We start from the raw sequence: 72,089 nt of genomic DNA on the forward strand, positions 1-72,089 counted from the left end.
AACAGAGTACAGGATTGGCTGGTGGGAAAAATACTTTGCCAGGGCCTATTCATTACTTTACTATCCAGGCCCTGTGGAACTGCACAACCCTTGTTTGCCTGATGTACCATCCCCTCAGTCTGCCCATTCCCTGGCTTTCACAAGTCCTTCTTGTTTACAAACTGAACATATCATATGGTGACTGCCCAATTAAGCCACCATCTCCATAGATGAAACATCACAAAGATGGGCCTTGATTGGCTACTGGATTTTGTGATTTAAAAGGGAATCTGACATTAGAAAATAACCTATTGTATAGAGCTTTTTTCCCTAAACATACTTTAAGAATTTGTTATTTCCTTTTTTTTCTTAAAATATTCAATGTCAAGATTTATATTCAAAAAGAGAATACTGAAATCCAGCAGTTTTCACACTGGCCACCAAGTCTCATGATAGTCTGACACTTCCTGCTCTGTAGAGAAAACGTTTCAGCAGTTATCTCATTATCATCACATGCAGGATTACACTGAAAGGTAAAGGCCCGTTTACACGCAACGATTATTGCTCAAAATTTGTTTAAATGAGCGAAAGTGAGCGATAGTCATTACGTGTAAACATGCTGTGGCCGTGCACTTTTCGTTCAGTTGTTGCTTAACGCTGAGTTTTAGTCGGCATAAAAATAGTCATTCGGTAGTTCAATATTCGTTCCATTTGAATGGCATTTGCTTGAAAGACTTGAGGGGAGATTGTTTACCTTGCCACACACAATGTGTAACGGTTTTGAGCCAGAGGCTGGAGCTTCAGGTGTAATGGCCACAGGTCCGAAACGTAGTCAAGGGTTAGCCAGAAGTCAGCAACAGGAGGTCTCTGTTTGCAGCACAAAACGATAAGGCGGGTAGCGTAGTCAGAGAGTAAGCCAGAAGTCAGTATCAGGAGATCTTGCAGGAATAGCGAAGGAGCAGGCAATGTGGAGCTTAGCCATACAGTGCTGTAAAGCAGATAAATTATGCGCTGGTGCAGTGGCAGGGTCAAGCTTTTATAATGAGCCTAATCAGGAACAGAGGCAAGAACTAACTAACCAGGATCATGGAACAAGGCTGATAGTAATGCAAGGGTACTGTCCACAGACTGGATATCTCAGTAGTGAGAGCCACCAGATGGAGAGCAGAGGTCCCCGTTTTGATTCCTGACACAATGAGTACTTGTTTTCACACTAATTTCACACCAATTAAAAACCTGCTGGCCAGAAATTATACACACACGCCCACCCGAGCAAACAACGTATACTAAGTTTATAGAGAGGATTTTAGATGATCATGTGTACATTTAAATGCTCAGCATTTCTTTGCAAAAAAGCCATTAATTCGTTCAGTCGTTCGCCCGTCGAAGCAATAGTCGTTGCGTGTAAAAGGGCCTTAACGCCTACTTATAAATAACACAGGTTCCATCATTCGCAATAGGTGATGGTCAGTGATCAAATCCTTCTCCTCCCCCCTACACAATGACCTCTAAACAGGTCACAGAGCATGCCTAGAAGTCAATAGGTCAGGTCCTATAGAAGTCAATGGGTCAGCTCCTGTCCACTGTTTGAATGGCCCTATTGTTTGTTTATAACAGACAACAGAAACCACTAGCCGAATGGATCAATCTTATGATGGAACTGAACGGACTCTACTGACTACAATGGGGTCCGTTCGGCTATCCAGCATTTTACAGAAAAAATAGTGCTGCATGAAGCATTATTTCATCCGGTATTTTCACAGAAATCAGCGATAGACGCTCTGAATGTAACCTCCAATAGTCATGTGAACAAACACAGAAGGGTTGTTCTTAAATTTATTTTTGTCAGAACTAACAGAAATATTGCATTTAATTGTGGGACAAACCACATAAACCAAGTGATAGAATATTCCACTTCCCAGAATGCAAGTAGCGGAGCAAAGAATGTCCGCAGATTTTAGCTCTGCGGCCTATAGAATTGTGAATGCAGCTCTGCAGCATAATATAGCCTGTAACTCAGGATCAGTATAAAATTAGTTATGTAATGCATTTACGAAGTTGCTCCATTTTTTTCTAATAATGATCAATTTTAAGTGTAACCTGTAAAATGGTGTTTAAAGTCGATAGCCTAAAAAAAAACAAAAAAAAACTGTGCCTGGTTTTGCTCTGAAGAACTTGCAATCACTGCTATAAACATCTAGAATCAAAGATAAGTGAATCAGATAAATGTTTATAATTCAATATCTGAGAGATCCATCCTGACTGATGCGCCTTTTTAAAGCCCGACAGTCACAGAAATCTTGAATACATACCCATGTCCACACAAATATATAGATATGCTTCTCATGTAAAGGTGGAGGAATACATTTCAACACAAATACAACAGTATATACGGACATCTAAAAAGTCCCCCTAAAAAAGTAAATGGGAACATATAAAAAAGACGATTAACCAGAAGCAATCCAGAAAAAAATAAAAAAAAATTTAAAAAATCTTCCTGTGCTTTATACTTTACGTAAAAAGGATTTTCCAGATTCGGGGTTGATTTTGAAAAAACCATGACTGTACAGAACTTCATAATGTTTATTTTTAAATATACTTAAAGGGGAGATAAAACTGTAAAATAGAGAAAAAAGCTGTACCTACCTTTCCATTAGTCCCTCTAGTCCGATGTGATCGCCCCCGGTCTGATCCCAGAAGTGACGGCAGCGGTTATAGGCCGTTCATCATTCATGTGACCGCTCACCAATCACTGGCTTCTGTAGGCATCTGGGCATGAACAGTATGTAACCGCTGAGGGGTGAACAGTCACATGTGATGAGCGGCATATAACCACTGCAATCACTTCTGTCATCGGTCCAGCAGAGACTGGAGAGGCCAATGGAGAGTACGGCTTATTTACTTTACATCTTAATCTGTTTAATCTTGGTTTTGAGTAAGGCCGTTTCCAGCACCATTGCCCGCTGCTTCCTCCAGCAGTCCTCTTGGCAGCGACATCACATCCATTGAGATATAATGTCCCATGACTATGGCAGTCAATGGTGGCATGCCCTTCGGATGCAGCATCTTAGGCCTGTGATGTGACGTCACTACCTAGATGTCCATTAATGAGCAGAATACGTTTCAGATAGGCAGCAGCAGGAAAACCTGCGGGCCATTTTCATAGTAAACCAATTACCCTAAGGCCAGTCTCACACGGCTGAGATTCTTGCTCGAAATTTGGGCGCTGTGAGACACACAAATCTTGCATGAATATGGACCCCATTCTTTTGAATAGGATCATACACATGAGCTAATTTGTTCCCGTATTGCACCGATGCGGAAAAAAACGTGGCATGTCCTACCTTTGGCTGTCCCACGCATTTCCTATTGTTTTCAATGAGGCTGGCGGAGCATTGCACCACATGTTAGGTGCACACGGTGCAATGCGAGGTTTCCCCTATTAAAAACAATGGGAGACCTCTCAGCAACCCTCCGCTGTTAAAGCGCAGCGTTGAAGACACTGCGTTTTCAGACTTGTGTGAACAGCGTCATTGAAATGAATGGGAGCGTTGTACAGCATTTAGTGCAGGCTGAAAACACAGAACTAAACGCTGTACAAAAACGCCTGTGTGAGGGAGGCCTAAGGGAGTACCGCTACGTCCAGAATCCTTCTAGGCAAAGGGAGAAACGTTGGCACGTACTGGTCCTATGGACATCCAATAGTGGAGAGCATCAATGGGGACCCAAGCGTATATGTAATTATAGCCGGAAGCAAAAAATACAAGTTGTAAGATAGAGGTCACCAAACCAAAAAAACCTCAGCGCTCCAGATGGTGCACAATAGTGGAAGTAAATAAACAGACTTCACAGGGGTGCCTCGGTGGAGTGCACCCCTAATCCAGAAAAGCAGTAGATCTCTCAACTGGGGGATTTATCAATGGACCAATGATGGCAGTAGTACTTCTCGTTTGGAGACATTTTTTAATCCAAATTCACAATGCAACACGTTGAGCCTTTCTCAAGCATATAAACAATCTATAAAATACACACATATATATATACACATACTAAACACAAAGTACTCACCCGCCCATCTGTTCGGTCCGTACTGGCGATGCAGTATCGTTGGCACGGACCGAACAGAGGGGCAGGTGAGGTACTTTGTGCTTCAACTAAAGGGGTGAAATCCATTGCGGATCCGTGTCAAACTCCACAACTAATTGGTGCGCATCCACCCCAAGACCTGTAGCACAAAATCAGCTACAGCTTTTGGTGCAGATGTGCATCAAGCTATGCCACATGCAAACACACCCTAAGCCTATGTTCACATGGCCGAATCCGTTGCAGAATTTTCTGCACACTTGTAAAATCAAAGCAGAGATCCACGGCTATAGTCTGTCGTGTATCCGCATGTGAAATAGCCCTGTCAATCCACGTGCAGAATGCTGATCACATTAAGAAATCACACAGGATTCTGCATGCTGCTTTTGCCCATTGACATGGCTAAGTCTGTGTGCAGATCCACGGCACAATAGCTGTGTAAACACAAGCTAGGCACTCATTTAGCCAGGACTCTGTGCCCCTTCTTCTCAGCACCAATTTCTCATTGAGATGAAGGAATACGTCATTTAGAATAAAATCGTTACTCCGACTATTTAAGGCAACCTTGTATAAGGTAATTTTCCACCCTTGAACACAATTTTTTAGAATTTAACTAGGTCCTAGATTTGGAACGTGGAGGCAGAATAATGAGACAAATGGCGCTTTGACTGCTATGAATAAATGCTATGAAATTAATTGATGCAGCATTGGACCTAAAAACAACATTGTGTTAAAAGGTGGGCATTCACTTTATTTAGCCATTGTTCTGATAGCAGAGGATAAAAATCACCCTCTGGAAACAACAAAGCCTTGCCATTTCCCCCATTCATTCTGTGAGGTACAGGTTTTCTGAAAAATAAAATTTAGGTGTACAACTGCTTTACAGGGAACACGATCAGTAGTTTGCATTGAAAGCATGGAGGAGGTAGGTATAATGACTTAAAGGCTATAGACACTTTTGCATTGATTTGCTATTAATTTTTTCTTGAATGCAAAATTAGGCAACTTTCTACATTTAGCTGCTGTAGAGTCTATACAACCCTTGTACATAGCTGGCTGTCCTGCTGCTTGACAGCATACTGGTCCCACTGCAGTCTGCTTTCAGTGTTAAGGCCCCTTTTCACAGTACCATTCTTGGGCACCTAAGTAATAATTGTTCAGTGTATGCAGGTGGAGAAGGCTGAAGATGGTTCATAGTTGTACAATTATCCATTCACTCAGGCCGATCATTATTTGATTTTTAGGTCTGCGTAACATGAATGACAAACCATAATTGACTGAATTATTGTTCATCATTCATTTGCTGGCAGCGTTTACACTCAGCCATTATCGTTCAGTTTTGCTTGATCAGCGATAAGCTTAATGCTAATTATTCTATGTAAAAGGGCCCTTAAGGCCCATTTACATTGGACGAGTGTCGGGCAAATGATGCCCGACACTCATCCCTGTATCCCCACGCTCCCTTGGAGCTACGCTGGCTCGCACACGGAGCAGCCAGCAGGGGGGCAGGGCAGTGCAGGAGATTTCTCTCCTCTCGCTCCCCCGTCCCTCTCCATTCACATGACACAAGCGCCGTTCACTATGAAACAACAGCTGTTTAAACTGCACTATGAGCGATGATCGTCATCACTCATCTTTCAGCAGCCCAAAAGATGAGCAATTCCTTTTATTCTCGCAACAGAAGCCAAACGAAAAGTCAAAATAGGAGCAACTTGCAAACTACACTTCAGGGAATCAGAAAATGAATAAAGATACAGAAATTGCAGCTTGTAACTTAGTGCAACTTTTTTAGAAACAGAAAATTGACAGCAGAAAACACTCCCTGATTCATCTAGTCTGCCTTTACATTATTTTCTTTTTATTTATCTCTTATTATAGATCTATGCTCATCTCACGCAGCTTGAATTCATTTATTGTTGATTTTCCAACAATGTCTGGTGGAAGTTTGTTACAAGGACTTTCTGCTCTTCAGTAATCTAATATTTCCTGACATTGTTTTTGATTGTTTTCCCACTGAATCTCAGATTGTGCCTCCTTGTTCTGGTGTTTGGTCTCCTAAGAAAACACATTCTTCCTTAACCTTATTTATACTGTAATATATATTTCCATCATGTCCCTCCTCTCCCTTCTCTCCTCCTGTAACATATATAAAGGTTCCCATCATGTCTTTCCTCTCCTCCTGTAACATATAGAATGGTTTTTCATCATGTCCTCCTCTCCCTTCTCTCTTCCTGTAACATATATAAAGGTTTCCATCATGTCTCCCTCTCCCTTCTCTCCTCCTGTAACATATATAAAGGTTCCCATCATGTCCCTCCTCTCCTCCTGTAACGCATATAAAGGTTTTCATCATGTCCCCTCTCCCATCTCCTGTAACATATATAAAGGTTTCCATCATGTCCCCCTCTCACTTCTCCCCTCCTGTAACATATATAAAGGTTTATATCATGTCCTCCTCTCCCTTCTCTCCTCCTGAAACACATATAAAGGTTTCTATCATGTACCTCCTCTCCCTTCTCTCCTCCTGTAACATATACAAAGGTTTCCATCATGTCCACAATCTCCCTTCTTTCCTCCTGTAACATATAAAGGTCTCTATCATGTCCTTATCTCTTTCTATAACATATATAAAAGGTTTCCATCATATTCCCCCTCTCCCTTCTTTCCTTCTGTAACATATATAAGGATTTCCATCATGTCCAACCTCTGCTTTCTTACCTCCAGGCTATACAAAGAAATATCTTTATGCGTTTCCTGAACATGTTTTGTTCATGAGACCTTCCACCATTTTTGTGACCTGCCTATGGATTCTATTTTATCAATGTCTTTCTATAGGTGACATCTCCAGAACTGAATACAGTATTCCAGATGTGGTCTCACCAGACCTCTATACAGCGGGATCACAATCTCCCTCTTTCTACTGGTTATACCTCTAACTATACAGCAGAGTATCCTACTTGCTTTCTCTGCAGACAAATTTTGAATCCGTCTGAAATGAGAAGCTCTAAATTGTTTTGACAATTTATCCAGTAAGGCTAAATCGTTCTCCATATTCAAGACACCACCAGGAGTATCAACCTTATTGCACACATTTGTGTCATCAGCAAAGAGACAAACCTTACCTACGAAACCTTCTTCTGTGTCACTTACCAACATATTAAAAAGAGTAAGACCCAGGGCACACCCTTGTGGTCACCGCTTGTAACTCGTCCTTGTTCAGAATATAGCAGCACTCTGATATCTATTTTTTAACCAACTGCAAATCCACCAAACTATCAAAGGATTAAGTACAAGTTTCCATAACTTATCTATGAGCTCTTTATATGGAACTGTATCAAAGGCTGAAATCCAGATTGGCAATCTACGGCACAGCCTTCATCCACTAGTTTTGTGATATACTGAAATCAGTGAGATAAGTTTGACATGATCTTCCCTCAGTAAAGCTCTGCTATTTAGGGTCTAACAGATTTTTAGAGTTTTTAAGTAGTCAAATATCCTTCATTTCAGGAAAGTTTCCACTAGTTCTACTACTGATGTCAAACTAACTTGTATGTAGTTCCCGGCTTCTCTTCTACTACACTACTTATGGATGGATATGACATTGGCCATTCTCCAGTCATCATGAACATCACCTGTTAGAAAAGACTGGCTAAACAAATCAATTAGAGGTGCAGCAATCACAGACTGGAGTACTTTAAGACCTCAGGGGTGGATGCCATCGGAGCCAATCGTCTTATTTAACTTTAAAAGTTGTAGTTCACCTACATCACTAGCCTCCAAAAAACACTGGATCAGAGTCCTTACTTCTCCATTACCACTAGAAGTAATACCAGACCCAATCATCTTATTCTGAAAATCAGCTTCTAAAAACAAAAGTATCTATTCAAATGGTCAGTGCTGACCTTATCTTCATTAATACAGTTATTATTCTCATCTTTTTATGTTTGTAATTCCAGTTTTACCTTCTATCACTTAGGCCTCATGCCCACAGCAGAGAAGGACTCCACCAGTGGAATATCGCAGCGGAGTTCGCCACGGTTGCCCCCACAACACCCATACTTAGCACTCCGGATCAGCCGTACGCGTCCCCCACGGAGGGCCGGCGCGCATGCGCAGTACAACGCATGACGTGGCCAGCGATGGCAAGTATTCACGCGATACTTCCGCTGTGCTACAGCGGAAGTATAGCGCGACGGCCGGCTTCCATTTAGAACATGCCGCGGTTTATTTCACGCTGCGGAATTCCGCAGCATGAACATTGAGCTATTAGGTTTAATAGAACCTAATAGCTGTGGGATAACGCCGCAGATTTCTGCCGCGTTTTACGCGGCAGAAACCCGATTGTGGGCATTAGCCCTTATATACCTGAAAATGTCTTATTCCCCTCCGTAATTGATTTGATCATTTCTTCCTCCTGTTATGCTTTAGCAACAATAATAAGTTTTGCCTCCTCTCTAACTTTATACAACTCTGTCAGCCACACTTCCTGTTTCTTTAAACCTCTTACAGGCGGACTTCTTTTCAATTACTTTGTTGGGCATATCCTTGAATTTAGTCTAAAATTAGTTTTTTTTTTTACAATAAATGACTCCTCAAAGCCTGTAAGCTAAGGGTAACCATTAACCTATATAAAAGTCATTTCTTTAATGTCAAAAGGTGTCCATAGCCTTTAAGAAATCAGTAGCTGTTCCAACATATCTTCTTCACAGTACATAAAAAGACAAAATAAATATCCCGGAGATTACTTCAGTAAATACCCCAAAAATATATATATATTTATAAAATATATGTCTCTTATAGAATGAATGTGGACCTAGGCATAGATTTCTATACCCAGTATTGATTGATTTTAAGTGTCGGATTAGTCTTTCGACAATGCTCTACCATTTCAGGATCCACATGTAGCCAAGAGTTCTGTTGAGTATTGACTCCCAAGGAGGGAGTGGAGTTTGTATGTAAGTGGTCTTGTCTTGATGGCAGTAACGGGCTTACGGAACAATAGTCATTAGATTTTTGCAGAGGGGTTACTGTCACAGTTGGCACCGTGACACTTCGCTCTGCATATGGGGAGAGTCCCTGGGGCACCATGCTGTAGGAATGACTTCTAATATGTGGTGGAGCCTTTTTTGCCTTCCTTTTTCTAAGAAGGAACAAGACAAAAAAGATGATAGCTAGCAGAAGGATGGCAAGAACTAGCAGAGGAATAATAATAGAAAAAGGAGTAGCCTGGGTAAATTCAGACTTTGGGGTAATTGCTGATAGTTTAATGGTAGTGTCTCTAGTGGAAAAGATGGTAGGTGCTACATCTACAGATGGGACGGGTTCTTCAAATTTTTGGCTTCCCCAGCGATTGCGGTTACCAAATTTCTTTATAGGACCTTCTGTAAGGTTTTCATCCAGCCAATAGTCCGTGGTCCTTCTTTCGTAATCCAGAGTGGCATACAAGGGACCATGTGAAATTATTGAAGGAGCTCCTGAAGAGGTGGTAGATTCTATGATAAATGATTCGTAAGGGACAACAGAATATGTGAAATATCCCAATGCAGATGGCACCCTATGTGCTCCGAGTATAAAAACAAAGGAATCATTTAACATTTCCTGGTCGGTGATGTTGACGTCAACATACATAGATATACGTCCTTCATCAATATCACTTTGTTTGAACATCTCAATATCTACATATGAATTTTTTTTTAGTACTTTTCTCTGTATCCTTCCATACTTTGGTGGATTAACTATCTGGTATTCTGGATCACTATTGGTCAGATTTCTCAGTTGAGTAGCATCCAAATCCATGGTCTTTAAAGTGTACACCAGGCCAGTAGGGATTTTCAAATCAAGTCTAATATTTACTAGTGGCTCCACTGTGATGTTTACCGTCTGTCCGGTGAGGTTGGTTTCTGAAGTGAAGATTACCATCTCAAAGCTATCTTCAGATACAGTGAAGTTTTCCATATGGTATGTTACTTTCCCCATGTCTATGTCTGCCTGGTCAAACTTTGTCACAGGTCTACCGTCAAGCATGAAGATACCAAATCTAGGAGGCTGTGATATCTGATAACTGATGACCGTACTCTTTCCATCTGTTGTTGCTGCTAGATTACTATTCGAGAGAGTCAAAAAGGTTTGTCCTTGGAAGAGTATCAGATTGGTTTTGTTAGCCAGAGTAATGGAAACAGGTATGACATCCAGGTTAAAGAGCTTATACAGTGGTTTATGTTCACCATCGGACACGCTGAAATAAAATACCCCAGAACTGGAACTTCCATCTTGTACAAACCACAAGTCACCGTTATTTATATCTGCCTGCGTAAAAGCCTGGACAGAAGTATTGAGATTGACAGATTTTGTTAAGTAACCATTATTTGGCAAGCTAATAACAGTGTATTTTATATCTTCAGGAGGATTGTCTAGATCTTCAACATTTAGGTTTTCTGGACCCAAGGCGATCATTCCTCCTTGCAAGACTGTCAAACTGGGCCGCTTTGTCTTAAGCTCAGGCACTTGGTCGTTATCTGGAAGGACACGAATACTGAAGCTCTCTTCTATCACATCAATTTCTGGCTTCACTGCTGATTTGCTTTTTAAATTTAACCACGCAGCAAAAGTGAAGTTATCTGTGGGCGACTCTGCTCCATCATGCACATATGCAATTCCAAATTTACTGATAATGTACTGGGAGAAGTTTGGCTTTTCTTTTGTAATGTTTCTGTCCCCTACTACAATCACACCGTGTTTTGGCAGAGAGGTCACCTGGAACCAGACTTCGTAGAAGGAACGTTGGGATTCTGGCAGTCTGGCTAGAAGATTTGACCCGTCTAACTTTGACTTGTCTATCTGTACCTTTCCTCCTTCCATGACAGATGCACCTGGTAGTAAAGGTAAGAAAAACAAACAGATAGGTAGCATGCAAATTGTGCAAGTGCAAACGCGCAAGGCATTGTTTTTGAGTCAAGTCTACCTGTATTGGCAATTAGACGGGTTTGTCTGCTGGGATCAATGATGTCATATGATATTGTGATAAGGAAAACTTGCATTTCCATAACAGCTGGAGGAGAGGAAACTGTGAAGGTGAAGGAATCCTGCATACTCCACACCAAGTCTTCTGTATCTGTATGTTCATATAGGATTTTTCCATCATCGATCTGCAAAAGACAAAACCACAGACCTAAGTAGACAAAATATCAGCAAGGTATATACCAAATGGCCACTTTATTAGAGCCTCCCATCTAATAAGAGTGCCAGACCTTCTTTGGCATTCAGAACCACACCAATTCATTGTGGCGTCTGTCCACAGGTATTAGAGAGCCCAGAGTTTGCTGAGGAAACATTCCCCACAACATTACTCCACCTCCACCAGCCAGGTACTATAGAAATGTTGGTATACTAATAGATCATAGACTGAACATGAGTCAACAATGTGATGCAGAAGCCAAAAAGGCAAACACAATTCTGGTGTATATTAAGAGAAGCATAGAGTCTAGATCACGTGAGGTAATTATCCCCCTCTACTCTTCCATCGTTAGACCTCATCTGGAATACTGAGTCCAGTTCTGGGCACCACACTATAAAAAAGACAGACAAACTGGAGCAAGTTCAGAGAAGAGTTACTATGATGGTGAGCGGTCTGCTAATCATATCCCATGAGGAACGGTTAAAGGACCTGGGAGTGTTTAGCTTGCAAAAAAAGAAAGCTTACAGGAGACTTAATAGCTGTCTACAAATATCTGAAGGGCTGTCACAGTGCAGAGGGATCAGCCCTATTCTCATTTGTACAAGGAAAGACTAGAAGCAATGGGATGAAACTGAAAGGGAGGAGACACAGATCAGAATTTAGAAAAAAAATTCTGACAGTGAGGGTGATCTATGAGTGGAACAGGTTACCACGGGAGGGAGGGAGTTCTTCTTCAATGGAAGTGTTCAAACAAAGGCTGGACAAATATCTATCTGGGATGACTTAGTGAATCCTGCACTGAGCAGGGGGTTGGACCTGATGATCCTGGAGGTCCCTTCCAACTCTACCATTCTAGGATTATATGAAATCTAGATTCATCTTACCAGGCAATATTTTTCCACTGCTCAGCTATTCAATTTTTGCGCTCTTGCCCACTAGAGTCTCACATTTCTGCTTCTCTTAGAAAGCAAATGGCACTCAAATTGGTTGTGTGCTCTTAAAGCTCATCTGTGTTAAGGAACGAAGAGTTGTGTCTTCGGACACATTAGTTGGGGCACTAGCATTGTATGCATCTGCCTTTTTATTTGACGGTGCACAGATCGCTGGATCTTCCTATTCTAATGTGGATTCACATTGAAACTGATCCACGCAAAAAACTTGTCACTTGATTTTATGTCGTTCTGAGATCAAGGATCTAATTTCCATACAGGAATGCTCCAAGCGTGAAACAGCTAATGTCTGTGTATAAAGTGGCTATTAAAGCATAGATGCTACAGTTTCTTTGACCTATTTTTTCATTAGTCTGCGGGAAACAAGTTATAAAACACCAAGTTATCACCAACATTTTAGAGATTATTTTCTCATTCCCATTTTATGGGAAAGTGCAAATGACCAGGAGTCCAGCATTTCCCTCAACGGGTCTCGCACAGACAAGAGCATAGCACCATTCTCCAGCGACGCTGGTTACGTTTCCTAGTGCGTCCATCAGTTCGTACTGCCGATTTCATCTACAGACGCAAATTGATGGTTTGGAGAAAGATCTGATATCAGACTGAAATGAATTTAATATTGATGGACTGTCAATATGATAAAAAGCCGTCAAAAAGCTTTCATTTATTTGAGCATCATTTTTTGAGGTCTGGGCATACAGGAAGCCGAAACTACATCATGTTGAGAAAAAAGGTAGAGATGTACATTTCCAGTGGCACACCTAGGTGAATTGTAGTTTTTGATGTTTCACCCGCTGATCACTTATAATAAGTAATGTTCTAATAAATAAACTTCTCACCATCTGCTGTGTAAAGCTGGAGGCCGCCAGAGTCACATTTTCTTGAAGAGACTTTAAGATCTTCCCGTGTTTAGGAGAAGTGGTGATGTCAAACGTTATAGACCGATTATTGGAATTGTTCTCATCATTGGTTACAGCTTTTAATACATCTGAAGAAATTGTTTTTCTCATTCCTGGAAAGGAATAAATAACAGATGTATTACACTGGTATTAGCAATATGTGTGATATTGGCACCTAGAGAAGATATACATAGAGGAAATTTCATTGTTACAGCAGTCATTCTAATAGATGTGAGACTATAATTTGGTTACAGAGTCACTCAACCTTCCTATGAATGAATGCCTTTTTCTGTGCCTCTTAGGCCTTAGTCAGACGGGCGTTTTTAGCCGCGATTTGCGCATGCGTCCGGCGATTTTATAAAACCATTGCTTTGCAATGGTATCGGACACATGAGCGCTTTTTATGCGCTCGTCCGATAAATTATAGAACAGAAATCGCAGATCGCACCTATCTGCGATTCCTGTTCTCTTCTCTATATGCGCTCAATGGGGCCGGCGGCAGCAGCGCCGACCCCATTGAGAACATATAGAAGACAAATCCTTCTTCTCTGCCACAGCTGTAACAGCTGTGGCAGAGAAGAACGATGTTTGCCCATTGAATTCAATGGAGCCGGCAATACAGCCGCTCCATTGAAAGCAATGGGCTGCCGGCGTGAATTGTCGGGAAGGGCTTAAATATATAAGCCCTTCCCTGCAATTCATCCTAAAATGTGTTAAAATAAAAAAAAATTGTATACTCACCTTTCCGCTGCAGCCGGAGTCCAGCCGCGGCCGCTGTCAGTTCTCCTGAACTGCTTCTCGGCACTATTTAGCCGGCGGGGCTTTAAAATCCCCGCCTGCTGAATGATCTGCCTCTGATTGGTCACAGCCCTGACCAATCAGAGGCAGGTTTCACTAACACACCCATTCATGAATTCATGAATGGGTGAGTGACTGCTGCCTCTCAGCGCTGAGCCAATCAGGGGCAGGTCTGACTCACATCCATTCATGAATTCATGAATGGGTGTGAGTGAGACATGCCTCTGATTGGCTCAGCGCTGAGCCAATCAGGGGGCAGGTCTGACTCACACCCCCTTCACACCCACTGCAGGACGGCCGCGTGGAGCTCCGGCTGTCGGAAGAAGGTGAGTATATATATACACTTTTTATTTTTACACATTTTAGGATGAATTGCAGGGAAGGGCTTATATATTTAAGCCCTTCCCGATAATTCATCCCGGGCTCGCCCGCAGCGCATTGCTTTAAATGGAGCCGGCTCTATTGCCGTCTCCATTGAATGCAATGCGCTGGACAGCTCCGGCCCGTTTCTAATGAAATTAGATTTTCGGGCGATTTGCGGCCGACTTGCGCGCACCGGTCACGCGATTTGCGGATGCGCATCCGTCATGCGATCCGCAAATCGCATGAAAAAAAAAACGCCCGTGTGACTAAGGCCTTAGTGGGTTTTATGCAAAATTACGTCAGTACCTGATCCAAGACATTCTGGAAGTGAAAAGTTAAACCAGTAATTTCCAGACAGGGGCATTTGCTAAATACATTTAAAGGAGTTGCACCAGAACTTCAGGTTATCTCCTATACATAGGATAGGGAATAGCTTACTGATAAGAGTGTTTGGGTTAGCGGTTGGGAAGGGGGGTCTCATCCCTGTCTATCACAAGGATGTTTCCCCCCCTGCAGTGATGTTACTCTGAATGGAGGGCTGACCGCACATGTGCGATCAGCATTCTATTCATTTCAATGGGGCAAAGGAAAATATCCGAGTGGGTGCCACTTGGCTATCTCGGTAATCCCATTGAAAGTGAATGGAGCGTGCTCTATTCAAGCTCTTTCTCAATGCGAAGGGTGCAGTAACCCAGAAGTGAGGAGGATGGGGGATAAGGAACCCCTGTTCTTAAGATCGGACAGGGTCTAAGCAATGAGATCCTCACTGATCAGCAAGTTATCCCCTATACTATGGATAGAGGATAACTTGAAATTCTGGTGCAACCCCTTTAATATTAGTGCAGAATTGCTTTAATGAACGAAGCAACAACTACCTGGAAAAACACCCAATCCTTTATTCATTTCCACGTTGATGACGAGCATCCTTGCTGTAATACTGAAAATTTGCCTTGGTGCAAAGTTCAGGCCATCTGTAACCTGGAAATTGAAACCTCCAGACATAGCGCCTAAAAAAAAAAAAAAGAAATTAAATGCATTGTTAAAGGGGTTGTCCCTGGAAAAATATTGTTTATAGTTATAGAGGGTATCCAGACTTTAAAAATTGATGACCTATCTGACCAGTGAGGTCTGCCCCTTGGGATCACCACGATCAACTGATTGGAGTGTTTATATCTGATCATCAATGTGTTTGTACTCAGAACATCATACTATTACACCATTATATAATAGTAAGTAAGAACGGGTGTTATCAACAATACGGCATTCTGAGTACGAACACAATCATTCTCAGATGTAAACATTGAAGAAGTTGTGATGCTTGCAGGAGTGCCGCAGCCCCTTCAATCAGTTGATAGGTGGGGATATCAAGAGGTGGACCCCCATCAACTAGATATTGATGGCCTATCCCAAGTATGGACCTTCAGTATTTTAAGACTGGGAAACCCCTTTAAATCCAGCTAATTATAAATCCCCTAATTCTAAACTCTTTTTGTATGTTTAACTCTTATTAAAAAAAGTGTTCTATTCCCAGATATTCCAGGACTAATGTTGGAATTGCGCCACCTGCTGTCTCTATTCTGCATCCAGCTGAGTAATTGCTCCACCTGCTGCTCAGTCTTGTTTATCTCTCTGCTCCACTGTATGGATGCAAGACTGAGTTAGGCCTCCTTCCCACGAACGGATTTCCGCCGCGTAATTCGCGGCGAAAATCCGCTGCGTTGCACGCAGCTATTAGGTTCTATTGAACCTAATAGCTCCATGCTCACGATGCGTAATTCCACCGCGGAATTACGCACCGCGATTTCTCCCGTCCTCACCCGCAGCATGCTCTATTTTCTGCGGGTGAGGACGGGCTGTACGCACTGACGGCTTCCATTGCAGTCAATGGAAGCCGTCCGTTCACGCTATCTCCCGCTGTAACCAGCGGGAGATAGCGTGAAAAAACGCTTTCCCGCCCACCGCCGAGCGTCATATGACGCCAAATGACGCGGTCCGGCCGCGTCACGTGACACGGCTGGTGACGCGAGAGCGGTGGGCGGTGACGAGCGGTGACGAGCGGTGACGCGGCGGTGGTGGGCGGGGAAGCGATTTCACGCTATCTCCCGCAGGTAAGTATAGGGGCTCTGGGGGGCGCCGCGACGGGCTTCACAGCGGAATATTACGCTGCGGAGCCCGTCACGCTCGTGGGAAGGAGGCCTAAGTGTTTCCACCTTGGAACATTTACTAAGGTGGACTGGGCACAAAAATGCTGGTCAATGGAAACAGTAGGTGGCGCTATTCTAGCATTAGTCTGGGAATATCTGGATATAGAATTTTTCTAAGTGCAAATATAAAAAAATATTTCAAATTATGGTCTGGATATAACTTTAGACAATATTTTTTGTGTGACAACCCCTTTAATGTGTCAATTAGTAACACACAGTAAGGGTGCTGTCTAAGGGAAATTTTGTTCAGTTTTTGATGCAATCTTTGAAGCCAAAACCAGGCGAAGACCATGAAAAGGTGAGAAAGTATTTTTAAAAAAAACTCCTTTTTTTTTTTTTTAATCCACTCCTGGTGTTGGCTTCGAAAACAATCAAGAAACCTGAGCAAAACCTGAATGTGGGACAGCACTCTAAGGCCCCGTCACAGGGTAAATTTCTCTGTGGATTTTGTATCCAAATTTATACAAAATCCACATTATTTTCGCATTCCGATGAATGCTATGTAGATTTCTGCCATGGTTCATATGGCATGAATTTTTCCAAACATGGATTTTGAAATCCATATTGTGAGAAAAAAACAAACAACTAATGTGTTGATTTTTGATGTGGAAACCACAGCGGGTGGCAGCACGTTGATTTGTCCCACTGACTGGGGCTGTATGAAAATCTGTGGCTAAACTCTGAGGCACAATGACGGCCCCACTGACTATCCCCCTTTTCTTTTATTTCATACTCGCCTCCCTTTAACCAGACAGGATCTTCATAGGTACAGCTCCTAGTGCTCTCAATGTGTCGAGTGGGTGGTTCACATCTCTCGAAGGTCAGTGGGTGACGGACCGTCAATCAAGTCTGACATCACCCATTGACAGCGTGAGTTGGGGACTGACTAATTGACACATTGACAGTGCTGAGAGTCAGCCCAAAGAGAAGCCTATCGGGGGTTTAGAGAGGAAAGTATGAGAAAAAATAATGGTGACAGTCAGCAGGGCCGTCTGTGGCTACAGAGCTAGGCAGACTGCCCCGCTGACTTTATCCCATGTCAGGTCCTCTTTAAATGGGAACACCTGTTCACTTGACTTAATAGAACAGATGGAAAGGGGTAGTTGTGGACAATCCTTTAAGGCTACGACTACATGGTGATTTTGGCCACCAAAGATGACAGTGTCATCCTGCCTGTGCCACATGTAATGTAATTGAATGTGGATGTCTTGCGATTCACAACGTGCTGTGGCAATTGCAAGAAATTAAGGATTTTGAAAACACTGCCACACTAATCAGAAAAACCCCAAAAATATACTAAGCAATATGGTCATCTAAACCTCATCATAGCTTACCACTGTGTACAAACACCAAGTGTCCATCATTTATGTGTTTCTGGGTAAAATTCAGAATGCTTTTATCTGGATGGGATTTGAGGGCTAGATGGCCATTACTTGGTGGTGTAATGGAGAACACAAGCTCCTCAGGGGAGGAGTCCTTATCTTCAGCATATAGATCACTGGTGGTCACTTCTGTCACAGAGCCAACCCACACCTAGATGACAGGAAAAGCAGATCAGAACAACTCCTCAAACAGAGCCTTAAAGATATATACACATCTATTCGAAAGAAAAAAAAGGAAGGGGGTGGAATTTGATTTGTTTTTACTATAATTCTTTGTCCTCTGGTATCATCCATGTCAGACAAAGGAAAGGTGGAATGTAATTTTCTTGATACAGACTGCAAATTGGGAAACATCCCTGTCCCAAGATTACCAATTTTTTGTAATGAATCTCCAATCCTGGTTACTTGCATGAAGTATGTAGAAGTTTCTGGAAGTGATATTACTAACTCATCCCATAATAAGGCAATTATAGAAGCCTTCTGCTTGAGACTTAGTAGCCCTGACGTTGTAAACCATTTAGAATCAAAAGGATTGTTTCAGTACAGACATTGGTGAAATATAGCTAGGAGATATCCAAGGTGTGTACTCATGGGTAGTGTACTGTGACCTCCACCAATCGCTACAACTACCCTTCAGCTGTGCTAGGAAAAGTGCCATACAACTTTATTTTGTATTGTTGTTTCTTGCCTTTTGCTACAGGCCACATGGTCAACCATTGATTACGACAGGCAGGATATGTGGATTTTGGAAGACCATCTAGAAGACAAAGTGGACCACCACAATGACATGTTCTACCAATATGCCGTCATTGTCTGTACTAAGACACCGTCTTTAATTTACTAGGGCAGATTATGGCCATAGTGGCCAGAGAACTGGTAATACATTAAAGCGGTGAAATGACTTATATGTGCAATTTTGTTTTTATTACTCCTCTACCCTCAGAGGTGTTTGATTATGCTGACAAAAAGCCCTCCCAAAATGCAAAAAGACTTGACAATTCAAAAAATCCTTACCCGGAAAATCCTATTAACAGATATAACTGGGAATTCATCATTCACAGGAGTAATGGTGACAAATATCGGCCGCGGAAGGCCTTGCTTGGAAAGTTCTGCATTGCTCACAATGACGGTAAAGTTGTCCTGTGAGGTTTCGCTGTCATCGTGGACATAATAAATCAGTTCTTGTTCCACCTGTTTCTTGGTAAACCTTGAGAGTTTTATCCCAGGGAACCTTGTGTTTTCCACATAACCATTTTTGGGTTCATCCAGAAGAGCAAACTCAAAATTGAGATCTTGATAGTGTTTGTTGAGAATACGTAGATGATCGTGCGTCAAGGCCTTGGATGCTCCTTCCCTCACAGTAATGTTCTGGATCTCCAGTGGAATAAGGACTGGAATTATATCGACAGACACCGTAATTCCCCTCATCTCTCGTACGCCATTTGTGACGTCCAGCGTAAAGTTGTCCTGTACCTGACCCGCTGTGGTCTGCACATACTGAAGGTTTCCTCGGTTGACATCCTGCTGCGTAAATGTTCTAATGGACTTTGGCTCATCGGGAAAAAGGCCTTCATTGGACTCAAATCTACGGATGTATCCATATGAAGGACTTGTCACTACTGTGAACACAATCTCGCCGGGTGTGTTATCTTCATGGACAACCTGAAATAAGAGTCATGTAAAATCTGAGTAAACAAACCCAGATAAGCACATACTTTGTGGAAATCGACACATGGCAAAAAACTCACACGCAAAAAAAGAAAAAGTAAAATAAATGAACAGAAAAATATTGATTGGCAAGATCCAATATGGCTGTATTTACACCTACAAGAGTTTTTCTGGGGAGTTACTGTTTCTCGTGCATCACTTGAAAGGGATTGCTGTTATGTCAACTATGTTCCACCAGGTGGAGCACAGAGTGCATTATGTTTCTCAGTCAATGCCCTTTTCATACAGCTTTCTAAATATAATACATACAAAAAATAAAAAAATAAAAAAAATAAAAGTCCGCACATCCAATAAATAAATTAAGTGTGAAGGGGCACGATGAACTATGGCTGCAACGAATACAGTAACAAACACATGCTTCAGCACTCATACACAATTAATAACTGCAAAAAATGCAGATCTAATATTTATACTAAACGCATAATAATGCAAGGTTCTTAGCGCACAATTGGATCAAATTTGTGTGAGCCCATCCGCTACGCCAAGGCGAACCTTCAAGGATGAGTACACAGCTTTACAGCTCTTTTTGGGGTAAAAAGCCACCACATGAATGGGGAAGCTTGGTACCTAGCTATATACTATCACTGAACCACCTGGGAGAGACTGGATAGCCTAAAGACAGGTGTTTGTAGAGCTAGGGACTAAGGATGAGCGAGTATACTCGCTAAAGCACTACTCGTCCGAGTAATGTGCTTTAGACGAGTATCTCTCTGCTCGTCCATAAAGATTCGGGGACCGCTGCGGCTGACAGGTGAGTCGCGGCGGGGAGCAGGGGAGAGCGGGCGGGAGAGAGGGACAGAGAGATCTCCCCTCCGTTCCTCCCCGCTCTCCCCCGCAGCTCCCCGAATCTTTAAGGACGAGCAGAGAGATACTCGTCTAAAGCACATTACTCGGACGAGTAGTGCTTTAGCGAGTATACTCGCTCATCCTTACTAGGGACCAATCTATTAAAGTCCGCCTTGGCGTGGTGGATGAGCTCACACGGATTTGATCAAATGGTACGCTAAAAACCTTGCACTTTTATGCGGTTAGTATAAATAAGTTCTGCATTTTCTTGCAGTTATTACATGTGTACGAGTGTTGAAGCATGTGTTTGTTACTGAAGAGGTTTTTAAATAATATATTTCTAAACTCAACAATTCATATACACTTAAAGGGGAGTTACATGTTAAAGGGAACCTGTCAGGACCTCTCAACGGGTTAAAGCACAGAGCAGCAGAACAATTCAGTAAAGATCTTTACAAATCATATTTTGTAATGTTGCTTGCAGCCGGCATACCTGGAAAAACATACTATTAAAACTTAAAGGGGTTGTCCCGCGCCGAAATGGGTTTTTTTTTTTTTTCAACCCCACCCCCGTTCGGCACGAGACAACCCCGATGCAGGGGTTAAAAAAGAACACCGGACAGCGCTTACCTGAATCCCCGCGCTCCGGTGACTTCTTATTTACCCGGTGAAGATGGCCGCCGGCATCTTCTCCCTCGGTGGACCGCAGGGCTTCTGTGCGGTCCATTGCCGATTCCAGCCTCCTGATTGGCTGGAATCGGCACGTGACGGGGCGGAGCTACACGGAGCCCCATTGAGAAAGCAGAAGACCCGGACTGCGCAAGCGCGTCTAATTTGGCCATTAGACGGCGAAAATTAGACGGCAACCATGGAGACGAGGACGCCAGCAACGGAGCAGGTAAGTGAAAAACTTTTGATAACTTCTGTATGGCTCATAATTAATGCACAATGTACATTACAAAGTGCATTATTATGGCCATACAGAAGTGTATAGACCCACTTGCTGCCGCGGGACAACCCCTTTAATGTGCTGTATGTAAATCGGGTCGGAGCAGTCTGGTCGCTGGGCCTGGATGTCTCCGTTTCCAACACTTCAATGAGTCATCCGGACCCTTCCTGTCTGAGCAACATTTGAAGATCTGATTTGTAAAGATCTCTACTTTTATTGGTCTATAACTTTGGGTGGTTTAACCTGTTTACAATAACTGACAGGTTCCCTTTAATTTAAAATTGAACCTCATTAGTATTACTGCCTTTGGGGGACTATTTTGTTAAATACTGTCTCCTGATCTGCCTTCCTGGACCAAATAATTGTCCTTGTGGTCGGTAATAGAGTTGAGTGAACATACTCTGCTGAGCTAGATGCTCGTTCGAGTATTAGCGTACTCGATGGTGCTCGTTACTCGAACTAGCATCAAGCCCTGTTCGACCCCGTCCCAATTTTTTGCTCCTCCCCGCTGTGACGCAGCGCACGTCAATGGCAAATTTTTTGTCTGGCGGGGGGGGGGGGGGGGGGGGGGGGAGAGAGCGAAAGAGAGGAAAAATTTAAAAGAAGCTCAGCACCCGGCGTCCCACATACAAAAATGCTCGAGTCTCCCATTGTAGTCAATGGGGTTCGTTACTCGAGTAGAGCTCTCGAATTTTACGAAAAGCTCGACTCGAATAACGCGGACTCGAGCATTTGGGTGCTCGCTCATCTCTAATCGGTAAGGATGAAAACGGAGTTGCAGAAGACCAGTCTGGAAGCCCATTTCCAGAAAACGCTCTTCTATGTGGAGAATGCTTTTTGGAAAACTGCTCCAATATTTTGGAAGTTCTTTAACCAAGGCAATTTTGGACATAAAGTCTGACATCCTACGATACAAAAACAGTAACTTAAGAAGAGTACTCACTTGCAGCTTGTCTTTGCCTATTTTAACTGGCTTTCCTTCTTCAACTGCAAGGCTTTCAAGATTCTGCACCGTTGGAAGTTTTTGATGACTTTCCAAATAGATACGAATGTTAATATCAACGTCCAGAGTGATTGCGTTGATTTTTACTGTAATGTTGACTTTGTCTACAAGATGATTGCCGTCATTATGCTTGTAAACCACATGGCCATTCTTGAGATCTTGGAGGGTAAAGGATTCCTTTATCAAGTTCTGTATGTAAATCTTTCCATGTTTTGGTGGAGATGAAATGTAATAGAGAACATCGCTGTCACTTTCAACATACATATTGGTAGCAATGCTAAAGTTGGTGGTTGTCAATGTGTTTCCTTTGCCTTTTTGCACCAACAATCCCGTGTTGTTAATTATTTTTATGTATGGCTCGGAGGCGCTCACTTCTAGAAGTGAAGATGTGTAATGTTTTCCATCTGTTACAAACAAAACAAAGCGACCATAGTCTGCTCCATGATGTACATAGAGCACGCGGTTATTTTTCAAATCCTGCTGAGAAAACTGGTAGAGCTTCTTTGAAGTATCATCAGATGCTACAAGATCTCCATTGGGAATACCTCTCCTGGTGTAGAGTAATTGCCCGTCATCGAAATCCATGTCAGGGTCATGGTAACACAAGTCATCCAAAGTTAACAACTTCTTACCATTCCGTACCACATGAAATAACTTGTCAACTACACGGACAGGCTTCTCATCGTTCTTCAGTTCTATGGATATACTAAAAGTAAATTCTGCCTCCAGGGGTGTTGTATCCAAATCAACGATGTCCGGCTCCACAGGTAGAGAAGATGCAAGAACGACAAAGGCATCAGACACAGTTTCGGAGTTATCGTGAACATACATAAGACGTTCACTCAAAATATCTTGGCTAGAAAAAGTGGTTATGTTATCATAGTTTACAAGAGAATCTGAAAAATGTATTAGCTTTAGCTTTCCATGGAGAGGACTTTTCAAAACCTTGAAGAAAAAAGTTCTATTACTTAAGGTTTGGACAAAGAGATCGTTTTTCGTGATAAGCCTTGTTTCACCCTCAGCTAATGACATACCTTTGTTAGTCATAATGATGCTGTTCAAGTCTGCTTTAATGTTAATGTTGAAAGTAAACGGACCGGATTGTGCATACTTTGTGAAGAGTGTAAACTCGAAGGAATCTTGGGAATCTTCCCGTGGTGGTTTGCTTAATACATACTCAAGATTTCCTTCCATTATATCCATTTGGCTGAACATGTCGTCTTTGCCTAAAATGTTATTTCTGTTCATAATCGATCCTTTGCTGGGCAATGACTGTATCTTGTAATAGATTAATAGGTCATCCATGTTGAGTCCCTCCACTGCAGCTTGTAGGTGATCATAACCAACTGTAGCCTTTTTGGCATTCTCAATGTTCAAAGGAAGATTTTTAATCAATACATATGTAAGCCATTGGACTTTAATTGGGAAGAGAAATTCTGCACTGGAATGGTTTGCTATGTTGACTTTAAATTTGAAGCTGTCCATTACATTGGTTTCTTGAATTCCCTTAAAGCTATTAAGGTATCGGATCCGGTCTCGTTCAAGAGATCGTTGGGTAAATGATGCCACCGATTTCCATTCATTTGTAGAACTTTTTCTCTGGATATGACCATACTTTGGCAGCTCCGTAATATCATACCTTATTTCCACGTCCTGATTCACTGCATTTGTTTCAACTGTTAAGTTCCTGGTGTTAAGGAAAGCACTAGAGCCTTGTATTACTTCAATGCCTGTGTTGTTTGCAATTTTATATTCAACAGGAACAGCCAAAATTCTCAACACAACAGTGTTGCTCACTTTATCACCATCAGTAACCCTCAGTACAAGTCTTGTGTTCTTCACACCACCGTGAACATAAAAAATATTCCCTTCGAGTAATTCCGAATAAGGAAAGGTAGCAAGAGCTTTATCTGGATCTTTCACATTTTCTACATATCCAGCATCTACATTAAGGTTGCCAAGTATTACCAGATGTAGATTTTGTGGTTCTGTGTCTACATCTGAAATTTTTATCAGATTTCCAGTTAACCGTTTCTTGGAGTTTTCAAGTAATATGAATAAATTTCCTTCTGGTAGAGACAGTTCTGGCGCATCGTTAGATGGTGTCACAGTGATATTCAATATATGAAGTTCTTCTCCCTTCAGATACGAGGGCAACTCATTCTTGCTAGTTGCAGTAACTGAAAAGCTAAAGTAATCACTTGTTCCCTCTGAGCCATCATGAACGTAACTAATTCGACCATGCCACAGATCGAGCATAGTAAATATTCCCTTGTCTGGTTGTGAAGAAACATCTATTTTCAGTTGTCCATGTGAAGGATACTTGACTACCTTAAATAAAACTTGCGAATGCCGAATACTCATTCTTCTATAATCCAAATTCAATTTGATATGTTTTGACTCTAAGACGGCTTTGCTTCCTTCTGCTACCAACAAATTGTTAAGAACAAGGAAGCTATCTTTTTGATTAGTGCTGGGCACCATAGTAGTAATCACTGAAGCTTTAGGTGCCACAGAGATTACTTGTGAGGTTCTGGGTTGTAATGTTGGAAGAGTGCTCAAAGCAACCTCGGATTTACAACCAGGGGATACATCTTTGGTAGCTAAGGCATTCTTCAATCCAAACTTAACAGAGTTAACCTTTATGTTTTTAATACACCCTTTAAATGATCCTCCTTGGATATGCTTCCCAGAAAGGGATGGTAAGCCTAATCTCCTGACATGGTCTCGCGAAGCATCAGCAATGCCACCTACATACAAATGATTGTGCGTTTTAATATGGAAGTTGAGTAAAGCCATCTCCGTTTTTTCATTTAAAGTCAGGTGAAGGTGCCTTGTGCTTATTGAAAGTTTAATGTAATGCCATTTATTTTCACTAAGAGCACTTGAAGAATCCAAAACTACTACATTTTCACCTTTTCTGATGCTGGCTCTCAAAATCCAGTCTAATATTTCCAGCGAGATGAAATCATCGCCGTTTCCTGAGTGATAGAGCAGCAAGCCTCTTGGAACTGATGCTTGTATTATACATTCCCAGACCGCATCTTCTGTAATGCTCCATTGGGGAAAAGCCAAGAAGGACTTAGAACTGAACAAACTGATGGGGTCATCTTCACTTAAGAAGAACTCATCACTGCATCCAAGGGAAACCTCATGAACACTTTTCTGACCAGGGTTTGGTCTAAGGGAAGAAAGTAATTCATACTCATTGAACACAACATCTTCCAGACAACCTCTGAAATAGTCATGTATTTCTTTTATATATGAAGCTTTCAGGTTTCCAGGTCCCCCCACGTAGAGGCCATGTTCGACATGAAGTTTATTTGCCCCACCAGGATTTATAACACTAGATTTAACACTTGTATCAACCATGAGAATCACTGCTGTGTTTTGATGGTCTAATCTAACCAAGTGCCATTCCATGTCATCTAAGCGAGGTCCTTGTTCGAAGTTAAGTACTTGTTCATCTACTCCAAGTCTCAATTTTGCCTACAAGTAAAAAGCAAAATACAATTAATATAATAATTATACTAAAGATAAGACAGAAATATGCTAACTGATGTAAGAGACTAGGTGCGACCAGGAGGCCTTAGAGGATGAAACCCACTTCCTGCTGTGATGCCCCAGATACTCAGCAATGAGAGACCGTCACTTCAGAAAACTCTCTAACCTTCACCCAGACTTTTCCTCCAGCAGGGAGTGGAGTTTCTCTTCCTCCTCCATGAAGCTAGAACAAGACACAGCAGCCATAGCAGCACAATATGTGAAGGTCTACCATAAACAGAGGCGCGTAATATGCCATGGACTCCAATACCCCCTACATGATACACCATGGACCTCTATACCCCAACCCCAGATATGCCCTTACCCCAAAATCCCCAGCACTGATCTGCCACTCCTACTTTCCTATTCCTATTTTCTAATCGCTTTTGCAGTACTGAGGTCTTTTTACTCCTACCAATAGAGTTTCTATGAATCTTGAAACTTGACTATGTTTGCTCTTGGGAGACTAAAGGCCCATTAACACGCAAAGATGATCACTCAAAATTCCTTCAAAAGATAGGGAGAATGACAGTTTGAGCAATCATTTTGCATTAGCACTTTGCACTAATGCTTATTAGCAGCTTATGACCTTCATTTGCATGTAAATGAGCCTCTGGAGTTGTATGCGGAGAACAGGTGGTCTGTTCTCTGCATACAGTTCCTTTGTTCGGCCATGGGGGCTGCCTGCTGAATACAATGTAATCAGCGCTCCCTGTGGAGAACACAACATGCGATCCCTGCTATCAACTCTCCGGCTGAAAGATGGATTTTACACTCAATGAATATCACTCAAATGATGGCTTTTGAGCGATAATCGTTGCGTGTAATTGGGGCTTAATACATAGAATAGAGATTATTTAGAGGTAATTAAGTTTATTTAGGTAGAGTCATAACTCAAACTCACAGTCATTTAGATATAATTGTGCTTACAAGAGACTGCCCTACCTCCTAAATGTAAGCACGTCAAAAACACTTGCCTACGTATGACATTTTTCACACAATGATACTATTCATATTTCAGTTGATACTTTAAAAAGAGACAAGATGTAAGAGAGGATAACTGAGCTCAGTTTTGGTATTAACTGGTTAGAAGGGGCAAAGAGAACCACTCTCAGCCTGAGCAGAGTACCTCCCAGGCCTTTTTCCCCAAAATCTATATTTCTTATTCTCTAGTCCAGGGCTTCTCAGTCTTTTTCTACTGAGGTCTCAACAGTAAGAACATGGTGATGCATGGACATTACCATAGTTTAACAACAACTGGGCGGGTGGTGCCCAACCTAGCTGTTTGACAAGCAAAATTTAGCCTAAGGGGCTGAAAAGGGGAAGATAAGATGTATTGCTCAAGGAAAACACACCGTATTTCTTATTTATTTTTAACATTTGCATTAAAATTGACCACAGAAGACTACCAAGAAATCACAATAAGAGTGGCTGGGGTGTCTCATTTTTTTTCAATGGTTCCTTTTTTCAGCCATGAAAATTGTTGATGTTTTTAGATACAGGAAATTTAACAAAACGCCTTTCCCTCCCCCCCTATTTGTATTAGGTTATCCATTGTCCTGGAGCAGTTTATTAATTGTAATCACCTGTTTCTAGAATAAACACAAACGTGTCCAAGAAAAGAGCTGTAATAGATCACCTCCTTATTGTTCTATCCCTGGTCAGTGGCAATGAAGCATATCCAAGCAATCTATCCAACCTGCCCACATATTTTCAATTTAGTGAGAGTCCCTCGTTTCAACTGTATCCCTTTTGCAAATATAACAAGACAATTACTTTTATTAATGAATTCATGTAGAGAGGTGGTTGTTCAACCAGCCAGTATTGTGCAATGAGCCTATGTGCTATATACCACATACGTGGTCACAGCTAATTTAAGGCCTCATGTCCACGGGGAAAATCAGGCCCGCCACGGATTCTTCATGGAGAATCCTTAGCGGGTCCCTCCTGCCCCGCGGACATGAGGCCTAAAAAGAAGAATAAACTCACCTGCTCCGGACAATGCGGTTCTTCCCTTCTTCGCGGCCGGATCTTCTTTCTTCGGCCTGGCGGATGTGCTTGGCACGTCGGCAGCGTGCCGCGCGCATGCTCCGGGCCGAAGAAAGAAGATCCGGCCGCGAAGAAGGGAAGAACCGCATCGTCCGGAGCAGGTGAGTTTTAATTCTGGTACGGGTCTCCTGCGGATCCGGACGGCTTCCATAGGCTTCAATAGAAACCTGCGAGAGCCATCCCTGCAGGAGACCCGCACTAAAATGGAGAATGTCCGGATTTTTTCCCGCACCCGGATTTGCGCCTGACGGGAAAAATGACATCCGCAGGTATTTAACTACCTGCGGGTATCCAATGCATCCCTATGGGGCGCGGATCCGCGTGCAGGAAAAACACTGCGGATTTTAACCCCGTGGACATGAGGCTATATAGTTCCCATCGTTAATTTCTTTAATGTAAATCTGTTGACCTAAAAATCCTGTTGAAACGGCAGATATCATACTTTAGAGCAGGAGAAGCTGAGCGGATTGATGTACAGTCAAACCTCTAGTTTCGTAGGTAATCCGTCCAAAGGCAATCGGCCAAACTTGAAACCAATGAAACTCGAGGCAATTATTTCCATAGGAATCAATGTAAATCCAATTAATTCATTCTAGACGTTCCAAAAACACACCAAACCCCACTTAATAGAGAATAAATATGGTTTTAATACTAAAAACAATAATAAATGAATCTAAAAGACTACTGTAAAGGATAAATGAACATTCAACATGTTATCAAACATGTAAGGCCGCCTGCAGACGGGTGGAAATCCCGCAGCGGGATTTCCCGCGGGATTTCAGCTGCTCAAAGCCTGCATAGGATTGCGTTAACATGCTCTTTCATGTGCCGGCAGCCGGCACATGAAAGAGCCGGGGCCGCCAGGCACGGGTGAGTACGCGCTCATCCCTGCAGGCGCTCGGGTCGGGTCCCGCGGCGAGAATTCTCGCCGCCGGATCCGACCCGCTCGTCTGCAGGCGGCCTTACTGTGTGTTATCTGTGCTCTTATATGGGACTGCAGGTCACATCTACTACATCATCTGTCCTCAGCGTTATCACTGTGTTATCTGTGGTGTTACATAGGACTGCAGGTGACATCATTATCTGTCCTCAGCGGTATCACTGTGTGTTATCTGTGGTGTTACATAGGACTGCAGGTGACATCATTATCTGTCCTCAGTGTTATCACTGTGTGTTATCTGTGTTGTTACATAGGACTGCAGGTGACATTATCTGTCCTCAGCGTTATCACTGCGTGTTATCTGTGGTGTTACATAGAACTGGAGGTGACATTATTATCTGTCCTCAGAGGTATCACTGTGTGTTATCTGTGGTGTTACATAGGACTGCTGGTGACATCCCTGTGTTATCTTTCCTAAGTTATCACTGTGTTACCTGGGTAAACATGGCCACTTACAATATATTACAGTACTATTTTACTAGCACCCCCAGCGATGCTGGAGAAGGGTGGGGAGCGTTTCAGGATCAGGTGGAGGAGACGCTGATCAGGAGATCACGTGGGCTAGCAGCGAAACCAGAAGCTGCCAGCAAAACTAAAGGCGAAATTCTGGCTTGAAAAATCTGCAAAACTGGAAACTGGCGAAACTAGAAGACAACGAAACTAGAGGTTTGACTATCTGATTTTATGGGGAAAGATTCAGTAGAACTCCTGCTCTATAACATGATGCCAGCAGTTTGGACAGCATTTTTGAGCTGACATTCCCTTTAAAGGAGGGACTTTTTGTTACAAATATTGTCAGAACCTATAGACAGAGACTGATGTTTTATTGTATTCCACACGGGTGCTGGATTATCAATGGTAACCAACAGGTGGTCATTACAGAATTTACACTATCATGAATGCTCAACTCAAATTTTGAATATGGACCCTTAAACAGGTTTGTCCAGTTATAAACTATCAATGGCGTATTCTTGGGATAAGTGATCAATACTAGATACTGTAGGTAGAGATCCGTCACTAGAGACTCCTGATGATCAGCTGTTCTCTAGGCTGGCTGGTGTGCTAGTGCACTGAGCTGATTTCTGCAGGTAGCAGACAGCTCCATTCTCACTGTAGTGACCCAACTTGGTATTGCAGGCCATGGTCCCATTGAAATGAATGGCATCTTCGGAACGAAAGTGCAGTTGGAACCTGACCTGTCTGCTTCCTGCAGAAATCAGCTCAGTGCAAGAGCGCAGCCAGCGTTGTGAACAAGCTAATTGTCGAGAGTGCTGGAGGACAGACCCCTACAGATCTATTATTGATTACCTATCCTGAGGATAGACCAGCAACAACTGGACAACCCCTTTAGTAATTTAGATGAGACCCATAGTGACTACGCTGCTTATCAAAGGATATTTAGAAGAACTAGGAGATGGCATCACTAATCTGCTGTACATATCACCTGTACATGTCCGGACCGCAACTCCACCAAGCAATAATCATGTTTCCCAGCAGCCAGAAAGAGTAATCCATTTGATTTACTGGTTCGGAAACGTAACTGAAGTGATGACTTGGAGAACGATTCCCCTTTCTTCAGTTCCACGTAACTTTCACCAAAGAAAGAAGCTGCAAAAAGAGGAAAATTCAGTAAAATTAAGAAAGTTTAGAAATAAATAAAATTTGGAATAGCATATTATAGCGATTTAAAGAGGAATCGTTACAGTGAGCGTCCGACAACTATTTTGTTTGGTCCAACAGTCTGTTCTGATTAGTTTCTTACTATGTCCTTTTAGTGGTCGGAGTTCTGGGTTTCCGACACAGAGCTTCAAATCTCCCATACACAAGCAGACTCAGCTGATCGGTGGGGATTCAGCGGGGTGGACTGACTTACCACCTATTCATAGGATAGGTAATACAAGTCTGATCGGTGGGGATCTCTCTATTTATCTTCGATGGGACTTCCGGAGATAACCCACGATTTGTATGGTATTTCAGGACCTGCAGGGGTCTCAACGGTGAGACACCCCACTGATAAACCTTTTATCACCTATCTGTAGTACCTTCTGTGACACAATGATCTCATGGGTTTTCTTTGCTATGAAGATTTTAAAATTATGCAAAAAAAAAAATCCCAAAAAAACCCTTTCAATTGGCTTTAAATACAAAAAAAGTAATATACTTGCTTTTTACATTCCGTCAGGGAGATATTTCTTACACAGACAAATGGGAAAGTTGTGAAGGGTATATCACCGTGGACGTTGTGTTGCCATGGAGCTCTACCTTCACAAAAACGTCTTTTTGCAATAGTTGCTCCTCTGCAATGGAAAATCAACAGCGGCAAAAAAAAACAAAAAAAAACTCACAGCAAATGATGCAGTTTTTGATGTGGATTTCATTATGGAAATCCTGCGGTCTTGCATAGCAAAGGGCGAAACCTACAGTAAAAATCCACAAGTCAACTCTGTAGACGTTTCCTGCACCGCGTGATGAGATTTGATAGAGTATCATCTACATGACTTCTACTGTGGATGTGGAAGCTCCACACGGGAAATCCTCAGAATTTACATAGCCTTATTCCCTCCCCCTAGTGTGGAGCTTCACAGACACTTCTAAAGAAGAAGAAGCCGTATGAAGCTCTACGTAGCATGTCATCATCCAGTATCGGGGGCATACGGAGGAGGAATATGGGGCCTTGCACACCTCCATGGCAGTCCTATTACAGCGCCATACAGAACTGTAATCTGGCCACGGGGCCGTATACACTTCTATCAGAGGAGACTGACACTGCTGCATGGTCTGGCACCGAACGGGTTACAGATCCCCGGGGCGGGTGGAAGACTACAGACGGTTCTCCTGTGTATTTTCGGAGGGTGAAGCAATCTCAGCTGTTGGTCTTTAAAGTGGCCCATGACATCTGCTTCCTAATCCCCGTCACTCCCCACAGATTACAAGCCAGAGAAATGTAGATGACAGAGGAGACACAATCGCTGCAGGGCGACAGTCAACGCACAGACTCTACGGAGGCATTACACGGGAATTATTACACAGGCGTATATACAACATGCAGGGCAACACAGGGGTGGAATCATATATATTTGTATATATATAATATATATCCTAGGCCTCTCTCACACTGATGTAATGAGCTCACACATGAGCAAGTACTCAATGACGTGTACTTGCTGCATGCGGACAATCTCCATACACTATCTTGGCATGTATGTGCGTGTAATATGCGCCAAGATAGTCTATGCATTATAGTGCTTTTTTTTGCAAGCGCAGTTCTCGCTCTATTTGAGAGGCGCTGTAAAAATGTATCCGACATTTAGGCCTCATGTCCACGGGCAAATTAGGATTTTAAATCCGCAGCGGATCACCCGCATGCGGATCCGCATCCCATAGGGATGCATTGACCACCCGCGGGTAGATAAATACCCGCGGACGGTCAATAAAAGTGAATCTAAAAAAAATGGAGCATGAAAAAAACGTGACATGCTCCATTTTCGTGCGGGTCTCCCGCAGGCTTCTATTGAAGCCTATGGAAGCCGTCCGGATCCGCGGGAGACCTAAAATAAGAATAAACTTACCCGCAGCGGACCGGGCATGTCTTCTCTTCTTCACGACTGGATCTTCTTGCATCGGCCCGGCGGATGTGCCCGGCACACGCGCGCAGAAAGCTGCCGGCGTGCCGAGTACATCTGCCGGCTGAAGAAAGAAGATCCGGCCGTGAAGAAGAGAAGACATGCCCGGTCCGCTGCGGGTAAGTTTATTCTTATTTTCAGCGCTCATGTCCGCGGGGCAGGAGGGACCCGCTACGGATTCTCCATGGAGAATCCGTAGCGGGCCTGATTTTCCCCGTGGACATGAGGCCTTATGTTGCGTATTACACATGCAAAAACTGCGCGCGTAACAGGCAGTGACCATATAATCGTGTGTGTGTGAGGCCCTAGCCTGATGTGGTGCGGTTAGTTATCAAAACTACTCGGCCCTTTTTAACATTTTGACATGGCAGTCAATCTGAAACGTATGGCTGTATGTTACCACATGCTTAATGTATACGTTTTATCAGGAGGAAAAAAAAAGTGTTGAACTACAAAACTTTATTAGAAAAAAGTTTACAGTAAAAAACTGTCCGCAGCGAGGCCGCACGGAAATTTCATGAGATTTCCACAACAGAAAGACCGCTTCAAAACCTGCACCCCTTCACGCGGGTTTGAAGCTGGCTCTTCCGCTGCGGAAATATCTCCCCATAGAGAGAAGAGAGTTCACAGCGGAAATGGCGAAACAATTCACATGTCGCGGATCCTAATTCCGTGCCGCATGTCTGTTCCTGCACGGCTTGTCTGCAGCATGTGAGATTTTTGCAAGTCCTGTCCACTTTGCTGCTCAGTCTCAGGTTTAAAAATGCAGGCGGAATTTCGGTGTGCACTTTCCGCGGCAGTTCCGCCCTGTGTGAACGCAGCCTAAGGCTTCTCTCACGCAAGTGCCTTTTTACAGCATTTAGCGTGCGCTTATAACACATCATTTCAATGGGTCTAATCAATGGGGGTTATCGCAGAAAGATAGGGCATGCTGCGATTTTTTTTTCATGCAGCATCGCAGGAGTGAAAACATCGCAAATGAGAAAGAAACCATTAAATTCATTGGTTACGTAATCATGCAGCGTTAAAAAAAAACAAATACGTCAGATTTCCTCCCCAGTTGAAGGCGCCCTCACACAAGCGTGATATGGGCGCATTATTTGTGCCTGTATTTTATGGACGACTGTTGCTACTGACCGGACCGCATCGCACCGCAGGGGTCTAGAACAACAGCGACCTTATTTTCAGGATTTGCCATGATTGCATGTGATCTAAACAATCCTCCCCGAGTTAAACTGTTGGACCGTAATATCACACGGCGTTCTACGGCCTCCCCCACGCAGACGTTTTTGTACTGCGTTCAGCGCTGCGCTAAACGATGCACAATGCTTCCGTTCATTTCAATGGGGCCGTTCACACAAGTGTCAAAACATAATGTCTCCAACGCTGCGCTTTGACAGCGATGTGTTCTATCTTTGGCCGCTTTCAGCCCTGCGTCGCCCATTGAAATAAATGCCTGTGATTGGTGCATCCAATTGCGGTCTGTCACGCTAATGCCTTGTTGACATCTGCCATACATGTAAGGCGTGTATGACCAGGGGTAGCGTGTAAACACTGCGTGTAGGTACGTGCGAGAAAAAGATCGCAGCATGCTCTATTTCACCGTGTATCACACAGCGAGAGCCCTATTCTTTTGTATGGTCAGCGTATGCAACAGTTTCCATACACAATACATTGAATATGGGTGATAGTACATATGTCATGTGACAGAGCAAGGAATAAAAAAAAAAAAAAAAGAGAGAGAAAAGTCACACTTTGCATGACCGTATGAGAAACGCTGTCATGTGCGGCGCACTCGCTGCCATACATGGCGATAGCCGACTCTCCGCCGGCTCACACAATCTGGTAAGACTTTCTGTAACAGCATTTTACACATACGGTCGTGTGAATGAGCCCTTGAGCTATACCTGTGGGGGAACTTAAAATAATTCCTGCAGAAATACAATAAACTGCAATACTGAAGTATTACAGTATAATGTATAAGTGATCAAACAATTATAAGTTCAAGTCCCCTATGAGGACGTATAAAAAAGTAAAGAGTGAAAAAAAGTTATTATGAAAAATAAGAAACATTAAATAATTTGAACCCCCTTTTCCCATTTTTAAAACAAAACAAAACAAAAAAATCTAAACAAAAACATAAATTGGTATGACCACATCCATAAAACTCTGATCTATTAAAATAATGCACTATGTATCCGACACGGTGAACACCATCAGAAAAAAAAACAGATCCCCAGAATTGTGCTTTTTTTCGGCCCCCTATCTAACAAGATGCAATTTTATAAAAACAATCAAAAAGTCACGAGTACCCCAAAACGCTACCACGAGGAACCACAAAAAAGAATTGAAGGGAAATTAAAAAAAAAAAGTTATGGTGTCAGAAGATGGAGAGAGTATTGTTTTTGTAATAAAAGATTTCCTAAAAAGTAGTACAAAAAAAATAATAAAATGTATATAAATTGGGCCTGGCAGTGATCGCACTCAGGGTTGTCAGCGGTCTAGAAATTCCTGGATGGTCTGTCAAAAAACCCAGATGTGTCCGTGATTTTTTTGAGGCGGCTGGCACTTGAGCAGGTTATTATGTCTAATTATCACCATTTTCCCGCTCGCAGTAAATGCTGGTAATCGTATCCGTATCTGACCTACAGACACGTATCATGGTTGTCCGTGTCCGGAAAAAAAATGCGCGCTGTCCATGATTTTTGCGTAAGTTGTTCAAAAAAAAATAAATAAATAGAACAATTCCCACTGGACTCCCTGATGGCGCCGCCTCACATTATAACACGTGACATTCCCCCGCACCGTCTGCGCCATAAAAACAAGACCCTTCAAAACGGACTAAATTGTTGTTTTTTTCCCCATTTCACCCCACTTAGAAATGTTTTAATGTTTTTCAGTACATTACATGGCGCTAGTGAAAAGTACAACTTGTGCTGCAAAGAAACAAACAACACAAATTCCCGAGACAACTTCTGGGAAGGAGAAACAAAAAAGTTGTGATTTTTTTTTAAAGTGTGGAGAAGAAAACAAAAGTTAAAAAAAAAAAAAAAAAACGACAAAAGAAAATTTACCTGCCCTCAAGGGGTTAAGCAGTAATCCCATACAATGACCGCTGGCAGTCAGTCTGTGACAGCAAGCAGAGATCTAGGAGGTGGAGCAGAAGTAGCAGAACTTCTCCCCGTGGAATCATTAACCCTTACAAACCGGAAATCCCTGCAGCGCTCAGAAAGTCCTGTTAACCCCTGCGGGCCCCGCCGCCTCTTACCTGGCGCGCTACGGGCCCAGGAGGTGCAGCACAGCACGGCGCCGAGGAGCAGCACTGCCCGCCTGACCCCCATCCTGCCTACGGGAGCTCATGGAGTCGGTGGCCGGACCCTCGGAGTGAGCACGCAGGCGGCGGCGGGCTGACGTCAGGAGGGGCTGAGCTGTGTGAGGAGGGGGCACGGGCCGGTAGGGGGCGCAGCTCAGGTGCCCGCAATCCGCAGAGCCCGGAGGTGCCGGCAGGTTCCTGCACAGTTCTGCGTGCAAAGTTCTATTTTTCTGCATACTTCTACTCCAAAGTTCCCCATAGACATCAGCAGGGGGCGCGCAAATACAGGTGCAAAGTGTAGGGAGGTGCGAGGTGCGCTGCGGACGGCGCAGGAAAAAGGACGCACCTGGGACTCATTCGATCAGTGCGTCTTTGTTCGTGCGCGCAAATGAACGTGCTCTGCAGGCGGAAAAAGTACCGTAAATTACACCGAAGCGTGCACAAAAAAGCATTGTCCGTTCCACAAAGAAACCCTACGGTGCTCGGTTTACACTTCCGCCCGTGTGAAGCCGGCCTTGAGGCCCTTTTAGTCTGGCCTATTTTATCGTTTGAGCGAGTGAATGACGTCCTCGCCCGCTCCGCACGTGCGTCATTGGCTCTTCCGGACTAGAAACCATTTAGTCTTTCACATTCGCTGTGTTAGGCGATTCACATCCGCGCTGTATGCGGCATTTTTTTCTTCCGGCTAAATGCTGGGCAGCCGAGCAGAAAGCGAACACCATTATAATCAATGGGGTCAGTTTGGCGCTGTTTGATTCCATCCTACGAGGAAGCTGTCCGGCCGCGGGGATTCCCTTTTCCTGCTGCCTGAAGAGAGCAGAAAAGCGGAACTCCCAACACAGGTGAGAAACCACCCTAAAGTCCCATTTACACGGAACTAATGTACGGCAAACGATGCCCGACACTCGTCCCCGCACATACTCGCTCCTGTGCTGCTGAATGGGAGCTAGTATCGCTGGCTCACAGCGGGGCGGCTGCAAGAGATTTCTCTCCTTGCTCCCCCACCCCTCTCCATTGACTTACCAACATAGCGGCTGATCAGTACTGAACGGCTGCTATTTACACTGAACGATGATCATTAAAGGGGTTGTCTCGCTGCAGCAAGTGGGGTTATACACTTCTGTATGGCCATATTAATGCACTTTGTAATATACATCGTGCATTAATTATGAGCCATACAGAAGTTATTCACTTACCTGCTCCGTTGCTAGCGTCCTCGTCTCCATGGTTCCGTCTAAATTCGCTGGCAGCTTGCTTTTTTAGACGCGCTTGCGCAGTCCGGTCTTCTCCTTTCAGCACGAGCCGCTTCAGTGTGCTCGCCGCTACAGCTCTTCTGCGCATGCGCAGACGAGCTGTCACTGCTCGGGAGAGTGCTGGAGCGGCCATTCTGTACCATCCTCTGTTAGAGGAAGGTGCAGAGCCGCCCAGCCCAGCAGAGAAGCCGCCCAGCCGTCCAGGTAAGTGATGGGCCGGGGGAACTGTCGCTGGGCCGGGGGAACTGTCGCTGGGCCGGGGGAACTGTCGCTGGGCCGGGGGAACTGTCGCTGGGCCGGGGGGAGGGGGGCTGTTGCTGGGCCGGGGCTGTCGCTAGGCCGGGGGGGGGAGCTGTCGCTGGGCCGGGGGGGCTGCGCCGGTTACCTGCTGCCTGGCGGTGGGTGACTGTGTGCCGTGGTCGGCCGTGTTGAATCCAGGTTGTCCGGTCGGCGGCTGCGGGGCGTCTGGTTGTCAGGGAGACACAGCTGGTAGCGTCTCGGGAGCGCGCACGTCGGGCTACAGCAAGCGAAGGGAAAAGAGCTGGCGGCCATCTTGGGAAAATTTTTATAAGTTGCTGAAACGCTGGAACTGTAAGTAGAAACCAGCTAGAAAAGTCATTTACAGGGGGGCTTAGTAATGTTTGCTTAATTAGGGGGACTGGGCAAAAAAAAAAATTCACTGCTTCCTCGAGACATCTCCTTTAAGCTTATCGTCCATCGTTTATGCTGCATACACGAAGGACGATAAGCTGATTGCTTATCATTCAATGTAAATAGCAGCCGTTCAGTACTGAACCGCCACTATGTTGTTAAGTCAATGGAGAGGAGCGAGGACAGAAATCTGCAGCCGCCCTGCTGTGAGCCAGCGATACTCGCTCCTGTGCACATAATATGCTGTACAATAGAAGGTGCTTCATTCTCCTATTACGCTCGTATTATACGCAGGTCTGAGGGGGTCAATCAAACTCAATGTACTTTTCATTGACTAAATTCACCGTGTATTAGGAGCGCGCATATTGTGCGCGTAATACGAAATGAAATTATGTTCGTATGAGCCTGCCCTTAGTGATTAAGAGGGACTGAACGAGCGCTATGTAAGCCAAGCAATAAGGGCTACTTCAGACAAGCGTATGCGCAAATGCGCACATTTCAGTGCAACGTGTTTGTGCTATGAACAAGATAGATTAGCATTCTAATGTACATTTTGTGTTATTTAGCCTAATAAGGTCCAGGTGTGTTTTTTAATTTCATGGAATTGCACAGCGTATTACATATTTGCGTGCCCCCCTCCCCCGCCCATAGCCTGTTCTATTTTCTGCACGTGCAGAGAATACGGAAATGTGAATGATGCCAACGATGATTTTTATGCCTGCATAAAATGAACGATGAGCAAAAAGCGAACGATTATCGATGGTCGTTCGGTCCCTGGCTCGCTTGTTTGAACGATTTTTTTAACGATAATCGTTCCATCTATACGAGGGGGTGCTGATAAGTCTTTGGCTTTGTGTTCTTTTTTTGCTTTATGGTAACGAATGTTACATCACATGAAAGCCTTATGTGTCTAATATAGGTTTGCAAAATTTTGTGTTTGTAGCTTATGGCAACAGTGATCTCGGCACGTGGGAAAACAAAATGGCGGAGTCTAAGGCGATATTTACAGCAAATGAGAGCAGAGGAATGATAAAATTCTTGTTTCTGCAAGGAAAGTCTGCGAAAGATATTCCTGGTGATATGTCGCAGATATTGGCGGATCAATGCCCTTCATATTCTACAGTTAAGAACTGGGTTGCCAAATTTAAAACGGGCCACTTCAGCCCCAATGATGAGGAACGTCCCGGACGACTGAGAGAGGTTGTTGTTCCGGAGATCGTCGATGCTGTGCACAACCTCATTCTGGAGAATCGGCCAATTTCAGCTAAAGGAATAGCAGACATCATGGGGATTTCTCGTGAACGTGTTTGTGTCATCATCCATGAACATTTGAACATGAAGAAGCTATCTGCACAGTGGGTCCCCAAATGTCTGACAACAGATCAGAAAAGCATGGAGTGAAAACTTCCCGGTCCATTTGTCAGCGTTTTCAGGCTGATAAGAACTTCCTGGATCGGCTGGTCACTATGGATGAGACCTGTGTTTATTTGTATGACCCTGAAACGAAGGAGCAGTCAGGAGTGGAGGCACAGGGGTTGTCCTTGCCCAAAGAAGTTCAGGGTGCAAAAATCAGCCACTAAGGTAATGGCGTCTGTGTTCTGGGATAAGGAGGCCGTGCTGCTAGTGGACTACCTTCAAAATGGTTCCACCATCAATACAAGGTATTACATTGAAATTTTGGACCAACTGAAGGCAGTTCTGAAGGCCAAAAGTCGCAGCAAGCTGTCCAAAGGAATCTTGTTCCTGCAAGACAACGCCTCCGCTCACAATGCACAAGCGACCACGGCAAAACTGGTGGAGCTAGACTTCCAGCTGGTTGACCACCCACCTTATTCACCAGATCTAGCTCCCCCCGACTATCATCTGTTTCCAAACCTGAAGAAACACCTCAAGGGGACCAAATGTCACACCATTTCTGATGCCATGGCTGCGACGGATGACTGGTTTGAGGCACAACCGAAATCCTTTTCGCAAGGCTTACAGAACTTGGAATACCGATGTAAGAAGTGTGTTGGCATCAGTGGAGAGGATGTGGAATAAATGTAAAGTTTCATCTTCCTATCTCGTTTCTTTCTGGGTAAAGCCAGAGACTTATCAGCAGCCCCTCGTAAGGCCGCCTGCAGACGAGCGGGTCGGATCCGGCGGCGAGAATTCTCGCCGCGGGACCTGAACCGAGCGCCTGCAGAGACGAGCGCGTACTCACCCGCACCCGGCGGCCCCGGCTCTTTCATGTGCCGGCTACCGGGCAGCCGGCGCATGCGCAGACCGGAGTAGGCGGCCGGGTGAGTGACGTATCTGTGCGAGGCTCTGCGAGCCCTGCACAAAAATAGGACATGCCGCGGTTTGTTTGCCGCGCGGCCAAACCGCGACCGTCTGCATAGGAGTGCGTATTGTAATGCACTCCTACGCAGGCTTTGAGCGGCGGAAATCCCGCCGCGGGATTTCCGCCTGTGGGCAGGCGGCCTAAAGCAGGTCTGTGGGGACTACAAAACCCAGCATGTCACTGACAGATACATAGAAATTAAAGACTTTGCACCTACTGTAACGGCATATCTGCTCAGTTGGGCTCAATTTCTGGGACCCCCAACTAATAGTCCTTTTAGACCTGTGCTAACGACCACTGATGGACCCTGAGCATGTCAGTCAGCGCTTGTTGCCTCCGTGGACACGGACATATTATCTAACACAATCATTTGGTTCTCATACTATGAATGATCAGCTGTACCTCTCCACGTTTTTGGTCCTTTCAGGCTACTTATCGTGTCCCACTGTCCCTCCGAATGTTGGTTTGCCTGACAACCGGGCCATGTGAAGGGACCAACAATCAGCCGATGAGCGAGCAAACACGGGTTTATTGGCTGACAGACTTGTTTATACAAGCATATAAGTTGCTCGCTAATGGCGGCACATCTCGCCGTGTGAACAGCCGGCCTACAGGAATGATCGTTTTTTACTAGTGATCGCTCGTCCCCATTAGCTGATTCTCAGCCCATGTGGAAGAAGATGAAATGATCACCAACTGAGATGCGTGTCGACTGGCGCTCTTTTCGTCAGTCCTTTTTTACAACGAATGATTAGCGTTCATAAAGTGGTTTGTGCGAAACTGAAGGATCTTCGTTCAGCGTGAACACGGCCAACAATTAAACGAGGATTCGTTCGCTTATTGTCCGTTCATTTTACGCAGGTTTAAAAATCCTTGTTCGGTCATCTGTAATGCGTTATGTGTAAAAAGCGATCGTTCAGCCGTTCCCGTTCACGCGGATTTAGCTCTGCCTTTTTGAAGCGCAAATGTGATTTTCCACTTTGGAATTCCACACGCGGATTTTGCCCATTGACAGGGTTGAATCAGTGCCCGGATCCGCGCCATAAATCACGTCAGAAAGACAAATTTTGGTGCGATTTTTAGGCGCAAGAGTTTAAGCGCAGTTACACAGGTATTGGTTTACTATACTTTTTATGTGCGCAAATCGTTTACCCGCCTGCAATACCACACACAATCATACTCCCTTACGTTGTGTTCTCACGGGCGAGTGCGATTGAGGTCAGTAAAGAACTTCTCTGCTTTGCACTTCCTGTTTTTTTCCCATGTCCTCATAGCAACCTGCATTAATAATGCATCACACTTGCATGAAAATTTGCATGGCATGTGATGCGTATTTCATGTTTCCATAGAAAATAATGGTCAATTCTTGACGAAGTATCACACAAACATAGGATATTCAGCAATTTTTCTAACTCAAACTAGTGGCTTTGTACATCTCGCAACACACAAAACTTCCTAGTGTGAAACTAGCTTCAAAGGACCATCATACAGGGAGATGTGCAGCTGAGCAGCGGGGATTTTTATGCCTACTAAGGTGACTAAAGTCCTGATTTCCGCGGGATCCCAGTGAGACAGCAATTTGTCCCGCTTTTGGGACGTCGGGTTACTATTCTAGTGATTACCAGCCAGTGTGCCACAGATCCCCGGCCAATAATCACTATGCAGTGCCGCGGGCCAGATGCACACACTGCCGGCAATGTGCACATCCGGAATCTTCCTCCCCTCACCTCTCCTCTTTAGTTCCGCACTAGAGGAGAGGAGAAGCGAGGAGGCGCTGCTGTGGGTGCACACACTTCCGCCGGCAGCACTGAGAGGAGCAGCGGCGTTGTAAAGACCAGGAGGAGGGTAAGTATATGGATATTAGGGGAGTGCAATGCTATTGGGGCTACTGTGCCCCAATAGCATTGCGCTCCCCTAATATCCATATACTTGCTACTGGGGTCACTTATATTCCTGGGGCTAATGTCGGGGGGTCACTATTATTGCTGGGGATACTGTGGGGGTCATTATTAATAGGGCTACTGGGGGGACACTATTACTACTGGACCACTGTCGGGGTCACTATTATTGCTGGGGCTGGTATAGGGAAGTGATAATATTGGGGCTACTGTGGGGATTGCTATTATTGCTGGGGCTGCTGTAGGGGTCACTTACTACTGGACCACTGTTGGGGTCACTATTATTGCTGGGGCTGGTATAGGGGGTGCTAATACTACTTTGGCCACGATGGAGGTCACTATTATTGTTGGGGCTGGTATAGGGGGCACTATTACTACTGAAGCCACTCTGCACGTGGCAGTGGACCTCAAGCTGACTTAGGGTATGTTCACACGTGGTGGAAATGTTGTGGAATGTCCGCAGCGGAAATATCTGCAGCAAATTCCACATGTAATAAAACAGTCAAAATCTGTACCATTGGTGCAGATATCCGCAGTTGATTTCATGATATGCTGCGCTCCCCTTCACCTCCTCCGAAGGCTTCCTACTGTCAGCGCTCCCCAGCTTCTGGTTCCCAGCGGCCTGGTCGGGTGATTTTGGTCAGATGAGACCACTACAGACTGCTGGGAACCGGAAGGCGGGGAGCGCTGACAGCGGGAAGCTTATGGAGGAGGTGAGGTGAAGCGACATATAGTATGACATCAGCTGTGGGTACACTGATGATTGCCAGTCAAACTCCGCAGCAATGATACGTATTTTAACTGTTTTTTGGATGCAGAAATGCCGTGGAATTTGCTCCCTGTATTTTTTTGAACCGATCCTGTACTTTTTATAACGACGGATGTAAAATCATAGGTTGTGATAAGCCCCGTCCCTGACCACACCCCTTTGTCCCACTTTGACCCTGGGAAAATCTGCTCACCTTCTGCCTACATAAATTAGTGGATCTGAGGACGATGAGCATTTGCTCGTTCTTTAGCTGATCATTGGTCCTTCACACAGCCCGATTATTGTGTGTGCAGGCGTTCGCAGGAACTCTCAGGATTGATAATCAGCTCATTTAAAAAGGCTACAATTCTTCTCTTACACGGGCGACAGCGATATCACTGTGATAAAATTGTGGCGATATCGCACCTGCATTCCTGTGATTTTTTTTTTTTTTTTTGATATGCGACATGGCTGCGTTTTCCTGTGATTTTGCTGCAATGTTTTCATGAGGAAGAGAATAGAACAATTTTTTAATGTTAAAGTCGTATCGCGATTTCGTGCGATGCAAGAAAAACAAAGGCTCGATATGGAAACATGAGCTACAAAACATCGTAAATCGTGGCAATATAAAGCATTTTTTTTTCTCGCAATGTAGCTGCAGGGAAAACATCACTCGTGTGAAGAAACCTATAGGAAAGCATGGGCTTCAAATACATGGGATCTGTAGTGCTGTCGCATCACAAGAAAATCGTGTGAAAGCGGTCTAAGAATGAAGGAGCCAATCCTAAAATAGTGTTGTAGGGAATTGCACAACAGTTGGACTGGATGCAATTCACAATACGGCCCCCAATCAGGAGTGTCGCTGTTTCCAAAGAAATAAGCCCCATATGATGTCGGCAATTGGACCAATACAGTCAAACCTCTAGTTTTGTTGGTTTCGGACGGATTACCAATCAGCCAAACTTGAAACCAATGAAACTCCAGGCAATTATTTCCATAGGAATCAATGTAAATCAAATTAATTGGTTCTAGACATTCCAAAAACACACCAAACCATATTTATTAGAGAATAAATATGGTTTTTAATACCAAAAACAATAATAAATGAATATAAAAGACTACTGTAAAGAATAAATGAACATTTAACATGTGTCACAGCACTTGAACTGTTAAGTTTCAGAATGCAATATGTGTATGTATTTCTTATCTGGTTGGACTATAGACCCTTATATAGAAGACTAAAACCGATGCTTTGTAGTGTCGGTAACAAGGATTAAAAGATAAATAGAAGTCAATAGGAAAAATATCAGTACTAAATTGTGTTAACATAAAGGCATAAATAGTTAACAGAAATAGTGCATAATGCAATAATAATTCCCTGGCTGCAGTTATTTTCTTGTCTAGACGAACCTTAAGAGCTTTGAGACTGTTTTGTAGATGTCAATACGCCTTATGATCAATAATGTTTGTAACCTGTGTAATAGTAACCTTTGTATGATAACGCCCTCTTTCTTTCAGTATAAAAACTGGCAATGTCTTCATTTACACAGAATTCCCTGAGGGTTCTCATGAGATTTGTCTTGATATAACACAGAGTGCTTTCATGTTATTAATGGATATTGCTAGCAATCGTCTCAACACGGACTTCCATATCTATCAATTTGGCACCTGATAACGAGGTCATCAGATTGGTACCGGTGTGGTCCGATAACACGTTATTGAACATGTTACTGTGTGTTATCTGTGCTATTACATAGGACTGCAGTTCACATCCACTACATCAGCTGTCCTCAGCGTTATCACTGTGTGTTCTCTGTGGTGTTACTTAGGACTGCAGGTGACATCATTATCTGTCCTCAGTGTTATCACTGTGTTGTCTGTGGTGTTACATAGGACTGCAGGTGACATCACTGCGTTATCTGGGTAAATATAGCCACTTACATTATACTACAGTACTGTTTTACTAGCGCCCCCAGCGACGCTGGAGAAGGGGATTACGTGGGCCGTGTCAGCAGCGAGGCCACGTGAGCCGGTGGCTGCCAATGAAACTAAAAGCAGCCAGTGAAACTAGAGGCAAAATTCTGGCCTGAAAAATCTGTGAAACTAGAAATCGGCTAAACTAGAAGACAACAAAACTAGAGGTTTGATTGTATAATATTGATTACATATCTAAACAGTACGCCACCAACCGCAATGACTGTAAGACCCACGTAACACGACCGAGGCTTACAGGGGTTATAAAAAGAAAAAGCTGGGATTTTTGCGTGATGCCAGTTGGGCAGCAAGTGACCGCTGCAGCCACTGGTTCCACAATAGACGCTTTAATATTTTGGAAGTGACTGACATCAGAAGGTCCATGCAGTTGTAACAGTTCTCACGATCTTAATTAGCGTATTTCATGCCATTTACACGGGTGGCTGCTTCATATCAATAGAAAAATGCACCAAAGCGATGAAAACTATCGATTGGCAGAAATCCTCGGAATGACTAAAAATGATTAAATTAGGCCAGCTGTCTTCTTGCCCCAGTGTTGTACGCAGCGTAACCCCCCCCCCCTTTTTTTTTCCAGCTGACATAGAAGTCTACCGGAAAAGATAGGTAACCCCTATCTTTTGACGCAGCGTATAAAATTGGCAAAACGGTCAAGCATTTGCTATTTTTCCCAGCGCAATTTTTTTACGTGCCCAAAAATCGTTCATCTGAATGAATATATTGGAATCCAGTGCTTCATGTGGTCATGATTTTTGGACGATTGTTTTTACGCGGCTAAATGCAAGTGTAAATACAGTCATGTGAATAAGGCCTGAGGGCTCTTTCCCACGAGTGCATTTTGGACGGCTGTTTTCACGGCCGGCCGATATGCGCTGTGATCTGATGCATCGGATTCCAATCCATCAGATCACATGGGTGTATTTCTGAGATGTAAAAAAGGCCCGGCCAAGCCAATATAGCGCCGGGCGTTTTACGTTGGGCCCAAAAGATAGTCCTGGAACTATCTTTTGGCCCGGAATACGTCGGACGCTGCATGAGCTCCCCTGGGAGCCCATGGCAGCGGCCGTAGGTTCTCCTGGCCCCTGCAGGCTCACCTCTCGTTCCTCCCCGCTCATTCTGTGCAATGGGAGGAGCTGGACAGGGGTCGAGCTAAGCGCCGGTCTGCCCCGCCTCCTCCCATTGATGGCTATGGACGTGGGGTGTGGGCGGAGCTAAGCGCCCACCCTCTCTCCATAGCCATCAACAGGAGGAGGCGGGGCGGACCTGCGCTTAGCCCAGCCCCATCCCGCCCCCTCCCATTGCACAGAACGAACTGGGAGGAACGAGAGGTAAGCCTGCGATGGGGAGGGAGGGGAAACGGGCGATTACCGGGTGAGCTTGACGCATTTGCGCCAGGCTCACCAGGCCATCTGAATGGGCACACAAACGTTTGATTTCTGCGCCCGTTCAACAGATTTTTCTCGCTCAACGTGAAAACGGTGGCCGATATGCGCTCGTGGGAATAAAGCCTAAGGGCTCATGTCCACGGGCAAAATAAGAATTAAAATCCGCAGCGGATTTTAGCTCTTCTCCTGCCCGCGGATCCGCATCCCATAGGGATGCATTGACCACCCGCGGGTAGATAAATACCCGCGGATCGTCAATAAAAGTGATTTTTAAAAAAATGGAGCATGAAAAAATCTGGACCATGCTCCATTTTCATGCGGGTCTCCCGCGGGGACGGCTCCCGCGGGCTTCTATTGAAGCCTATGGAAGCCGTCCGGATCCGCGGGAGACCTAAAATAGGAATTTACTCACATGCTCCGTTTCTTCTCTTCGCGGCGGCGCCATCTTCTCTCCGTTGCGGCCGGATCTTTTTTCTTCGGGACGGCGCATGCGCGGGGCACGTCACCGACGTCATCATGCGCATCCGCCGAGCCGAAGAAAGAAGATCCGGCCGCGACGCAGAGAAGATGACGCCGCGGCGAAGAGAAGAAACGGAGCGGATGGGTGGTGAGTTTATTCTCATTTATTCTTATTTTCAGCGCTCATGTCCACGGGGCAGGAGGGACCCGCTCCGGATTCTACATGGAGAATCCGGAGCGGGCCTGATTTTCCCCGTGGACATGAGGCCTTAGGCTGTATTTACACTGGCAAGTTTCCCATGCAAGTTTAGTTGTGTTGCAAGATGCACAAAACTCACACTGAGATGGATCACATTGTTTTCAAAGAGTCTATTCACGAGAGGGGTATCGTTTCTTCTTAAGGAGAGCACCTAGAAGGTGAGTGAGAAGACTTATAAGGCTATCCACGCTCCTCTGGGAAATATGCAAATACAAGACGGAACAATACCTCTGCAGCGCCACCTATTGGATGGCAGCATTCCTGCAAGTCGATATCAGACTCTTTAAGCAAGTCTTGTAACAATGACTGGGAATTGTAAGCCAAAGCCAAAATACCATACATAGACAGCTGTTTGGGTGGTTTTGCCCCTCATCAGGGTGCGGTTGATGCTGTGAGATAGAAAAATCACAGCATGTTGTATTTTTCTGCGATTTGGCAGAAAACTCCCCCATTATTCCAGACCACACTTGCATGTACACCACACTCGCTTTGCATTTTTAAAAATTTCCTATTGAAAAAACATGCAATTTTCTCACTCATGAAAATTGCAAATTTGGCAGACTAGTGCTCGAACGTGGCGTTTCTAATGCCGCGATTTTTGAGTGCTGTCTGCATTAGTTTCACGCGTTTTAGCGCTTGGTAACACACTTCATCACCCATCACAATGATGGGGTGCGTAAAAAAAAAACACTAACATGTGTTCAAAAATGCTGCTGTTTAGTGGGGGGGGGGGGGGGAGTGAAACAGTTGAGTATATAGTTTTTCTTTTTTTACTAGCAGAAAAGGGGTGACGTAACTGTTTCTGACCAGTTTTGCTGGATCTGTGAGAATCAGTGTCGGGGTCTCCCTCAGCCTACCAGCGAGCAGACAGCCGGGGCCCCCTGAATAACAGATATCGCGGGGCCTAAAGCCTGGGCACTGAATACTACAATAAATGTGCTTTTAGACGGAGCTTTCATCGTTCAAAAAGTCTTTCAGACGAGCAAAAGTGAACGATGAGTGTTCTAGTTAAGAGCCAACGATCAAACGGTACTATTGTACCTTGATGCCACCGGAAGCTTGGGGTTTGACAGGAGGTATGCCCCTCTCACACCCCCAGCCCCCGATAGGGTCAATAACTGAATGTCCTAGAAGGTGCTACAGTGGCGTCGCTCCCTGTGTGTTACCCAGCGTTGTGCTCCACCGCAGTTACCCAAGCTTCCCGCCTGTCCCCCAGGCCCGGCGCTGTGCCCTGCCTGGTGTCCGCGGCAGGTGCCTATCACTCAGTCACCCTGCGGTGCTGCATCCCTGCTGTCATGCAGTCTGTGGGGGGACGCATGTAATGGAGTGTCCCGCACCGCTGACGGCTCCCTGCTGTTCTCTTGCAGTGTGCAGCCAGCGTCTGTCAGTGAGTGTCACGCCGCCACTGTGCCCTCTCTGCTGCCGACAGCGCTCTGAAACATACATGTGGGGGGGTGGGGGGCTTGTGCTGCACCGCCAGCAAAGCCGCTTCACGGCACCGTGGCCTCCGTCCTGCCAACCCCGCTCTGCACTGAAAAACAGAGAGGGCTGCCAGCTTCTGGGATGCTGACTGGGAAGGCCCTTTCAGGTCTGTCAATGCACGCCTGCAGCGAGGGCTGCTGATGGGACGCTATGGAGCAGCAGGATTAGCTTTGTGGGCTGCCAGGACCTGCAGCTGAGGCAGCTCATCAGCCAATCAGCTACAGGGGGCCTCAACCCCTGTCAATCTTGTCTCCACCAGGACCTCCTAGTGGCATCAAGATACAATAATATATCAAACTACAATTATTCACTTTTCATTCGTTGTTCATGTTATGCAGCCATCGTTGGCTTGTTCATTCCCTCTCATTTCCTTATACAGCGAATGTGAAAAACTGAACGATTCTGAATGATTTCTCATTTGAATGAGCCAACGATGCATTTGTCTGTCTAAATAGGCTGCATGAGTGAGCGAGCTAGTAATGACGTCACTGGTTCAAACGAGACCCTAATAATCAGCCCTGGATAAGTGGCTGCTAGACTCCTCTTGGTGCCGTTTATCTGTTTGCAAAGCAAAACGATTGTGCATGTTAAAATCCAATCTGTCCTCCGATTGTGACCCCGATTCTCCGCCAGGTGGGGACCACAGACATGAGATAGTCTTGCATGTATCTAATATTTGTGTGGACTGTAATATACATGCATCTTGATTTTTAACCAATTCCTCCATTTATAAGTGATTTTTATAGGAAGTAGCAGGGGAGATGAATAGCCGTGTCCTCTGAATGTGTGTCATCAGCCTGTAGCACACTGATCATCCACAAGGGGGAGTAAGAGCGCCCACATAGTACAGTTATATTTTAGATTTCCCATGTTTACATGCAATCAATCGGCCTGGGAGTGAGTTTATTTATAAAGCTGGGCTTGACAAAATCCATTTAACCAATAACTCCTATTCGTCTGCTTTACTATGTGCAAGTATCTCACTAAATTTGGAAGAACACCTGCACTCCCAGCAGAGCAGGCAATTGTCCAGCAACAGCGACTGGCAGTCACCACTAGGGGGAGCCTACTGCATATATATGTAAATTGCTTCTACTAACTTCAATAGAATCTATCATTTAAATCGCTGGCTGTCTGCAGCGCTGCTCTGGCACTGCTGCAGCATTACTGAGGGCACACTGGTGGTGGGATGAGGTAAGGGTTGGCTCATAGATGATGGGTGCCAGTTACAGTGAAACTGCTATGCTCTGGTCTAGACAAGCCGCTCACATGCACCTCACTCATAGGACATGTGTCAATTACATACCTGCCCATCGCGAATACGGCATACAGTGTAGAGTCGTTATCATGACTTACAGCGTTATAATGCATAGTTGTGTAGTAATCATAATGGGGTTATCATTAAAGGGGTTGTTTCGCGAAAGCAAGTGGGGTTATACACTTCTGTATGGCCATATTAATGCACTTCTGATTGGCTGGAATCGGCACACGTGACGGGGCGGAGCTACGCAATGCTGCGTAGAAGGGGGCGGAGCCAGGACGCCGCTGCTGCCAAGCCGAAGGCAGAAGACCCTTCTGCGCAAGCGCGTCTAATCGGGCGATTAGACGCTGAAGTTAGACGGAGCCATGGAGACGGGGATGCCAGCGCAGGGAAGGTAAGTGAATAACTTCTGTATGGCTCATATTTAATGCACGATGTATATTACAAAGTGCATTAATATGGCCATACAGAAGTGCTGAACCCCACTTGCTTTCGCGAGACAACCCCTTTAACCCCTTACTGTCACTGCTTTCTTTTTTTTTTTTTCATTTTTGGTTTTTCCTCATGACTTGCCGAGTATTGCGGTGCAATTGGCCGCGTATGGCGACGGGTGATATGCTGTCATGTACAGAACACCTGTTTTTTTTCGTTTGTTTATATTACCCAATGTAATTGCGTATGGGTGGATGTATATACGCACCCATAGAGAACAATGGCCTCTATCTTGCAAGTGGAAAAATAGAACATGCTATGTTCTTTTTTGCGCTTGAGTATTACACAATTATGAAACGCTGATGTGACCGAAACAGCGTAATCCAATGTAGTTGCCTGCGAGTTACCGCATATCACACAGGAATACTGCACCGCTTAATACGCGGTAATCATACGCCCATGTAAGCCCAGCCTGATCCGCAAGGGGGGCTCCCTCCTCTTCGGGCCCCCTTGTGGTTACATTAGTGATAGATCTGCTAATGCATCAGTTTAATCTCTTAAAGAGTATTTTGATCGTAAATCAGTGATTTTGCGCATGTTGTGATTTAGCTGCCATAACTTTTATTTTCTCGGGCTACCAAAATAGTTTTTACAATCTGCTTCAGTTTTCGTCTGTTAGAGAGCTGTGCAGCCCACCTGCTAGATTCAAGTAGCTTTAAACCCGCACTGTACATTTACAAAACCGTGGTTTTTACAGCCCAGAGCTATGCCTCCTACATGTATGGCATGTGGTCATAATAAGGTTAGAAGAGCTGCTCGTATGAATTAGGGTGGTTTTACATGGGAGGAAAAATTATCCTTAAAATAGTCACTCAATAGAGCAAATGTAAATGATGGTTCTGTGTAAACATGGCTACCAACTGGGGGACAAGTGAGAATCTTAAGCAACCGGACCGCGCTCCAGAGAAAAAAGTATTTTTTGGAAATATGAGTGTGCAAAGGGAACAGTAAAATTACCTGGACTTACCTGATGTGGAGAGTCCGTCAATAGACAGACCCCCACACCGTACATCCGAGTGTGCCTTCGAAGGATGCCTTTTGTGTCACCAAATCCCTGAGTGTACTCCACAGGTGCAGAGAGAATCAAAGGAGAGCCCAGGTTATGGCATACCTCGGTCGTAAAGTTCACATAAAGTGAAACAAAGTGAAAATAATTCCTGCACTCCAGGTGACTAAGAGGAAAAATAAGGCTGCCTGTCCATGAGCGTTATTGCATTGTGTTCCCTTCGGCCGCATAGCGTTGCTATGGAAAGCGCAGCCCCCCTGTCCACGAGCAGAGAATCATAGCGATTCTCCACTGGCGGCCGGCAAGTCGCAGCATGCTGCAAATTGCCACGATTCTCCGTGGTGAGCCTATCTGTCAGATAGGCTCACCGGGGAGATCCTTCTGCTGTCTCCTGCTCCTCGGCGACGGCTCCTGCGGCGGAGATCCGCCGCAGAATACCGCAACGCCCATGGACAGGCAGCCTAAGATAGCGCAGCCAAAAAACTTGTTTACTTGAGTGTGGAGACTGCTAGGGGTTAGCAAGTTTCCTCCATGTCCAGGTTAGTGTATAGAAAGGAAATTGTCACATTCGCCCTGAACGCAAGATGCACCATGTCCAACACAAATCCTCATCTCCTCGGACGGATCGGATTCCGCATGCAGATTTTCACAGCAGGAGACCTGCGAAACCATTTGCGGGAGATCACCGATGTACACGGATACACTGCGGATTATCATTGCGGAACAAAATCCGCAACCCTACCTCCAAGCCTTTCCCCCACCTCCCTAATTGATTTTAACTTTCAAATCCGCAGAGCATCCGCACCCGTTGACTTCTATTGAGCCTGTCTGAAAATCAAATTTGCATGCTTAAATTCGGTTGCGAATGCCAATGCTTCCCTATGGGCACTTTGAATTGCGGATCTTCCACGCAGGTGACCCGTGCGAATTCCGCAAATCAAATCCGCCTGTGGACATGAGGCCTAACTTCTAGGAAAGAACAGCTCTGCCTAAAAGCAAAGTTAGCCCCTCGACAAAGGCGGCCCCACGTCTCGTGCCTTGGCCACTGACACTAGCACCTAAAAGACAGAAAACACAGCAGAATTTCAAAAAACATGACCTCACTCTACCAAGAATGAGAGAATACTCAGCAACAACCACCCAAAAGCGGCCATATAATAATGACCAAGGTAATGCAATAGGACAGGCAAAGTTCCACGAACACCAGGGTAAAACTAATGTAGGACACAAGGGAACAAAATCAATGACAGCAGAACCACTTAAGGGAATACAGACAAACAACCCAAGTAACACCTAAAATAATGTCAAACCACGGAGACACAAACATTAACTTATAGGACAAGCTGGAATAGTGCAGCCAGTCCATGCGTGGAGACCCCCTAAACAACCCCTCTTCATGACCCTATCGCGGACCACAGACCATGACAGAGTTTAGCGGCACATGAAGATATTGCCAAAAACTAGAGATGAGCGAGTATACTCGCTAAAGGCAATTGCTCGAGCGAGCATTGCCTTTAGCGAGTACCTGCCCGCTCGAGACTGAAGGTTCGGGTGCCGGTGGCGGGCAGGGAGCTGCGGGTGGGGAGCGGGGAGGAACGGAGGGGAGATCTCTCCCTCCCGCACCCTCCTGCTGACAGCCGCTACTTACCGCTCCCCCCCGAACCTTCAGTCTCGAGCGGGCAGGTACTCGCTAAAGGCAATGCTCGCTCGAGCAATTGCCTTTAGCGAGTATACTCGCTCATCTCTATCAAAAACCCTTAAGAACCGGTAACGAACATACACATAGACACCTTTCTGTGAGGGATACTGCACTGCTACGCGTTTCGAAGGTCTGCCTGTGCCTCCTTTATTAAGCAGGACACTATTCCAACCTGATGAACAACAACTCTTCTTCTAAGGGCCTCAGAAATCTCCTTTGTTCATTCCATTATACACTTCCACAAACATGCTGCAAATATGACCATTCATTAGTCGCTAGTCACTTTGTTTCATCTCACCTTAAAATTTGCTGGTTGATTATTATCTGGTGTAAACAGGCAATTCTTTGTCTTTCAACAACTAGCCAATAACTTTACAGAACCGCAGAATTGACAAAGTCAATTGTTCTGTGTAAAAGCACACAAACAGCAGTTGTTTGTACGCCTTAGTGACTATTTCATGTGGCTGTTCAGACGATAGTTATTCACTGTAAAGCCACCCTTATTCACTTGTATTTAAATGGTTTCTGGGTTTCTCAGAAATGGGGATATGAGACCTGGAGTAGTGATCTTGCCTTTATGCAATCTCATTGAAGTCAACTTCTCACCAGCCTGAAATGGCTGATAACAGGTAACAATATAATAAACTAAACAGCGCAATACATCCACTTACAAAGTATAAAAATCACATTTATTGCTCAACTGCCTGAAATATTTGATGATTCATTTAATCACTTCAGCTAGAAATCCCGTGATTTCTCTGGCACAGAATCCGTTCATTATGCATCATTCTGGGCTCAATAAGAGGGGCTAAGAATAGATATAATTAGTGCATCACATTTCTCGACAAAAATATTTGGAATGCATTTTAATTCTTCTGAGATTCCTCTCTCTTTATATATTATCTGCCTGAGGCTGGGATTCATTTGTGTGAGACGTTATCCCAGTGTCGCTTTATGTAATTAATTCTAGTCTTATAATAGCCTGTTCTAACAGCTAAAACTGATGAGAGAAAATGTACAAAGCAAAAATAAAGTGTTAGTGATGAATTCACCCCCGGACCTGTGACATCTCATGTGACATCGTTCATCGTGTTCTGCAATTTGGAAAAGATATATATATATAGTGGCGACTTGGGGGTTACTCGCTTATAGGATTGGACTGCCATCTATTCACTCAGGATGGTTGGCACCATATGCATAGAGGCTCGGGAGACTTGGATCACTTAAACTTCTGGCTTTCACATACAGAGCAAACATTTTTGTGGAACATACAATTGCAGGGTTCACAACCCGAAGGGTCTCTGTCTTTGTCCTTCACCTGGGGTGTCTAGAGGGTGTCCTCCACTGTCAGACCCCAGGATGGGCCCAGACTGAGCTTCTGATGGCTGCTGCTATAGCCTCTTTTTCTGGCTTGCAGCCAGCTTCTTCCTGAGTGTGGCAGGAACTGACACTTTTATGTTACTTCCTGCCACACCCATAGGTGTTCTCTCTCTCATTTTCTGATACCAGAATGCCTGTCTACGGCCCTCTACAGACCATTCTGTGTACTACCATTCTATAATATAAATTATGGGTTCAGTTCCACCTAAGGACAACATCTATATGGAGTTTAGATGTTCTCCCCATGTTTGCATGGGTTTACACGCTAATAGGGGGATTTAAAAATTGAGAACCCCAATGGGGACAGAACCTATAATATCAAGTGATGTAAAGTGCTAATACATATGTGATATATAAATATGATTATTATTATTATTGTGCGCTTGGTAGCGGAGCCTGTTCTTTACTCAGCGTGTGTTGGCTGCTTCTAACAGCTGACATCTGCCTGCAATGGCTGCAATTAATGTCAGCTCTGATAGTGGCTTTAACCTGTGACCTGTTTTTTTTTTTTTTTTTTTTTAACACCTTTCCATTATAGCCATGGGTAACTTTTTCAGCAGCTTTTCTGTGGGATTGCACCAGATGGGCAGCCTTCACTCCTAATGATCATCAGTGAGCCTTGAGCTCTTATGAACCTGTCGCCAGTTCACTGGTTGCCCCTCCTTGAACCAATTCTGATGGGGACTAACCACTATATACCAGGAACACTCCAAAAGACCTGCTTTTTGGAGATGTTCTGACCCAGTCGTCTAGTCTTCACAATCTCGGTTTTGTTAAAGTCGCTCAGATTCTTCCTGCTTCCAACACATCAACTTTAAAAGCTTACTGCTCACTTGATGCGTAAGGTATCTTTCACAGATGCGGAATATTTTGCAAAATGCATCTAAAGAGGTTGCAAAATTGAATTGCGGAATCCCCGCATGGACGAACTGCAGTTCAATATGCCCATAGACAATTATTGGACATCCGCAGGTAATTAAATACCTGCGGATGTCATTTTATCCCGGCGTGCAGATCACACACGTGGGATAAAAATCGCAGCATGCTCCATTTTCTGCGGATTCCCGCATGGACAGCTTCCATTGAAGTCAATGGAAGCCGTCTAATCCGCAGCAGACCCACAGCTGACACTGCGGATGTGCCGCGGATTCGTGGGAAAGCTGGAGATTTGAAGGAAAAAGCACTGCGCATGCATGCGACACGCTGGTCAGCGTGCCTGCACACTCCACATGTGCACAAGAAAAAGAAGATCCGGACAGGACGGAGAAGATCCGCACTGCATCCGGACAAAATGTCCATGGCTGTGGGTACGAGTGGAATCCGCACATGCCCATGGACATGAGGCCTACGTCTGCTGCTGTGAACTTGTGCTCCGTAATCTGCATTTTGGTGGAGAATTTTCTGTCTTGCAGAAATACTCTGCACGTGTGAAAGGTCTCTAATATAGGAACCATTGTCACAAAGTAATCAATATTATTCACTTCCTTTTTCAGTACTTCTAATATGATCAAATAAAGTGAAATACTCAGCAGCACTGACAACACAATCCTACATGCCTGTTGTGGACCGAATCCAAGTCCCAAAAGTCATAAAGTAGAAAGTAGTCACTGCAGCAGGTAATGGTGCATATTCACACATACATCAGGATGCTTCTTTGTTCCACGTATATCACATAAAGTACGCGTCATTTCGACCCCTCACATGGGTCTTGGTCTATGTCAAGACAAAAACCCATGTAAGGGGTCGAAACGTTGCGTACTTTATGTGATATACGTGGAATAAAGAAGCATCCTAATGCATGTGTGAATTTGCACCATAACCTGCTGACCTGACTACTTTCTATACTTTCTACTTTTTTTTACTTCTAATACAATGGCGGATCTGTGTACCTACAATGCATGTGGAAAGTCTTTAATTTTTTTACAATTTCTCACGTTTTCCCCCATCATTCTGCGCTCCATAATGAAAAAGTAACAACAGAATGTTAGAAATCTTTGTACATTTTCAAAAAAAGAAATAATATTTTGCATTGACATAAGGATTCACACCCTGTGCTCGGTACATAGTTGAAGATCCTTTGGCAGCGATTACAGCCTCCAGTCTTCTTGGGTATGATGCCACTGGGATTGTACACCTGGATTTGGGGATTCTTTTCTGCAGATCCTCTCAAGATCTGTCAGGTTGTATGGGGGTCGTCTGTGGAGCCATTCTCAGGTCTATCCAGAGATGTTTAATTGGGTTCAAGTCAGGGCTCTGGATGGGCCACCCAAGAAGATTCACAGGGTTGTCCCTAAGCCCCTCCTGTGTTGTCTTGGCTGTGTGCTTAGGGTCATTGTCTTCTTGGAAGGTGAAGCTTCTGCCCAGTCTGAGGTCTCATGCCTTCTTCCTGCCCCAGACGCTAAACCCCCACCCCCAGCATGATGCTGCAACCACCATGCTTCACTGTAGGGATGGTATTGGGCAGGTGATGAGCTGTGCCTGGTGTCCTACAGACAGAACACTTAGAATTTAGGCCAAAAAGTTCAATCTTGGTTTCATCACAGCAGAGAATCTTGTTTCTCATAGTCAGAGTCCTTTAGGTGCTTTTTGTCAAACTCCAAGCTGGCTTTCATGTGGCTTTTACTGAGGAGAGACTTCTTTTTGGCCCCTCTGCCATAAAGCCCAGATTAGTGGAGTGCTGCAGTAATGGTTGACCTTCTGGAAGTTTCTTCCATCTGCACACAGCATCTTTAGAGGTCAGCCAAAGTGTCCATTGGGGTCTTGGTCACCACTCTTACCAAAGCCCTTCCCTCCTGACTACTTGCTTTGGTGGGTCAGCCAGCTCTAGGAAGAATCCTGGTTGTTCCAAACGTCTTCCATTTAAGAATTTTGGAGGCCACTGTGTTCAAGGGAACTTTTAGTGAAGCATACATTTTTTTGTAGCCTTCTCCAGATCTGTGCCTCCACACAATCCCATCTCTGAGCTCTACAGGAAGTTCTTTCCTCCTCACGACTTGGTTTTGCCTGATATGCCTTGTGTGTTCTGACAGCTTATATAGACAGGGGTGTGTCTTTTAATATGATGTCCAATCAACTGAATTTATTACAGGTGACTCCAATCAAGTTGTAGAAACATCTCAAAGATGATCAAGAGAAATGGGAGCCCCCAGAGCTAAATTTCAAGTGTCATACCAAAAAGTCTGAATACTTATGTCAATCCAAAATGTTAGTTTTTCATTATTAAAAAAATGTACAAAGGTTTCTAGCATTCTGTTGTCACTTTGTCATTATGGGGTACCGAGTGCAGAATGATGGGGGGAAAACGTTGAATTTTTTAAACATCTGCACAAGGCCTCAACAGAATAAAATGTAAAACAAAAATGAAATAGTCCGAAGACTTTGTATATTATTCTGCATCAGGTAGGGCATGATGAATCACCAACTTATGACTTGGGTGTTATTGACTTCTAAGTGCAAAAATTCAGGAGTCAAATAGTATTTTTGGTCACATTTGTGACCATTTTAGTCAACATCTGGAGTCTTGCAACTGAACACGCAGAATGTGCAACCAAAACTCTGCAACAGATTTGTGGTGTGTGAACTATGGGTACCTATCAGATACTCTTACTTTCTAATAGACCTCATAATCACTGGTTTCCTTAAAAAATACGTTGTACAGTTCAAGGTCTACTCTTACATAATGACATTTTAGGGTGAAATGCAATATGTTGTACTATAACCTGAATTAACCCAACTAAGGTGAACCTGCACATGATAAATATTCTCTCATTGCTGAAAGATATCATAAAATCACTTTATCCAAGGGAAATAAAATGTAGAAATAACTCCCAACTCCCTTTAGTCATTTCATAAATGGCGTATGTGTTTTATCCTGGCGATCTGTGGAGTGCAGCAGTGACACGGCACATAGATCATTGTGTCAGCAGATGTTTGGGCTCCACGTGTTTGACCAGAATATAAATGGTTCTCCAAGAGAGAAAGGTCTGAGGCGGAAGATAAATTGTGCGGGGAATAAATGAACGATAAAAAGACAAAATGTTATGAGATTGTTGTAACAACGGTTGGAAAACTGAAGTCCTGTCTGCATTCCACACTTGTCCATTAATCACTGCTTAGGGTTTTCGGAATTGTTGCTTTAATGCAGAGAAATTATGCGGTAAAAATTGTCCAAGTCGCTGAATCCCTGACGTACAAGGTATTTCTGGCGAGGTCACATTGTGGCCAAAAGCTAAACCTTAGGGCAGAGTCACAGGAGCGTTGGTGCAAATACACTGGCAGTGTATTTGCGTGTGTGCATGAAATGTGCATGCAAAACGCGCTTATGAGGACGAACCCATTTAAATCAATGGGTTCTATTCTCTATACTTATCGAGCCCAAAAAATGGCCATGTGACGTAGCCCTTAAATGGATGTTCCAGCTAGTTTCTATGGAACGCTGGTCAAGCATGTGTGCTGCCACTCTCTAAAACTCTTTTGGTGTTAAGGGTGTCATTTCAGAAAATACCATTGATGCATCCTCAGGATACGTCATCAGTAGTTGATTAGCTGGGGTCCGCCGTTCAAAACCTTGGCAAATCAGCTGATCGGGCAACCCGTTGTTAGCACCACAATAAGCAGGAGTCAGAGCAGTAGCGTAGGGGCCGGAGCTTTTAACTGCAGGTGCAACTCTTGTTCATTTTAATGAGACCTAGAGATGAGCGAACGTACTCGTCCGAGCTTGATGCTCGTTCGAGTATTAGGGTGTTCGAGATGCTCGTTACTCGAGACGAGCACCACGCGATGTTCGAGTTACTTTCACTTTCATCTCTGAGACATTTGCGTGCTTTTCTGGCCAATAGAAAGACAGGGAAGGTATTACAACTTCCTCCTGTGATGTTCCAGCCCTATCCCACCCCCCTGCAGTGAGTGGCTGGGGAGATCAGGTGTCACCTGAGTATTTAAATCTGCCCCGCCCGCGGCTCGCCACAGATGCATTCTGACATAGATCAGGGAAAGTGCTGCTGCTATAGGTAGAGTGTTAGGTGTAATATTAGGCTTCAAGAACCTCAACGGTCCTTCTTAGGGCCACATCTGACCGTGTGTAGTACTGTTGAGGCTGCTTTTAGCAGTGTTGCACATTTCTTTTTTTTTTTTGTATATTGGGCATGCAGAGCATTGCGTCCTCAGTCTGCAGTCATTGTACATAGTATAGGGCCAGTACTGGTGAGGCAGGGACAGTGGGAAAGGTGAAAGAGATATACTGTCTATATAGGCAGTGGGCTTTTTCAAATTTGGGAAAAATACTATATTTGGGCTGCCTGTGACCGTCTTGAGTGTACTGCATGTCTGCTGGGGGTAGTAGTCCTAATTAATACGCAGCTAAGTGTTACAGCAGGCTTGCGCAAAATTGTTTCCTGGCTCTGCGTTGCCCGTTACATCACCTCCGTCATCCCGTCCAGAGGGAAACAGTATACATGTATACGCTGCCTACAGTATCTGTCTGCTGTCTCAGCTCAGCCTTTAAAAAAATAGAAGCAAAATACTTAAGGCCTACTAGTGGCCTTTGGACACTTGACTGCTTCTGCGCTGTGAATTCCACTAGCTCAGTCATACGCACCTACGTCTCACTACAGGCTTGCGCAAAATTCTTTCCTGGCTCTGCTGTGCGTTCCGTAAGCGAAGTCAGCCTCCAACCACAGGCCAATAAGCGGCACATTTAATTACAGCGTTCTGTTTCTGCACTACTGGTAATACACCATGCTGAGGGGTAAAGGTAAGCCTAGAGGACGTGGACGCGGGTGGGGACGCGGAGACCCAAGTCAGGGTGTAGGCACAGGCCGAGCTCCTGATCCAGGTGTATCGCAGCCGACTGCTGCAGGATTAGGAGAGAGGCACGTTTCTGGCGTCTCCAGATTAATCTCGCAATTAATTGGTCCACGCGGTAGACCTTTATTAGAAAATGAGCAGTGTGAGCAGGTCCTGTCCTGGATGGCAGAAAGTGCATCCAGCAATCTATCGACCACCCATAGTTCTACGCCGTCCACTGCTGCAACTCTGAATCCTCTGGCTGCTGCTCCTCCTTCCTCCCAGCCTCCTCACTCCATTACAATGACACATTCTGAGGAGCAGGCAGACTCCCAGGAACTGTTTTCGGGCGCCTGCCCAGAATGGGCAGCAATGGTTCCTCTCCCACCGGAGGAGTTTGTCGTGACCGATGCCCAACCTCTGGAAAGTTCCTGGGGTCCGGGGGATGAGGCTGGGGACTTCCGGCAACTGTCTCAAGAGCTTTCAGTGGGTGAGGAGGACGATGACGATGAGACACAGTTGTCTATCAGTGAGGTAGTAGTAAGGGCAGTAAGTCCGAGGGAGGAGCGCACAGAGGATTCGGAGGAAGAGCCGCTGGACGATGAGGTGACTGACCCCACCTGGTTTGCTAAGCCTACCGAGGACAGGTCTTCAGAGGGGGAGGCAAGTGCAGCAGCAGGGCAGGTTGCAAGAGGCAGTGCGGTGGCCAGGGGTAGAGGCAGGGCCAGACCGAATAATCCACCAACTGTTTCCCAAAGCGCCCCCTCACGCCATGCCACCCTGCAGAGGTGGAGGTGCTCAAAGGTGTGGCAGTTTTTCACTGAGAGTGCAGACGACCGAAGAACTGTGGTGTGCAAGGTTTGTCGCGCCAAGATCAGCCATGGAGCCACCACCACCAGCCTCACCACCACCAGCATGCGCAGACATATGATGGCCAAGCACCCCACAAGGTGGGACGAAGGCCGTTCACCGCCTCCGGTTTGCACCACTGCCTCTCCCCCTGTGCCCCAACCTGCCACTGAGATCCAACCCCCCTCTCAGGACACAGGCACTACCGTCTCCCAGCCTGCACCCACACGCTCACCTCCGCTGTCCTCGGCCCCATCCAGCAATGTCTCTCAGCGCACCATCCAGCTGTCGCTAGCGCAAGTGTTTGAGTGCAAGCGCGACTACGCAGCCACGCACCCGCACGCTCAAGCGTTAAACGTGCACATAGCCAAATTGATCAGCCTGGAGATGCTGCCGTATAGGCTTGTGGAAACGGAGGCTTTCAAAAACATAATGGCGGCGGCGGCCCCGCACTACTCTGTTACCAGTCGCCACTACTTTTCCCGATGTGCCGTCCCAGCCCTGCACGACCACGTCTCCCGCAACATTGTGCGCGCCCTCACCAACGCGGTTACGGCCAAGGTCCACTTAACAACGGACACGTGGACAAGCACAGGCGGGCAGGGCCACTACATCTCCCTGACGGCACATTGGGTGAATTTAGTGGAGGCTGAGACCGAGTCAGAGCCTGGGACCGCTCACGTCCTACCCACCCCCAGAATTGCGGGCCCCAGCTCGGTGCTGGTATCTGCGGCGGTGTATGCTTCCTCCACCAAACCACCCTCCTCCAACGCAACCTCTGTCTCGCAATCAAGATGTGTCAGCAGCAGCACGTCGCCAGCAGTCGGTGTCGCGTGGCATGGCAGCACAGCGGTGGCCAAGCGTCAGCAGGCCGTGCTGAAACTACTCAGCTTAGGAGAGAAGAGGCACACGGCCCACGAACTGCTGCAGGGTCTGACAGAGCAGACCGACCGCTGGCTTTCGCCGCTGAGCCTCCAACCGGGCATGGTCGTGTGTGCCAACGGCCGTAACCTGGTGGCGGCTCTGCAGCTCGGCAGCCTCACGCACCTGCCATGCCTGGCCCACGTCTTTAATTTGGTGGTTCAGCACTTTCTGAGAAGCTACTCATGCTTGTCAGACCTGCTCGGAAAGGTGCGCCGGCTCTGCGCACATTTCCGCAAGTCCAAGACGGACGCTGCCACCCTGCAACATTGGTTTAATCTGCCAGTGCACCGACTGCTGTGCGACGTGCCCACACGGTGGAACTCTACGCTCCACATGTTGGCCAGGCTCTATGAGCAGCGTAGAGCTATAGTGGAATACGAACTCCAACATGGGCGGCGTAGTGGGAGTCAGCCTCCTCAATTCTTTACAGAAGAGTGGGCCTGGTTGGCAGACATCTGCCAGGTCCTTGGAAACTTTGAGGAGTCTACCCAGATGGTGAGCGGGGATGCTGCAATCATTAGCGTCACCATTCCTCTGCTATGCCTCGAGAAGTTCCCGTAAAGGCAGACGCTTTGCGCTCGGAAACGGAGGCAGGGGAAGACAGTATGTCGCTGGATAGTCAGAGCACCCTCATGTCTATATCTCAGCGCGTTGAGGAGGAGGAGGAGGGGGAGGAGCATGAGGAGGAGGGGGAAGAGACAGCTTGGCCCACTGCTGAGGGTACCCATGCTGCTTGCCTGTCATCCTTTCAGTGTGTATGGCCTGAGGGGGAGGAGGATCCTGAAAGTGATCTTCCCAGTGAGGACAGCCATGTGTTGCATACAGGTACCCTGGCACACATGGCTGACTTCATGTTAGGATGCCTTTCTCGTGACCGTCGCGTTACATGCATTCTGGCCACTACGGATTACTGGGTGTACACACTGCTCGACCCACGGTATAAGGAGAAGCTTTCCACTCTCATACCCGAAGAGAAAAGGGGTTCGAGAGTGATGCTATACCACAGCACCCTGGCGGACAAACTGATGGTAAATATTCCAATCGACAGCGCTAGTGGCAGAAGGCGCAGTTCCGAGGGCCAGGTAGCAGGGGAGGCGCGGAGATCAGGCAGCATGTACAGCACAGGCAGGGGAACACTATCTAAGGCCTTTGACAGCTTTATGGCTCCCCAGCAAGACTGTGTCACCACTCCCCAGTCAAGGCTGAGTCGGCGGGAGCACTGTAAAAGGATGGTGAGGGAGTACGTAGCCGATCGCACGACCGTCCTCCGTGACGCCTCTGCCCCCTACAACTACTGGGTGTCGAAGCTGGACACGTGGCCTGAACTCGCGCTGTATGCCCTGGAGGTGCTTGCTTGTCCTGCGGCTAGCGTCTTGTCAGAGAGGGTGTTTAGTGCGGCTGGGGGAATCATCACGGATAAGCGTACCCGCCAGTCAACCGACAGTGCCGACAGGCTTACAATCATAAAGATGAACAAAGCCTGGATTTCCCCAGACTTCTCTTCTCCACCAGCGGACAGCAGCGATACCTAAACAATACGTAGGCTGCACCCGCGGATGGAAGCATCGTTCTCTATCACCATAAAAAACAGGGACCTTTTAGCTTCATCAATCTGTGTATTATATTCATCCTCCTCCTCCTGCTCCTCCTCCTGAAACCTCACGTAATCATGCCGAATGGGCAATTTTTCTTAGGCCCACAAGGCTCAGTCATATGACTTTTGTAAACAATGTTTATACGTTTCAATTCTCAATTCAATAAAGCGTTGAAATTTGCACCTGAACCAATTTTTATTTTTACTGGGCTGCCTACAGGGCTAGTTACAAATTAAGCCACATTAACCAAAGCGATTAATGGGTTTCACCTGCCCTCTTGGTTGGGCATGGGCAATTTTTCTGAAGTACATTTGCACTGTTGGTACACCAATTTTTTTGGGCCCTCACCTACATTGTAATCCTAGTAATTTTTAGCCCACCTGCATTAAAGCTGACGTTACCTCAGCTGTGCTGGGCACTGCAATGGGATATATTTATGTACCGCCGGTGGGTTCCAGGGAGCCACCCATGCTGTGGTTCCACAGGGACTTCACATTAGGGATTTGTACCTGCCAGTGTCTATGTATTAAAAACCCCGGTCAGACTGGGGCATGCAGTGTGGGCCGAAGCCCACCTGCATTAAGCCTGACGTTACCTCAGCTGTGATGGGCACTGCAATGGGATATATTTATGTACCGCCGGTGGCTTCCTGGGACCCACCCATGCTGTCGGTCCACACGGAGTTGTAACTGCATGTGTCCACTTCTAAAGAACCCCAGTCTGACTGGGCCATGCAGTGTGGGCCGAAGCCCACCTGCATTAAACCTGACGTTACCTCAGCTGTGATGGGCAATGCAATGGGATTTATTTATGTACCGCCGGTGGGTTACAGGGAGCCACCCATGCTGTGGGTCCACAGGGACTTCACATTAGGGATTTGTACCTACCAGTGTCTATGTATTAAAAACCCCGGTCAGACTGGGGCATGCAGTGTGGGCCGAAGATCACCTGCATTAAAGCTGATGTTACCTCAGCTGTGATGGGCAATGCAATGGGATTTATTTATGTACAGCCGGTGGGTTCCAGGGAGCCACCCATGCTGTGGGTGCACACAGAATTCCCATTGCGGAGTTGTACCTGCCTGTGACTATTTATAAAAAACCCCGGTGTGACTAGGGCATGCAGACACCTTGACAGAATGAATAGTGTGTGGCACATGGGTTCCCCATTGCTATGCCCACGTGTGCAGCTCCTGATGGAGGTGGCACAAGATTGGATTTCTCATTGCTTCTGTACAGCATTATGGGCTATCGCCCCGCCCCTTTTAAAGAGGGTCGCTGCCTGGCCGTGCCAACCCTCTGCAGTGTGTGCCTGCGGTTCCTCCTCATGGCAGACACACTTATAAATAGACATGAGGGTGGTGTGGCTATGAGGCCAGCGTGTGGTATGAGGGCAGCTGAAGGCTGCGCAGGGACACTTTGGTGTGTGCTGTGGACACTGGGTCGTGCAAGGGGGTTGGGCAGCATGTAACCCAGGAGAAGTGGCAGCGAAGTGTCATGCAGGCAGTGATTGTGCTTTGTTGGAGGTAGTGTGGTGCTTAGCTAAGGTATGCCTTGCTAATGAGGGTTTTTCAGAAGTAAATATTGTTGGGAGGGGGGGGCCCACTCTTGCCGCTATTGTGGCTTAATAGTGGGAGCTGGGAACTTGAGATGCAGCCCAACATGTAGCCCCTCGCCTGTCCTATCCGTTGCTGTGTCGTTCCCACCACTTTCTTGAATTGCCCAGATTTTTACAAATGAAAACCTTAGCGAGAATCGGCGATATACAAAAATGCTCGAGTCGCCCATTGACTTCAATGGGGTTCGTTACTCGAAACGAACCCTCGAGCATCGCGGAAATTTCATCTCGAGTAACGAGCACCCGAGCATTTTAGTGCTCGCTCATCTCTAATGAGACCCCATTTACAGAGAGCCTGCAGGCAAGTACTACTACTCATTTATGCAATGCAAAATATACAGTGTGTCCCAAAAGTGTTGGGTTTTTAAATGATTTTACTAAACTCTATTTGTATAGCGCCAACTTATTTCGCAACACTGACCGCGGAAGAATGAGTCAACCTGACTCAAGCGGGGATCGAACCCGAAACCTTCAGGTTGTGAGCGTGAACTTAGGACTGTATTCCTGCTGCCTTAACAAACTGCACCACACAGGGATTTGATTGTTGGAGTGGAATATGACATGTGTGTTAAATGAAAGACAAAAAGTATAGAACTGTAAGGACATCCCTCAAGGTGTACACCAGCCATATAATTAATGATTGACACCAAAATTATTCAAAAGGCAGACAACCCCCACCTTCCCTCAGTTGAATACCCTCTTCAAAATCAGCATTTTACAAATTGTCAGCCTTACGTGTTGCTGGCAGAGACCATGTACAGCACTGCTCAGTGCAGGATTCACCCCCCTGCTGAGTGCAGGATTCACTAAATCATCCCAGACAGCCTCTGTTTGAACACTTCCATTGAAGGAGAACTCACCACCTCCCCTGGTAACCTGTTCCACTCATTGATCACCCTCCCTGTCAAAGTTTTTCCTAATCTAATTTGTGTCTCCTCCCTTTCATTATCATTAGCATTGTTCGTGTTGGTTATTTTCATTTGCCTTTTCTGTCGGTATTCTACCCTTTCCATCCAGGTACGCCAGCATCTCTTTTCAGTCCCTAGTGAGAGTAGGGACCGCCACCCAGTTGCCCGCCTGAGGTTAGCCAGGAGTGGAGGCAAACAGGCAGGGACAGGGGTTGTGGGTGAGATCTATGGCACCCGGGCTGGCCTATCAAGGGTAGTACACCGTAACATAATAACTGGCCCTTAAAATTGCTCTCCAATGGGGGCCATGAGTGCCCTTGCAAGTCAGTTGCAGGATTTATTGTTCGAGATCCAAGACTTGTCCGGTCGTATGGTGGCCCAGGAGCAGTGGGAGTTAGTGCATATTTCTAACACCCCTTCTATTCCCGAGCCCAAGTGTCCTCTTCCTGAGGTATTTTCAGGGGAGAGGAGCAAGTTTTTTGTTTTTCAGCAGGCATGTAGATTGTATTTTCAGATGCAGCCCCGCTCCTCCGAATCAGAATCCCAGAAAGTTGGATTAATTATGTCATTACTTCGGGGTTCCCCCCAGACATGGGCCTACTCCTTGCCCAAGAGTTCGGCTTGCCTGCAGTCAGTTGATTTGTTTTTTCAGGAACTTGGAGGTATTTTTGATGAGCCGGACCGTGCGGGGTTGGCGGTATCTCATCTCATGTCTCTCAGGGGCAACAGTGGGTAGAGGACTATTGCTCTAAATTTAGACTGTATGCAGGTGAAACTTCTTGGAACTATAGCGCCCTTAAAGATATGTTCTTGTTGGGTCTTTCTGACGCTGTCAAGGATCTACTCATTTCTCTTCCTGCTCCCATGACACTCAATGATGCGATGAAATTGACGGTCAACGCTGACAGGAGACTGAGATCTAGAAAAGAGGAACGTCAGGCCTGTAAGGCTAGGGAATCCGGCAGGCCCTCTCCTCCTTCTCCCATCCCAGCCTATGGAAGTGGATCAGCTAAGTCCCGAGGAACGGCGACCGTTCCGGGTGACTCATCGCCTCTGCCTCCATTGTGGGAAAGCCGGACATCGGGTAGAGACCTGTCCTCAGAAGTGTCTAGAACATCAGTCTGAACCAGTGGGAAACTTCAGATCCTAGGCGATCTTTGGGAGAATCGCCTAGGATCACAGGTACTCCCTAAGTTGTTGGTGCCTTGTCAGATTGGCTTCCGGAATTTCACTCGGTCCGGTCAACCTTTTATTGATTCGGGTGCTGCCGCCAATTTGATTAGTTTAAGTTTTGTCAGACCTCTGATGACTGAATTCTCGGCGTTAAAAATTCCCCTACGCTTCACTAGTATTGATTCTACCCCTCTGTCTGTAGGGGTTGTCCAGTGGAGGAATCCCATGTTACAGTTCACTGTGGGTGTTCTCCTTTCTGAGAATCTGTCGTTCTTGGTAATGAAAGGATGTCTGTTGATGTGGTGCTTGGTATGCCCTGGTTGGCACTGCACAATCCCCGATTTAATTGGTCCACTCGGGAATTGACACATTGGGGGTTCTCCTGTCATAGTCACTTAGCTACTATATCCATGTGTTCAGCAGATACCATAATTATTACTGAGTATTTGTCCGATTTTCATGATGTATTTTCCAAGAAACGGTCTGAGACTTTGCCTCCTCATAGGGAGTGGGACTGTGGTCTTGATTTGATCCCCGGCAGTCCCATTCCTAAGGGAGCCATTTTTAATTTGTTTGGGCGTGAGCACGAAGCCCTTAAGTCCTATATCTCAGAGTCTCTGGCCAAACGACATATCAGGCCGACCAATTTCCCTGCCGGGGCAGGTCTCTTCTTTGTAGAGAAGAAGGATGGGACATTGAGGCCTTGTGTGGATTATTGGGCTTTGAATAAAATTACAGTGAAGAACCAGTGCTCCTTGCCCCTGATCCCTGATTTATTGAATCAGGTGGTGGAGGCCCACTGGTTTTCCAAATTGGACTTGAAGGGGGCTTACAATTTAATTTGCATCCGAAAGGGAGATGAGTGGAAGACCGCATTCAACACCTCGTTCGGACATTTTGAATGTTTACTCATGCCCTTCGGACTTTGTAATGCCCCCGCTGTGTTCCAGGGATTTATGAACGTGGTCTTCCACGACTTCCTGGGGGTATTTTTGGTCATATATCTTGACGACATTCTGGTGTACTCCCCAGACTGGGACTCACATGTGCGGCAACTGAGGCTGGTTCTGACCCGTTTGCGTGAGTACCAACTTTTTGTCAAGTTGGAGAAATGCATTTTTGGTACTAAACAAGTGCCTTTCCTTGGTTATGTGATTTCACCCACGGAGATTCAAATGGAGTCTGATAAAGTGGCAGCAATCTCCCAATTGGTCAGACCAGATAACCTGAAAGCTCTCCAGCAGTTTTTAGGTTTCGCAAATTTCTACCGTAGATTCATTAAGAATTATTCTGTTATTGCTCAACCCCTGACCGATCTTACCAAGAAGGGTGCCGACTTGTTAAGATGGTTGCCTGAGGCCCTAGAGGCTTTTAGTTGTCTCAAAAGGGCGCTTACTGATGCCCCGGGGCTAGTACAGTCTGACGCGCGGCGACCGTTCTTCATTGAGGTCGATACGTCTGAGGTGAGGGCGGGGGCTGTATTGTCTCAGGAAGTCAGAGGGAGACCTGGGTATATTCCATGTGCGTTCTTCTCGCAGAAGTTCAGTTCGGTGGAGCGTAACTACGACATGGGTAATCGTGAGTTATTGGCGATGAAGTGGTCTCTAGAAGAGTGGCATCACCATCTTGAGGGGGTAAGGCATCCCATAACCGTGTGTACTGATCATAAAAACTTGATATATCTCGCCAATGCTAAGAGACTCACGGCTCGTCAGGCCAGGTGGGCGTTGTTTTTTGCCAGGTTTAACCTTGTCGTTACATATATTCCAGGGGAGAAAAACGTGAAGGCAGACGCCCTCTCATGGAGTTTCGGTTCGCCAGAAAGTGAGACAGTGGCTCCCGAGAATATCTTGGCACCTGGGGTGGTGGTGTCAGCTGTAGAAACTGATCTCATTCCTCATCTACAAAATTGTCAGCAGGACGGACCCTCAGGGATGCCGGAGGGCAGATGGTTTGTGCCAGAGACCTTGCGTCTCAGAGTCTCAGTCATCTGTTCTCGCAGGCCATCCGGGGGTTTAGGGGACTCTGTATCTTTGTACATGGTGGCCAGACATGTCTCGGGAGATCCGCGACTTTGTTAAGGGATGCTGTCTGTGCACGCGGTAAGAGTCGGTGGCGTCCTCCGGAGGGGCCTCTGAGACCGTTACCGGTGCTTTTTTGTCCGTGGTCACATGTATCGGTAGATTTGATCACCGGTCTACCTGAATATCAGAAGTTCACCACCATTCTAGTTGTTGTAGACCGTTTCTCAAAGATGGCACATTTCATGGCGTTAAAGAAGCTACCCTATGCGATAGAATTTTCCAAGATTTTTGTAAAAGAAATCATTTGTCTACATGGGGTTCCCGAGAACATTGCATCTGATCGCAGTGTTCAGTTTGTTGCACAATTTTGGTGAGCCTTCTGTAGAAACTTGGGAACGTCGCTTTCCTTCTCATCAGCATTCCACCCGCAGACTAATGGTCAGACTGAGCGGAAGAACGGAGTTAGTGCAATATTTACGGCTGTTTGCTAGCGAAAAGGCTCATCAGTGGGCAGAATTCCTGCCCTTGGCAGAGTTTGCACTAAACAACCGTACTTGTTCTTCCACTGGGGTATCTCCTTTCTTTTGCATATATGGTCAGCATCCTCGCTTCCCTACAGCTATTTCTACTCCACCGGCCTGTCCTGCAGCTGATGTCGCCACAGATATCCTGCAGGGGGTATGGAAAGAAGTACAGAAGAACCTGGAAGCAACAGGGGCTCTTATGAGTTGTGTAGTGGGAGGAGTCTGTCAGTATCTGAACATTGCAGGATGGGACAAAAGGTATATTTGTCTTCTAGAAATCTCAAATTGAGGGTTCCGTCTTTGAAACTGGCGCCGCGTTACGTGGGTCCCTTTTTCCACACATGGGTAGTAAATCTGCTTGCTTATGAACTTGATTTGCCAGCTACATGGAGGGTTCATAGGGGTTTTCATAAGTCATTATTAAAACCTTTTGTCCCTTCGGTGAGCCCATCAACTCCCCACCCTGGCCTCCATTCCCTCCGGCAGAAACCCCAAACCATGCAAACCTAGTTTAGATGGAAGCTGTGGGTTCCCAACTAAAGGAGTAAGGGACCCCAGGACCACCATTCCACACCCCCCTTCAGAGCAAAGTGACAACCAAAACCCCGCATGTCTGTAAGGGGTTTCTGTCCCTTTCTATGGACACCCATAGCTTGTCAGATTTATGATGGAATAGATCTAACATGCACGTTCCCACCACAGCCTTAAGGTATAATCGATGGTCAGGGAGGCCCACTTCACGTTTTTCTTTCTGCTTGGTCAAACTCTTATAGCTAAGCCTCTTGGATCCCTCCTTCCATATGAATTTGAGTATTAGGCCCCGCAGTCTATAAAACCCCCCCCCTGGTGAACAGCACGGTGCGGTTTGAAAAACACAGAGCAATCTCAGAAGTATATCCATCTTGATGGCACTCATCCTTCCAAACAACGACATAGGGACTCCTGTTCAGTGATTTTTAATTTTGACAATAATAGTAGCCTAATAATAAAACGTAGGAAATAAAGTGGAGGCTGAAATAAAATTAATCCAGTGATGTTAGCAGGCATCTGTAATACTTCATATTATGACAGGATTTCACTCTTTCTTTGCGCGTGCTCCGATTACTATTTTCTTCTGTGGGCTCCATTGAAATCAGCTGAGCTCATAGAAGTCAATGGACGAAGCCAAGCATGTGTAGTAAGAGCACATCCCGGCGTCTCGTGTCTGAGCCTGCACAGTGATAATGCACATGCTCTGTTCTGGGAACTTTTTTCTGGTGGATGTAGGACTCGGCGCGGAAGGGAAAAACTACGTACTGATCATGCGTAAACATTTGTAGCGCACTGCTCAGACATGGAAAGTACTGGATTCCAATGGGCATACTCAACCAGGAAGGCAGGCGCTGCAGAAGGACGCACATGCCAGACATGATACTTTCTGGTTTAGACTCAAGCGGGGAAAATAATGATACCGGTATATCCTAAGAATGCTGCAGTATTTGTAAAAGGGACAAATTAAGTTGTTTGGTTTGTTTATTGAAGATTTATTAAGGGCATTTTTGTTAATGGGAACCCCCTATAATTTACCCCGATTATTTAGACGGGATTTCATGTCTAAAGTGTCTGAGTTAGAAACAGATGAACGTTGCTCCACTGACGCTGTACCACAATGAAAAAAAGCCATTAAAAGTCAAAGCACTGCATATCCTTATGTGAAACAACTCATGCTTTTGCTCTAATGTCCATTTAAAGTATTTCAGCGCTTAAGTATTGAAGAGAAGATTTTCTGCAAGTCGTTACGACGAGATGATATTGAAATGGGTGAGAAAAGCCACAGCCTGTTGCAGATCAGGAGGGTTTTCAGTAAGCAGCTCAGACGTGACGTCGCTTCCTGATTATATTGATATCAGCTCCTATTATTTGCTTATTTTCACAAGAAACAATTACTTTTTGTTGTTTTGCTGTAAACAATGTTGCAAGGTCTCCTATGAAATTCCAATTATTATGCGAGCAGTTCACGCACCTTTGTCTCCTGAGAATCCGGTGACGTGAATTTACAGGAAGATTGGGTATTTCTCACCAACAGTATCCTGTTATTTAAAAGCTTTTGTTAAGTTGCATTTTTTTCTACCCTTGATGTTCTCAGAGAAAAACAGGCAACTGAGTGCAACACTCCAGCATTGAAAGGCATGCTTCAAATAGTTGTATTAGGAATTTCACAGTTATGTGGGACTGGACGCTGTCCAAAAGGCAGGTTGTTTTATTTTTGTCCTGTCAAGCAGGTCAAATTCAATGGTTTTCCTGCTCTTATTTTGAATGGGATTTTCACACAATATTTTCATATTTGGATTGTTTTTGTTTTCTAGTTCATGAGATACAAATCTCATTTTACTTCTCAACCAGTGGGCAAGAGCCACTGTAGTAAGAATTAATGGGATTAATGAAAAATATAGTCTATAACATTTGAAAGATCATGGGTGTGTGCAGAGGTGTAGCTAAAGGCTCATGGGCCTGGGTGCAAAAGTTTATCTTGGGGCCCCCCAACTTCTCTTAGCCCCTTAACCCAGAAGTTCCTGGGGCCCAATGCAAAACCTGTAATAGAGCCCCCACCTATAATGCTTTATTCATAGTACTGGGCTCCCTATATGGAGAAGAGAG

The 72,089-nt window shown here is 45.3% G+C and overlaps 1 protein-coding gene across 1 annotated transcript; it reads right to left on the minus strand.

Moving 5' to 3' along the window:
• Positions 1–1,831: 1,831 nt before the first annotated feature.
• On the minus strand, positions 1,832–35,855 carry LOC136627545 (chondroitin sulfate proteoglycan 4-like). The gene is made up of 9 exons (XM_066602736.1): positions 35,722–35,855; positions 30,275–30,438; positions 22,239–25,787; positions 18,847–19,494; positions 17,785–17,983; positions 15,122–15,253; positions 13,026–13,198; positions 11,024–11,207; positions 1,832–10,931 (listed from the first exon to the last, which is right to left on the minus strand). Exons 1-9 carry the CDS (start codon positions 35,792–35,794, stop codon positions 8,890–8,892), a joined length of 7,164 nt encoding a protein of 2,387 aa, XP_066458833.1. The 5' UTR covers positions 35,795–35,855; the 3' UTR covers positions 1,832–8,889.
• Between the last annotated feature and the right edge of the window lie 36,234 nt (positions 35,856–72,089).

The sequence above is a fragment of the Eleutherodactylus coqui genome, chromosome 5, assembly GCF_035609145.1.
Source record: "Eleutherodactylus coqui strain aEleCoq1 chromosome 5, aEleCoq1.hap1, whole genome shotgun sequence".
Classification (NCBI taxonomy): domain Eukaryota; kingdom Metazoa; phylum Chordata; class Amphibia; order Anura; family Eleutherodactylidae; genus Eleutherodactylus; species Eleutherodactylus coqui.

Coding starts and splice junctions, on each gene's coding strand:
- LOC136627545 (XM_066602736.1), bottom strand. CDS start 35,794: ATGGGGGTCAGGCGGGCAGTGCTGCTCCTCGGCGCCGTGCTGTGCTGC. Junction 30,439..35,721: donor CTGGGCCCGTAGCGCGCCAG/GTAAGAGGCGGC, acceptor CTCTTTTTGCAG/CTTCTTTCTTTGGTGAAAGT. Junction 17,984..18,846: donor CTGTTAATAGGATTTTCCGG/GTAAGGATTTTT, acceptor CCTGTCATCTAG/GTGTGGGTTGGCTCTGTGAC.